The sequence below is a fragment of the Phodopus roborovskii genome, unplaced genomic scaffold (genome assembly GCF_943737965.1).
Source record: "Phodopus roborovskii unplaced genomic scaffold, PHOROB, whole genome shotgun sequence".
In the NCBI taxonomy this organism is placed as follows: domain Eukaryota; kingdom Metazoa; phylum Chordata; class Mammalia; order Rodentia; family Cricetidae; genus Phodopus; species Phodopus roborovskii.
In genome coordinates, this window is record NW_026126639.1 from 1,277,704 (window position 1) to 1,349,792 (window position 72,089).

General features: G+C 39.9%; 1 protein-coding gene across 1 annotated transcript; it reads right to left on the minus strand.

Annotated features, from left to right (window-relative positions):
- Positions 1–6,495: 6,495 nt before the first annotated feature.
- LOC127213114 (solute carrier organic anion transporter family member 1A5) lies at positions 6,496–45,353 on the minus strand. Its single transcript, XM_051173362.1, has 11 exons — positions 45,301–45,353; positions 37,727–37,859; positions 32,823–32,923; positions 29,105–29,251; positions 25,648–25,746; positions 22,644–22,865; positions 20,630–20,794; positions 16,581–16,776; positions 14,668–14,833; positions 13,751–13,923; positions 6,496–6,598 (listed from the first exon to the last, which is right to left on the minus strand). Exons 1-11 carry the CDS (start codon positions 45,317–45,319, stop codon positions 6,496–6,498), a joined length of 1,524 nt encoding a protein of 507 aa, XP_051029319.1. The 5' UTR covers positions 45,320–45,353.
- Positions 45,354–72,089: the final 26,736 nt, after the last annotated feature.

The window sequence follows — 72,089 nt, forward strand, 5'->3', positions numbered from 1 at the left end:
GGGAGGGGAAGAATAGTATAGTGCTTGCGAGCAGAATACAGAAAATCACAAAGGATGGACGTTGACATGGGGGAAATATCAGGAAATATGAGAACAAGAAAGGTTACTATGGTGATGGGGCTAGTGTTTATATGCTCGGCTGATCTCATTAAATAGGGCTAGTTACTGAATCATTAAACCTTTGTGGCATAACTAAATTTTGTCACAGGTTTTGGCCCACAACAAGGCAAAAGGCCCCAACCCTGGATCAAATGGTTCCAGATGAACAGCCCTTTCTGGGTCACTCCTGGCCAAGGGACAGTCTGGAGACTTTCTGTGGGTTTTTTCCTTTGAAGACAAACCTCTCATACATGAGATCATACTTTGTAATCAATCACCTTGTGCCCATGCATGTATGCTGGTTTGGTGTTTGTGTCATGGGGCTCTTCCATTGGCCCATCAGGACCCTGAGATGAGGGTCTTACACACTCTTTAAAACCTTATAAATTTTTTTTCATCTGTTGATTTATTCATTTGTTTCCAGGTGGGGAATGCACACCATGGTACAGGAGTAGATGACATAGGACAACTTGCAAGACATGGCTCTCTCCCTCCACTTTGTTGGTCCCAGGGCTAGTGGCAAACCCTGCTTTACACTGAGCCATCTAGCTGGTCCCTCTTGAAGGTTTTACTCTAAGGTTAGTTTGAAAATCAATAGACGTATACTCTACAGACACAAGAGTCAAATGAATGCTGGCCCAAAGAGGTCACCCGAATATGGGAAAATGATCTGTGGAGAAAAAAACAAAAATAAAAACAAAAAACCACAAACTGTGCCTGCCCAGGTCGGAAAAGTCAAACAATGTCTAATTCTTATCTTCTTACCACAAATGTCCTTGAGGGCAACTGTTAGTAACAATTTTGAAATTCTCTAGACCCATGTCAATGAATCCAAATGCCACCTACTCTTACTCAACCCTGAAACGCCAAGGCACAGGACCACCCTGTTTGTGGTTTTTCCCTTTATTAACCCCTTGTAACTGAGGCCAGGCACACTTTTCCTGCAGCTGCTGTGCCAGTATGCAGGACAGGGTCCCTGCCTGGACTTGTAGCTTAACACTAAACCTTGTGCATTTGCATCGGTGAGTCGGCACCTTGGTCGTCTTTTTGGGGGTCTCTCGGACTGGGCATAAGAAACCCAGACTCTCATGTGCACTAGGCAAGCCTTGTACCACTGACATACAAGCCTTTCTCTACGAAGGCCTTTGAAAAGACTGGCTTTCTCCAATACTTGCTTTTAAGCACGAGATTATTTTTCTTCCTTTCTGTTTATTATTACTATCATTATTATTATCATCATCATTATTATTATTATTTGAGACAGGATTTCTCGGCGCAATAGCCGTAGCAATCCTAGAACTAGCTCTGTAGCCCAGGCTGGCTTCAAACTCACAGATATGTGGCTGTCTCCCTAGTGCTGGGATTAAAGGTGTGCATCACTACTGCCCAGCAAGGAGCTTCATGACCAGCTTTGGATTTCTAGAGGGGAAAGTTCCAAACATCTTGGTACATGATTTTTTAACAGTTCTCTAAGTGGTCAGATGTATGACATGAGTAGCGAAAGAAGGGATTGGAACCTTAATGAGAAGCCTAATTTTAGAAGCATCGTGTCTAAAATAAAAATAAAGATATGTGCAGATATCTTGCAGGCAGAAAGGACAAATACGAACAAACTATTTCGATGTTTACCTAACCCAGATGCAAACTTTTAGCTCTAAATACCTCTAACATCAAAACATAAATTCAGTGAAACTGCATAGAGTTTTGAGAATGGGAAAGTTTTAAAGATTTCTGAAGGTAAGTGAGAAACACACACTTGCTTTGATTGAATTAAAAGAGAAAATTATGTCTGCAAATGAGGACTGCTCAAGAGTTCAGTATGGGGTCACTGTAATCTTCCCTGGGAAAATCTTACATTATACCTCGATGCTTCAAAAGTAGTATCAGTAAATATTTTTTATCACAATTAGAAATAATTTTGAGGTCCTTAAGTATAAGCAAAAAGTACCTATAGTACCTCTCATGATTCAAGAGAAACCAAAGGCACACTCTGTCCATGGGCTTGTGCTGGCCAATAGAAACCTTGTTATAGCTTTGTTTTCTGTTCTCTTTTGTTCTCAAACTCAGGACTTCTGTGCACAATCATGCACTCCCTTTCCTTCTCTGTGAGCTTCATCTCTGCGAGTTCTTGTTCTGGAGAGTCACTTTCCCCAGGGAGTTGGAGCTTCCTTATAAGTAATACAATCAAGAATGCTGGGAGGAAGCTTGATCCTCTTAGAGCTGCTGGCAACCCAAGGTAAATGCGCCTATCAAAAAACAACAAATCTGTATTCAATCTTAATACAACGAAAGTACGTTCTTACAGGTCATTTATTCTTCAAAGAAAAACATAATGCGATTTACTATGCTAGCTTATTAATTATGTTCATTGAAATGTCAGATAGTTTCCAACAAAGAAGTTTAAATGCATTGCTTCTTTTTTGCTCATGGCTAGTTTCCATTGTCATCTTGACTGGATTGGGATCATTATAGAGCTGCATCTCTGGGTGTGTCTATGAGAATGATTTCATAAATGTTTGGCTGAGGATGAAGACCCTTACTACCATGTTTTGGGATTCTAGCCCTCCATGCTTCCTGACAGGGTGGGTTGCATAACCCCTCATTCTCCTCCACCGTGCATCCTCTGCCGTGACCTCACTCTGAATCACTGTTTCCTCTGCCATTATTGCCCATTCTCTTAAAAACTGAGACAAAAGCACCCCTATATGAGGTTAAAGGAACTCCTCTGTTTTGCTTGCTCAAATTTTGATCATACATGCATAAAACATCTTAAAGTCACCTATCCAGTTTTCTCTCGTAAGAATTTGTTTGCTGTGTTATACCAACTGATTTTTGTGACATTGAAATCCTTTCATTTCCAGAGTAAGCCATATTAGTAATTTTTAGGTATTAATAGTTTCAAATTGTTAATTTTCAAGCATATTTTTGCAATTATTGTGGTCAATCTATTTTTTATTGTTTTAACTGTGTACATGTGTTGGCCTGTGTGTGGGCATTTTTTGGGAGTCCTGGACACCTTGCAGTTGGAGTAACAGGGCATTTTGGGCAACACAGTGTGGGTTATGGAAATTGAACTCACATGCTCTTAACCCCTGAGCCATCTTTTTGGCACCAAATTCTTTTTATTTGATGATCTTGTCCACTTTAAGCATGAAGAATATAGAAGCTTTCTAAAATGAATTATGTATTTTTCCCTCTCGTCATTTCTGAGAATAACTTTTATTCTGTTATATGCATCTTTGGAAATTTGATAAAATATTCTGTAAGTTTTCTGGACAGTGTTTTTGGTAAATGGATACTTTGAAATGTACATTTCAAAGTAACTATGAAAGTATGCCTTCGTATTCTCAACATATTTATATGAAAGGCCGGCGTGATGAATAGTGTCATCAACTTCACACAATCTAGAATCTTGTGAGAAGGAAGTTTCAGTGAAGGCCTGTGTGGATTTTGTTGACCCATGAACATGTTCATGTGGCACTATTTGGATGGATAACATTAATTGAGGTGATGAGTTCCATCCCACAGTAGGTGGCAAAATTCCTTAGGCAGGAAATCTGGAACTGCATAAGCAAGGAGAAAATTATTGTGCTTACTTCTACAGTAGGGAAACATATATATATATATATATATATATATATATATATATATATATATATGCTTAAGACTTCAAATATAATAGTCTAGAAATACCATTGAGATTTTTTTCATTAAAGAGATAATATATTAAAAAGTATCTTAGTTTATTTTCCTGTCCCTGTTATAAAAGACCCCGACAAAAACCAATTTTAAAGGAAGAAAGGTAAATCTAGCTCACAACTCCAAGCTAGACTCCACTACTGTGGGATATCAAGGCAACTGTAACTTTCACTCACACAGATACACCGACAGGAGTAATTGACTACTTCTACACTGGACACTCCTGTTCCTGTGGCTATGCTGGACTGGGAATGGTATCCCAGCCAATCATAGCTGGGTAAAGGTCAGTACTTTCCTCTCCTATAATTTTTCACTATATCGCTCGTCCAAAAACAGAGGAGTGGGTTTTACCTGCACTTTTCTTTTTCTGAAGTGGGCCTAGGTGAAGGGACACAGTGCAATCTGTAGCTAACAAAGTTCCTCTATAGGCTTTATTGGACCTGCTGCCCTCAAGGGCCAGCAAGGAAACAACCCAAGTCTGGTTCAAGAGCAGCCAGCCTAGCATGACCCCTGGGTGTGGGGCAGCAGAGAACACACATCTATTTTACTACACGTCAGTGACAGGTGCCGGGGTAGCACTGAGATTGGTGAGGACCATGCAAGAATGGCTTTTAGTCTAGGCAACAGCATGAAACCACACACAACTGGATATACCCGCATCTCAGAGGCCAGGCTCCCTGGTCTGCTGGTCCTTGATGGTAATGGTTTCAGTCATTTCCATGGCTCTCTGTGACATTCTCAGTTGGTTTGAACCATAACCACTCTACTGAACCATGTTCAAGAAGCAGCCAACCACCATGGGTTCTCATGGATGAGACTGTCAGTCGAATTCAGATGGCAGGTCCCTTCTTAAGATAGCCCCTGACTGCAGCACCCCATGTGTTTTATTAAACTGCAAGGGCAGTGCACAGATTTGGACTTCTCATCTAATAAGACTTCATGCATGAGAGGGATGCGAACTGGATGCCAAGATCCATGCTGCCTGAATGCGATGGGACTCTGTCATCTCAACCCCGGTAGAAGGAAGGAGTCCCTCCTCTCTGTGCATAGGCAAGGAGGTTAGAGACAAGAGATTTGGTTCCCACCAAAGCACCATTGTCCCTGGTCTCTAGGGCTTGCTGTCCTGCTTACCTCCAGCATTCTGCCATGCTAGCTCAGCTCAAGATTCAGCTCTCCCCGTATTCCTCCAGGGCATCTACACAAATACCCTGTTCCCCCTTTTAAAAGTATTTTGAAGGTCTGGGTTAGGAAACACACTCACTTTTATATGTATCAAGTACTTTAGAAATAATGGGAAAATATCAAAATACATAAAGAATGCCATATATGTGCACTCTGAAAATGAAATGAAATGTAATTTTATCACTGAAGAAAATGTTTGATATGAATGGGGATATTTTATGCACTACCAAAGCAAGTCTCAAAGATTAACTTTACCTGGGCTGGGCATTGGTGGCACACACCTTTAATCCCAGCTCTCGGGAGGCAGAGGCAGAGGCAGGCATATCTCTGTGAGTTCAAGACCAGTCTGATCTACAGGGAGAGTTCCAGGATAGGCTTCAAAGCAGTACAGAGAAACCCTGTCTCAAAAAACAAAACAAAACAAAAACTTAACTTTACCTGAAGTTATGTATATCATATAGCCTGCATGCCCCTCGCTCCCCACACTTCTGCGTTCCCCAGTATAAACAGGTTCTGTCTATCAAGGCGCCGAAGTAAATAGGTGCTGGAATGCCAGCTGCAATGAGGAGAGAAAGAAAAGGAATCAATTGACAGGGAGAAAGAAAAGAGAAAGAGGTGTGTTATTGTGTTTGGAAGTACTTCAGTTACTCTATAAAAATAATGTAAAATTACGAATCCAAGTATCTACAGTTACTTTTATGAAATATAAGTTAATGAAAAGTTTCTAGATCACAACAAATGTAATTATGAACCCTGTGTATTTTCTGAAATGCGTTGTGCTGGTTTTCTATACATCTAAATAACAAAACCATTTATTCCTCATATTATTCTTGAATCTACTAAAATATCAAAGGTGTAATTAAATTCAGGTAAGCTCTTGAAACACAAGGAAAAACATTTTTATTCTCTTCAGTTACTTCATTCTCAGACTAATTGCAAGTAGCCATTTTCAAACAAAAGAGCTTGTGAACTGAAGTCTCAGGGTAATGTGGGCAAAGCACACCTGTGTTAAAGATGCCACAAGGTCATTGGAATTTTCTGGGTAAAATTGTTGGTATAGGGCAGATCCAGAGACAATTTATCTTTACCTTTCACATCTGCCATTCATTGCCCCATCCCTGTGTCTGAAATTCCATGTAACTATCACGTGAAGCCTTTGAAGAATGTATTGACTTAACAGGCCCCTGTCTCCCCCACCACCACCACCAACCAAGCACTAAGAATGCCCAGAGCATCTAAGCCTACAGCAGAGACTTCCTGCTCTGCTGTAACAAACCTACCTGATGTTCCCACAGATATATTTGAGAAGTGTTTTTTCATGGCATCCTTGGCTCTCTAACTATAAACATTAATAGCTGTCACCATGACCTGAATCTATGTTCCCAAATGATGATGACTCATGTTTGATTTTAAGTTAAGCCCTCTTATTCCCTTTAAGGTGAGGGGTGTGTTTTGGCTTGGCAAGATAGTTGCTATCTTTTCCTTCAGAGAAAAAATAATTGGTTTACTAAGCACTTAATATTGATCTGATAAGTTAGGAAAATTGTTGATACCAAATACTCTTATGCAGAATGCTTGTAATCCAACTCCAAGTGACTTCTCTTCAGACTTGGTACACCTGAGAAATATGTACACACATAAATCAAAGTAGGTCATGCAAACCATGCAAATCCTCCCAGTGACAGTGGTAGTTCACGGTCTTAATGGTTAAGTTTTCTGAATTGAAATGAACACAATACAGCTCTGCATGTATTGAGCCCACACAGAGGAAGGAGAATATGACTTCTCAAAGGTATGTTCTGACCTTAAAATATCTAAAGCAGAGTGGAGCCCATTAATGGGTAGAAGCCATTGGCTGCTAACCTAGAAGCTTAAAACCCCAGTTACCATGGTGACCACCTGCTATACCCATCATAATGAACCCAAACATTTTAAAGCAAAAAACAAATAAATCTTTCTTTTTAAAAATTGTTTGCCAAGCATTTTGTCATGTTAATTAAAAATTCTAACACATTATATAAAAGTTCAAGATATGGCAAAGGTACGGATGAGCAGAGAAAGACCCCTTGTGTAGGCTATGACATTAAGAAAATGCTTTTGTTATATGGAGTTAACAACATCAGACATTTGCCTTTCCTGTACTGCCTACAAAAATAGATGAGGTGACTTATAAAGCAGCCAGGGTAAAAACTGAAAACTATAGATTAGGAATGTGGAAGTACTTTTAGAATGTGGTTTCCCCCCACCGAATACACCCTTTGGTAAGAAAAAGCATAACAAATGCCACCATTCGGATTTCATTTAGGGGGTGATTCATGAAAGGGCTCAAGGAAACACAACAGAGTAGAAGAGTATGATAGTGAGCAAACAGCAGCATCATTCACATTGAAACTATCACATTCAGCAAAATAGAGCCAAGACATATAAAAAAACAATACGAATAGACCTTAACCCCATTACTGAGGATGTCTCAGTGGGTAAAGTTACTTGCCACCAAGCTTGAGAAACTGAGTTTGATATATGAAATCCAGATGGTTGCAGGAGAATCAACTCCTGGGCGATGGCCTCAAATTTCAACATGCATGGCCATGGCATGAAACACACACACTCACACACACACACACACACACACACACACCCTTAATGCTATTAAAAGTCACACATTAAAACATCAATGAGCCACATTTTTTTTACACCTAGTTGAAGAGTCCAGTTCAGAAAGTTGTGTAAATGAAAAAGTGGTTGAGTCCTGGAAGTGAGAACAGGCATGCGGTAAATATGAAAGCAACTATTAAGGACATGTTTGGAGGTCCCAATACAATAGTTCAGCTACTCATGTGCCCTTCACCTACGGTCATCCTCTTCTATGATGAGTAATCATCACTATCAACTGAGCATGCTTCTTTGGAGCAGGGCACCTGAAGTATGGAGGGAGAAAGAGACACCATGTAGCCACATCAGCTGAATCAGCCTGGCATGTGATGGGGTGACACATGTCACAGTCAATTCCCCCTCACTTGCAAGAATAAGTTTTAAGAACTTGCAATGCTCGGTGCCTTCATCTGTCTATGAACCTATTAGCTAAAACAAGATGCGTACCACATCTCCACTTGCGTGAATATAAAACATATGACATTTTACAGCGAGAAATGAATACACGAGAACATATATGGAGCCAAATCTAGTGAGTGTCTGTGATGGATGTAACTTCCTCAATTTATGTTAAAGACTGTAGTATCTATTATTGCATTCTTGTACTTCCTTGTTATATAATATCATAATATCTGCCAACGCATTTCTATGCCTTCAGTTTAGATAGCATCTATTACTACTTTCTTTCTGCTGTTGTTGTTAAAGACAAATTGAGCTCAGTTTGTCAAGGCAGACCACTTACATTTACAAAGTTTCACATTCAGTGAGCTCAGCCCTGGGAAATGAGTGCTGGACAGCTCCTCTCTCCCTGCCTAGACAATACATCTCTTAATGTAGGCTTAAGAAATAAGGATGGAGGACTGAGCAGTCTAAGGGACCTCAGACAGTGGAACCAGGATGTATCCCTGGTGCACAAATGACCTTGCGAACACATCCCCCATGGAGGGATAACTGCCTTAACCTAGAGACAGGAGAGAAGTCCTAGTCCCTACTTCAAATGACCCGACAGATCTACATGACCCCACCTGGATGACATTGCCCTACATGTGGAATTGGGGTGGGGGATGGGAAGGGAGGGTGGTCAGGGTGCATGTGAAGGGGCAGAGAGGGTAAAAGGGAGGGAGGGAGGGAAGGAGAGGGAACTGGGATCGACATGTCAAATAATAAATTAAATTAAAAAAGAAAGAAAAGTAAAGAAATAAGGGTAGGAAGCAGGACCACCCCGAATGAATTCCCACCTGGCTGATCACTGAACCCCACCACGGGGCCTCTGCTGGAGGTGACTCTGGGACCAGTTTGGGTTGAATTCCCTCCACATCCATCACTGCAAACTCTCTGGATTGGCCACAAATCTCACTCCCCCCTCTGTGTCCTGACCACAGCTAGAGTGCTCCTGGTGCTCTCATATACCCCCCCTGCAAAGAGCCTGCCCTCCCCCCAACCTGTGCCATACTTCTCCCACTGTCTTACCACTCTGGTTGAGCACTGGAACAGAGGACACATTCAACAATCCTGACACTTTCAGGGAACTTCCCGGAGCTGCTCTGAGCACACTAGACCTGCCTATCCACGCAGGACCACCTTGAATCTCTATTTGCCTGATCTCTGACCCCTACTGCCAGTCCTCTGCAGAGCTCTGCCCCTGGCCTGAGATCCACCTATCACCACAGGACCATCCTGAGTCCCTGACCGCTGGATCTTTCACCCCCATCGCCAGGCCCCTGCCTGAGGAGAGACCTCCTAGAGAGGTTGGACCACACAGAGCTACAGATATCGAACTTCAGACCCACCTAAGCCGACTGGGGAGTAGCATAGAGAGAGAGACCTCACCTGCACCCACTGGGAAAAGATATGGAAATACAGAAATACAAGAAAATACCTAACAATAGAAAGACAAGTATGACACCACCAGAATCTAGGTACTCTACACCAACTAGACATGAAAACCCCAAAGCAGATGCAGAAGAGAATGACTTTTAAAATATCATCATAAAAATCATAGAGGCCTTCAAAGACAATGTGAGAAAATCCTTTAAATAAATGGGAAAAATTTTTTTGAAGAAATGAACAAATCTCTTAAAGAAAGTAAGGAATTAAAAAAAAAACAATTAAACAGGTGGAGGAAACAGTTCAAGACTTGAAAACTGAAATAGAAACAATAAAGAAAACACAAACTGAAGGATTGCTGGAAATAGAAAAACTGGGGAAATGATCAGGAACTGGAACTACAGACACAAGCATAACCAACAGAATACAAGAGATGGAAGAAGAGAGAATCTCAGGTGCTGAAGATAAACTAGAGGAAATAGATTCATCGACCAAAGAAAATCTTAAATCCAACAAATCCTTAACACAAAACATCCAGAAAATGTGGGACACTGTGAAAAGGCCAAACTTAAGAATAATAGGCATAGAGGAAGGTGAAGAAACACAGCCCAAAGGTACAAAAAACATATTCAACAAAATCATTGAAGAAAACTTTCCCAATTACCAAACTCTTTTTATGAGGCCACAATCACCTTGGTACCTAAGCCACACTGAGACACAACTAAGAAAGAAAACTACAGACCAATATCGCTCAAGAATATTGTTGCAAAACTACTCAATAAAATACTGGCAAACCAAATCCAAGAATACATCAGAGAAATCATCCAACATGACTAAGTAGGCTTCATTCCTGGGTTGCAGGGATGGTTTAACATATGAAAAATCTTTCACCATGATCCACCGTATAAACAAACTGAAAAAGAAAAACCACATGATCATCTCCCTAGATGCTGAAAAAGCCTTCAACAAAACTCAACACCCTTCCATGATAAAGGTCTTGAAGAGGTCGGGGATAATAGGAACATACCTAAACATAATAAAAGCAATATACAGTAAGCCAACAGGCAACATCAAACTGAATGGAGAGAAGCTTAAGGTGATTCCTCTAAAATCAGGAACAAGACAAGGCTGTTCTCTCTCTCTCCATATCTCTTCAACACTGTACTTGAAGTTCTAGCCAAATCAATAAGAAAACAAAGGGAGATTAGAGAGATACAAATTGGAAAGGAAGAAGTCAAACTTTCTCTATTTGCACATGATATGATAGTTTACATAAGTGACCCAAAAAACTCTACTAGGGAACTCCTACAGCTGATAAACACCTTCAGCAAACTAGCAGGATACAAGATAAACTCAAAATAATCTACTATGTACAGACGACAAAGGGGCTGAGAAAGAAATCAGAGAAACATCACCCTTTACAATAGCCACAAACAACATAAATTATCTTGGGGTAACACTTACCAAACAAGCAAAAGACCTATATAATAAGAACTGTGTGTCTTTAAAGAAAAAAATTAAAAAAGATACCAGAAAATGGAAAAATCTCCCATGCTCTTGGATAGGTAGGGTAAACATAGTAAAAATGGTAATCTTGCCAAAAACCAGTCTACAGCTTCAATGCAATCCTCATTAAAATCCCAGCACAATTCTTCACTGACCTTGAAAAGATAATAATCAACTGTATATGGAAAAACAAAAGATCCAGGATAGCCAAAACAACCCTGTACAATAAAAGAACTTCAGGAGGCATCACCATCCCCGACTTTAAGCTCTACTACAGAGCTGTAGTCCTGAAAACAGCCTGGTATTGGCACAAAAATAGACAAGGAGACCAATGGAATCAAATCGAAAATCCTGACATTAACCCACATACCTACGAACACCTGATTTTTGACAAAACAGCTAAAAGTATACAATTGGAGGAGAAAAGCATCTTCAACAAATGGTGCTGGAATAACTGGATACTTGTGTGTAGAAGACTGCAGATAGACCCATGTCTATCGCCATGCACAAAACTCAAGTCCAAATGGATCAAAGACCTCAACATAAATCCAGCCACACTGAACCTCTTAGAAGAGAAAGAGGGAGGTAACCTTGAACAAATCTGTACAGGAGACTGCTTCCTGAACATAACTCCAGTAGCACAGACACTGAGATCAACAATTAATAAATGGGACTTCCTCAAATTTAGAAGCTTCTGTAAGACAAAGGACACAGTGGACAAGACCAAACGGCAGCCCACAGACTGGGAAAAGATCTTCGCCAATCTATACAATGGAATACTACTCTGCAGAAAAAAAGCAATGGATCTTGAAATTCTCAGGCAAATTGATGGAACTTGAAGAAACCATCCTGAATGAGGTAACCCAGTCACAAAAAGAGGAACATGGTATGTACTTGCTCATATATGGATTTTAGACCTAGAGCAAAATGATCACCAGCCTATAATTCTCACTGCCAGAGGAACTAGGATACAAGGTGGATTCTACAAGATTCATATAAGGTCCCTCACAGAAGGGGGAAGGGACAAGATCTCCAGAGCACGTGGGCAGTGAGTGGAGAGGGAACTAGGAGAAAGAGAAGGGGAGGATAGGGAAGCATGTGGGACTAGGAAGATTGAGTCTGGGGAGGAATAGAAGACAGGAGAGAGAGAGAGAGAGAGAGAGAGAGAGAGAGAGAGAGAGAGAGAGAGAGAGAGAGCATAAAAAACATAGCCAATTGTTACGAGTAAGTTTTTCCTTGCCGCCTGGTCCCATTGTCGCACCAGCCCCAAATAATACAGAGATTCTGCATTTTGGTATAAAGCTGTTGGCCTGTTACTAGATTTTTATTGGCTAGCTCTATCTTAATTATTAACCCATTTTTATTAAGCTAAGTATTTCCACGTGGTCTCTTCTTACTGGAGAGTGGGCCCAGACCTCTGTTGTCTCCAGTCTCTACATGCTGACTCCTCCTTACTACTTCCTGGAAACCTCCTTGTCCCTAATCCCACCTATCTTGCTTTCCTATTGGCCAACAGTGCTTTATTTAATAACCAGTATGAGAAACATATTTACAGAATGACATTTCCCATCAGCCGTTATAGGTTTGAAGAGAAAACTGAACCTAAAGAAATGTCTAGAGACCTATAAGACTGACTCCAACTAACAATTTGTGCAACAGTGGAAAGGCTACCATAAATGCCCTTCCCTGATAATGAGATCAACAACTAACTTATCCACCATCATGGAGCCCTCATCTAGTAGCTGATGCAGACAGAAGCAGACACCCACAGCTAAACCCTGAGTCGAACTAGAATGCAGATGCAGAGAGAGAGGACAAGACCAGGTTGCAGAAACACATAGAGACAGCTGACCTGAACAAGGAGGAGCTAATGAGCCCCCAGACTGATAGCTGGGAATCCAGCATGGGACTGACTCAGGCCCCCTGAATATGGGTCTCAGATAGAAGGCCTGAGCAGACTAAGGGACCTCTGACAGTGGAACCAGGATGTATCTCTGATGCACAAAAGGACTTTGGGCGCATGTACCCCATAGAGGGATACTCCTTTAACCTAGAGACAGGAGAGAAGGCCTAGTCCCTAATCCAAATGATCTGATAGATTTAGATGACTCCTCCTGGAAGGCATTATCCTATGTGTAGAGTGTGGGGGGGGTGGGATGGGAGTGGAGGGTGGTCGGGGGCATGGGAGGGAGGGAGAGAGGGAGGGAAAGAAGCAGGGAGGGAGGGGGAACTGGGATCGACCAAAAAAATCTAAATGGCATTGGTGGGGAAAGATGCTTTCTACAAAGGCTAAGTGACCAAAGTGTAATCCCTAAAACTCAGGAACATATGTAAAAAAAAAAAAAAAAATTTTAAAATCCCAATTCAGTGACATGCATCTGTAATCCGAGCATTGCTTGGGAATTTGAGATTCAGGGATGCTGGGGTACACAGCCAGCGCAGCAACAGAAATAATAATAGAGACCCTGCCTCAAAACCAAGATGAATGGAGAGAGCTGATTCCCCAAGACTGTTTCTGATCTCCCTGTGCTCTCACTGGCACCCAGGAGCCCACTAGACACACACACACACACACACACACACACACACACACCCTACACATACACACACACACCACACCATACACACACACCCTACACACACACACACCCTACACATACACACACACCACACACCATACATACACACACACACACACACCATACACACACACACCATATACTCATATATGCAAACATTATTAAGGAAGGAAGGAAGGAAGCTAAATGAATGAATTGACTATTACCTCAGAAGAACCATATACCCAGGTATGGCTGATAAAGAGTAGATGAAACAGCCAAATATTGACATGATTAAATAGTACTGCAGATTGACAGTACAGTCGGGGCCTTTCTTACACAGCCCAAGGACTGCAGACGAGTTCCCTGAAGACCGAATGCAACTGCAATTTTGAAACACCTGTCAAAAGACAATGTCTTGTTTAAAGAAGAAAAACGTTAAGCATAAACCTTCTATATTCTCTACATAGCCAAACAGATCAAAATGGAGAGTGTTGGGTCAATTATATGACTTAGAGGAGGAGGAGGAGGAGCGCTCATCCAGCATGAACGAGCTGGAGCACAAACACCATTGAGCCATTGCGTGATACTAAATAACCAAAATGGAGGTTCCCTTCCCCCTTTATTTCCATCTCTCTTTTTTATGGTATCTCTGAATTATATCATAAAATACTAAAGGCAGAGATTTTAAACATTGTTATTTTTTTAAATACATGAAGTACATTTGCAAAAATAAGATTTTCCTGAATGCACATTTAATATTTTGTATTTATTTGCTTCCTTGTTCATTTTTTTCTCGTGTTTGTGTGTGTGTGTTTGAGAGGGGGGAGAGAGAGCATTTATGTGTTTGTATGCCTGTGCATCTGAGTGTCTATAGATTGACATGTGTATGTCATGGCATACATGTTAATAGCAGGAGATGAGTTATGGGAGTTAATTCTCTTCTTCTCTCATGTAGGTCACTAGGATGTAGTTCTGGTGGTAACATTTGATGAGAAATATCTTTACACACTGAGCCAACTTTGTAGCCTACACATAATTTTACAATAATAAATAAACACTGCTTTTTAGCAGATATAGGCTTGGAAATACATGTCAATTCAGCACACAAAATATCAATCTAAAACCCTGCAAGGATGTTTACCATGTTGATTCCTGTTCCGACAGACTTCTCACAGCCGGCAAGGCAGGCTGACATGTATGCTAGGCCATTGTCTCCACACACTGGGTCCCATGTTTTGGTTAAGCAGTCACACTTTGTGTTGCAGTCATCAAGGACCTTATTCTCCACATATAATGACTGCTGAATTCTGGAATGATTTTAAATAATGTTAGGGATGCTAAAAAGCTACCCAAGATCTTTTTTTTTTCTATTTATCTCAGCCTGTGTGCTCACATACATGCAGGCATACATGCATACATAAATATATACATACATACAGAGAGAGAGAGAGAGAGAGAGAGAGAGAGTTTGCCTTCCCCAAAACATAAACAGGACTCATCGAAATACTATGCAAGTCTCAATGTGTAGTCTCTGTACTGTGTTTTCAGCACAAAAGTTATCTGCTCTGGTTGGTCACATGACTGCTTTTTCAATTAGGACAAAAAATATTGAGTGCCTACCTTACAAGAAAATACTGTGCTGTTAGAGCTAAAACTGAAGTCACTGATCTGCATGATGGGAAATTATGAAAGAGAGCTGGCTTGAACAAACTGCAATTTACATTTATAAGATACATGACACATTTAGCCCCCACAGTGCTCTGCACTTACAATAGGATTGAAAGAGGATCATGTGGGAGTCTAAGGCCTGAATTCGCATCCTGTCACTCAAACATGTGTGGGCTTAGCATGGCTAGACGTGGAATCAGCGTGCATAATTCTGCTTTGCTGTTGTTTAAGCTTTTTTTTTTTTTGAAAACTCACTAATTCATCTTGAGTTTTAGTTTCTCATCTACTAAGTGAACAGAATTGCTTTCTTAAAAAGAGATTCAAATTAGTTGATGTATATATTTATTTATTTATTTATGATCTTATAGTGGAATTATTCAAATCTTGTAATTCTTAGACTTTAAAAGGGCTTTCTGCCCTGTCTCTGTCTCTTTGTGCGTGTGTGTGTGCATGCGTGTGTGTGTGTGTGTGTGTGTGTGTGTGTGTGTGAGTACACATACAATAGCATGCATGTAGAGGTCAGAAGATAACCTTCCACCTTGTTGGACACAGCGTCCCCTGCTTTTCATTGTGCAAATGCTAAACTAGCAGGCCGTGAGCTTTCAGGCTTTCTTGACTGTGCCTCTCAGCTCAAGTAGGAGTGTCAGCATTACACTCCATTGCACACCATGTCAAGCTGTACATGGGTTCTGGGGATCTCAACTAAGTGCTTCTGCCTGCTCAGAGAACACTTTACCGCTGACTCATCTCCCTAGGATTTCAAAAGGAACCTCCATGTCTGTGTTTTATTAGATTTTAACTGATTAGATGATTATGTAGCTGTGCCCTAAAATAAGTTTTACATGTCCCATGCTAATACAGAATTTGATGAGGCAATCCTTAATATAGAATACAAGAGATATAACTATACTGGTGACATATAAATGTATACATTTGTTGACTTACTGTGTATTTGACCCAATAATGCTAAATTTGTGCCCAGTATAGAAACATATGAAGGTTTGCTGGACTGTATATAAATTTTAAAGCTGTCTGTTATTATATAGTCAACTTTTAAATCTATCCATAGTATAAGATACATGGATAATTTAGGCTACAAAGCTCTAGTTAATTTCCTTTATTGTACTTTAAAGCAGACCAGGATATCACCACGGTGATCACATGTATGTACAGAGAATCATAAACTTACTCACTGGTAGTCCACATATCTCTTTAATAAGCTCACAACTGTGTGAGCTGGTATAGAATTGATGGATGGGAGGAAAATTCAAGACAACAGTGAATGACTGCCATTAAATCATGATAAAGTGATCTGGTCATGGGAAACCCTTGAAGAAAATGGTCTAGCAATTGTGAAAACATGATCTTCCTTAGGAAACAGCATACCCTTCATAAGATGTAGTTAGGCCAGCAACTGGGAAATTGTCACAGGTCCACATGTAGTTGAAGAAAGATAGAAGATACTCAATCAGGCATAGGCAGAATGCTATGTATGCAGCTTTCTTGACAGTAATCGTGAACTTCTTCATAATGAAGCCACCAAGCAAATATCCCATGCATATAGGAGGTAAGGAATAAAGACCTATAAGTGCAAATAAAACCGTCTTTATAAAAGACAGCAGAAAATTAATATTTTATCAATTTGTCTAATACACCTTACTTAAATTATTTAGCTTCTATACACAGTGATTCTAGCCCCCACACACTCAAGTATTTCAAATGCCCCATAATGTCACTTTCAAAAGACAATTGGCATTTATTTACTCATTTGTAGCAAGTTATAAACACCTTGTGACCATCACATGAACACACACACACACAAGATATTTCATGTACTTCTTTCTGTGGAGGTACATAGATTAATAGGAATGTGTTAATAATTAAGAGCGAGCTAGCCTATAAGAAGTTTGTGCCATTGGCCAAACAGTTTATAATTAGTATAAGCCTTCTGGTTTTTGTTTGTTTGTTTGTTTTGTTTTGTTTTGTTTATTTGGAACTAAACAGCTGAGGGACCAGGCAGGAGAGAAACCTCAGTCTGCATGTGGCATCTAAACATTTGGCAAGAACGTCCACGTAAACCGAACAAAAGCTTAAAAACGGACACTAAAACAAAATAATATGATCAAGCAGAGCTTCTCCGTAGCAACATTTTCTCAGGTGGGCTCTGTTTGCTAGAGGCAAGCAGAAGCTCAGCTCCTTTAAGAGAGGCTCCCTGACTCAGCCTTAGCAGCAAAAAACCACAGGGCTCTTTTAAATGGTGTTTATAAGCAGCTGGCAGCATGCTTCCTGGCGGTAACATGAACCTGGAAACTCAGCCATTAAGCTAGACTCTCAGAAAGCCAAGGACTAGGATGGGGCCAGCTGTCACTTTAATCTTAGACATACTGTTTATCAGATTAAAGCCTCATGTCATCAGAAAAAGACAGAGATATACAGTAAAAACTGATTCAGATGAAGCAAAACCTCTAAACAGTTTACGATGTGTTTAAAAATATACATAGGCTTGGGAGAGAGAAGAATAAAGTCCTTAAAAAAAAAAAAAAGCAGCTGAGTGTGGTGGCCCAGGCTTTAATCCCAGCACTTGGGAGGCAGAGGCAAGCAGATCTCTGTGATTTCAAGCCTAGTTACTGAGTGAGTTCAAGGGCAGCCAAAGTTACACAGGAAAAACCCTGTCTCAAAATAATAATAAAAAAAGATTAAATTAATAAAAAGAGTAATAAAGAAAAAGCCACATAAAGATGGAAAATACACAGAAAGTGTGGATACTGTATGTTATTGTGTTGTCTTTAAGTTACTTGATTCCTGAGGAAGGAACAACAGCTGCTAAAAGACATTTGACTATAAATGCTTGTGGATTAACCCAGCCTACAGATTTTGAAAACGCCTTGACTTCAAAACTTAAGTCTAAGGACATGTTACTTTGGAAAAGAGGTCCTGATTTGTTTCCACAGAACGAAAAGCTGAGGATTTCTTCTAGACTAACATGGTTTGATCAAGCAAGACCACCTGAAGCAGTGGCCCAGGTGATCCAACATCCAAAACAGCTGAGACGATGCAGCCTCAAAGACCCCAGGATTTGTCCATGGTTATGGGTTTTTTCAGGAGCCCCTTGGGATTAACAACACCTCCAAACAGCAGGAAGCAGTTTGGAGAGAACTACACCCAAATTCCTAAATATGGTTTGTAAAAACTTGTTTTCATTTAAACAAGGTTGGTTATAAATGGTTAATGGTCACAGTAAATCTTTTTTCTAAAGAAAAAGAAAAGAGAATATTATATAGAAATGAATACTTTGCATTGGTATAGATTTTAGTTCATTGATACAAATTTAAGGTCCGTTTTGTTATATGTATATATCTACTCTTGTTTAAGTAATGTGTTTGTATAGCTCACTTAAAACTGCGATCTGTAATTAAATACAGATTATAGTCACCTACATATTCAAAACTTATGTTTGTTAGGCTTTCTAGATATACACAGCTATGCATTTCAAATGGATAGGTATTCTTCAAAACCTTTCAAAGGCCTACAGAATATGGCATTTTAAATGGTTTATTGGGGTTTTCCATGACGAGACACAACTGCTCCTGGCAACACCAATTGTGTCAGAGAGCAAGATGGGCATCAGAGAAACTCATTATGTAGTTTGTGTTTTACATGACAGAAATAGCCACTCAGACAAGAAACTGCTCTTGCTTGGACTGCTTGACAGCATGCTGTCCAAACTGGACAAGCAGGTTACAAAGAAAAGTGACTGCTGAACTTGCCAAGGGACAGGATGGTCCTTCAAGGTACCTGCTTCATCAAAGACTCTGCCAGACACTGTGAGCTTATGGGCTGAAGATGAGGTGACTGTCAGGCAGTGAGATGTCTCTGTCATTTCTAGAGTTTATATCATATCCTCCTGTGGTCTTTGATGGACTTGAAGACAGATAGTTATGGTTATGACTTTCCTTAATTATGATAAAAGATAAGTTACATAGAAAATTTTAGACTCACAAAGGTAGGATAGATGATAAAATATTTTCCTTAAATTTTGCCAATTGCAAAATAGACTAAATATTGTAACTATAATTCTTTATTGATAACCATTTTGTTACATGTAATTATACTATGTAAAAATTAAACCCTTCCTTTTTATTTAGACAGAAAAGAGGACATGATGGGGGATGTTTTTCTGTATGCCTTGAATACATGCTTCTTTTATTGGTTGATTAATAAATCTGATTGGCCAGCAGTCATATAGGAAGTATAAACAGGACAACCAGACTAGGTAGGAGAATGCTAGAAAAAAGAAAAGGCAGGGAGCAATTGAGAGAAGGAGACAGCATGTAGCTACTTGGAAGATAGGACTCTGGGCATTCTCTGGTAAGCTAAGACCATGTAGAGACAAATAGATTAATAGAAATGGGTTAAAATTTAAGATAGAGCTAGCCAATAATAAGCCTGAGCCAGTGGTCAAACAGTTCATAATTAATACAAGCCTCTGTGTGTTTATTTGGAACTAAACAACTGAGGGACCAGGGGGGACAGAAACCTCCATCTACATCTTTCCACTCTTGTTTATTGGGAATTTGACTCAGCTACAAGTAATTTTGAAGCTCACTGCTGAGTCCATGGTTATCAAGTGTAGAACATTCTGTGCATTGGTTATGTTGCCTGGAATTCTTTCTTCCCGACTCTGCTTCCTAAGCCCCCCTGGGGAAAAAAGAAAAGATTAAAAAAGGGGGGGGAGAAAAATCCAGAATACATTGCATTCATACAATGCCAACCCCAGACTTAGTAGAATTTATGCATCATTTGCTGCTCCATCCTTTGCACTTAATTTTATACAACTGAGGGTAGGGACTGGTATTTGGACTTCCAGAGAACTTTAGAGAATGTAGATGCTGGCAGCCTATGATGATTCATTTTCAAGAATAAATAAACCAAGAAAATCTAAAGTTAGGTAGGATCCCTGGGTTTAGAGTACTAACAAGAAAATCAGAGTGTGGCTGTACAGAATCCTCAGATCACCAGGGAACCAAGAAACTTAATTATGAGTAAGGTGTAAGGCAAGAATTGAAGCCTGGAAATAAAATCTGAGAGTAAGATACAGAATCCCACTGAGTTTACTATCTATTCCTGTTTGATTTAACATATTGCCTACCTAAAAACTGAATGACCTGAACATCCTCAAGATTGTCATAACAATGACAATTTCATTCTGGTTGGAGTGACAACAGAGAGGATATTTCTGCCCTCTTCCTTTCTCTATCCATTCTTAATTTCTTTGGAGACTAGAAAGATGAGATTACAAATATCCTAAGATATTTCAATTTCCTTGTAGTTTCCTAGTCACACGATCATACCATTTAGAATACTTTTGGGGATACTGTTTATCATGTCCTTGTGGGAGGGGGAAATACTACTAAAGAAATAAGAAAACTACATACCTGTGAGAAAGATTATCTCTGCGGTTGATTTTCCATATTGCTGTTCCAGGTATTTAGGCATGAAGGTAAATAAAATGATAAATGCATTGATCTGGAGCACACTTACAAGGATGAAAAGCATGTAAATTGGGTTGCGGGAGAGGCTCTTCATGTACGGCAAGAAATCTGAAACAGGAGCTTAGTGTAAAGACCACCAACATATCCTGGCTTTACATTTTGTGTCCAGTCTTCTCTTAAAATTTCACAGAGTCTGTGGTGCAACACAAATGCATTTGGTAATTGTCGACTCCTTGTGGCTGACGTTCTGTATCTATTTCTAAGTTTCTTCTGGAATTTAGTGACACAACTGCCTAAACAAGAATCAGAACCCAATTGTACACTCAAGCTAAACTATTAGGAGATGGAATCCTGTCTGCAGCCACATACTTTCATTTCTTTTCCTTCTAGTGATACCCTTCATTCACTAGAGAGTGACTAGTCTGTTCTCTAGATCCTGCGAGGGACTCACTTTGATAACGTTTGTGTTTATATACTGATGTTATCATTCCTTTGTGCAAGAAAGGATAAGCTAAAACTTAGGAAGAGTCAGGAATCATGCTGCAGATCACCCATATTCAGCCTCCCTGCAACACTTCTCAACACAGCAGTCATTAGAAGTACCTAGTAATATTTTCAAATGTCTCAACATGAGGATCTCACTGTAAGGAATGGTGACTCATTTATACCAAACACCTTCCAACTGACTTAACTTAAAAGCTGAGACTCAAGTTTGTAGCTATCTCTAGCAAATGGATTGAATCTCAGCACAGATAATTTGACTGAATTTCACACTTAATAGTCTCTTTTCTTTTTCTGTCTTCATGTTTCCTTTCTTGGTTTTTTTTCTAATTTATACTATCCTTAATAAAATGCCTATGCTTTTTAGAGAGTAATGTATAATGAAGAAACAGTTTAGAAGTATAGGCAAAGCAATTTAGTAAAAATAAGTGAAATTTAGTGGCAAAATCCACCTTTATGGATGAGAGGATTACAGTGAGAATATCCAGAATGTTTTCAACTCACCCGTGTTTTCTGATATCCCTGTTATCCTAAATGAGTCTCCACAATTCACATTGATTTTCTATATGTCTTGTACTATGCTCAGCTCTTTCCTAGTTTTGAAAACCAGGTTGGCCTTACAGAGCACACAGTCAAACATAACAATCTCTATTAGGAAAATCATTAATATGACCATGATTCCAAGAATGTGCAAGACTTGGAACTCACTCCCAGTATGAGTGGCTCCCCAGCTATGAGGTAGATTCATTGCACAATGGTGTTAGAGGTTTTGAGTGACGGAGGAAATAGAGATAGCATCTAGAAAGTGCTCTTCACTGTGGTCTGCACCAGAACAACATAGAAACCCAAGAATACAATGCATTTCCACCCTCATTTGACAGGTGAAGAAATAGAACCTTCCTATCCTCCACTTTAGGGATTCCAGAGCCCAAGCCATGCCCCCTCTGTTCTAACACAAATCTTTTCAGAACACCACACACATAGCTGTGAAATTAGTGCCACGGTTTAAGAATTGACAGTCTTGAACACTCTGATTCTCACAGATGCATCACCACTCTATACCAGAGGTTAATAACATTCCTGCTTATTCTACAACAGTCTGATTCTTAGGAAACAGTTCTCCTGTGGTTATTCATTGTATTCATTGCTTTCTTTCTTTTACTTATAACAAAATTTTATATAAAATAGGCTTTTCAAACCATGAGAAAAATATATTTGCTTATTGAGTATTCATACTGACTTGAAATTTTCATAAAGTAGTCATTTATCTAAACTAAGATAAGCTGGGTTGCAAATTAAGTCAGTTGTTTCCAAATGGTAAATTTGGAAGAAGATTAAGACATCTGAGTAGAGACAACTAGTGACAAACTCTCTGAACTCAGCACAGCATGACAAATGCTACACTAACTGCAGACCCATCTAAACCAAACACAGGGATTAAAGTTTTCCTGTTTGCCTTTAGTGAGTCCACGCTTCTCCTCCGTGGCTCTTCCTTGGTGTTTCTCTTCTTTGTCACGTTTAGTCACATCCACGTTACCCTCCAGTCCTTCCCTTGGCAGTGTTTTGGGGATAAAGAAAAAGGGGGTGCTGGTGAGGATATTCACTCCTGCGCAGATCAAAAAGCCGACCCACCAAGCACCGACCCAGCGCGTATCCGTGGGAGTAATGGTCAGGTCATCTGTGAAGAAATACAGACAATTTATTAGTTTCCACCATTTCCTGTGTAACTGTAGAAAGTTATTAAGAAGCATATACAAAATTTGTATATTCTATGTGATCTATTCATGTTTCTTTTTGTTCTTGTTTGGGCCTTGTACTCTGAACTCTGCTTCCTAAATGCTGGGATTATAGGTATCTGCCACCCCACAGGTTGAATTCGCATCTTTAGAAAAATTGTCTGAGGTTGACATATATTAAGTAAAGTTAAAATTAAGAAGGCAGTCCTAGACTACTATGTATCATAACAGTTACAACGTCATTTTGAAAAGAGAGAAAAGTATGTGAGACACGTTTAAGGAGCCAGCTTTAACCTGAGGTATTCCCATCTCACAGCATCACAGTGGGGGATGAAGGGGACAGGAGAGACAGGTCAGGGCTGAGAGTGACTGCTGCTCTGGCAGCCATGCTGACTTCTGTTCCTAGCACACACAAGGAAGCTCACTCCTGCCTGCCACTCTGATTTTAGAACATCTGAAACCCCCTTCTGACCTCAGCAGGCACCCACACGGTCAGTGCATACACACTACATACATATGTAATGAAACATCACATGGTTCCCCATTGTTTTTTGTTTTGCGTACTCATTAAGAAAATTAATTTGTTCTAACAGTATGTGGAGATAGAGTGTCGATGTCCAAGTCATAGGAGCTACCGACAGCAATGGATCTTAAGGGACATAACACACAGGATGACAAAGCTACTATGGTGCATCCCGGAGAGGCGAAGCCCCAGGGGAATTGTTCCCAGAATGCCCCTTGCTTTTTTTCTGTGCATCCTTCTGCTAGCTGCTGGCGTGTTCCTGCTGGATTTGACCTGGTGTGATTACTATGTGAAGGGGCCCGACTTTATCGAGTACAGCGTGATTACTTCCCGGGAAAGCTCCACTCCTCATGGGGCAACTTACTTGATTTTTACAAGAGCAATTATGCTTGCTTGAATCAGTGATTTAATGGGGCTTTCTGAGCTTAAAAGATAGGAATGTTTCGGACAGTTAGTAAAGATGATTAGGGATTATTCTGCCAATTGTTCCATTAAGAGATACTAAAATGGTGACTTATAGTCACCTTCCCTAAATATGAGATTTGCAGAGGATGGAAAATAATTAACATGGAACTTTCCTGCATTATTGACCCATGAATAAGCTGATGATTAAAGAAGACAATTATGTCCCTACACCCAATGTTATGCCTGCGTTCCTTCATCAAGTTGGTTACAGAGTCAGTCACAGGCCCCAGTATGTACATTGAGAAAACAAAGTTGTGAAAGGAAATTAAAGGATCTTAGTTATATAAAGAAAAATAGATGGTTAGCTGACCACTCATTTAAAGTTTCTCCAGAGTAGAAGAATAGAAATCTTCTACACTGAAACTGAAAGCAGTCACCTAACAGTACAAGAAGGAACTGGCTGAAACACACTTAGCTTGCTTAAAACATTGTTATTTAGTAATAAAAGTGTTGTTGCTTCAGAGGGAAGATATTATGGTGGGAAAATTTATGGTGAGGTGTTTCTTATGATTTATTACAGTTTGCCTGAGGATTCAGAAAGCAATGTCAGCCACAGGCCATAGAAGCCTTTAATCCGAGCAGCCAGAAGGTAGGAGGTGGTGGTACACACCTTTAATCATAGAACTCAGGATAAAGAGGTAGATGGGGCTCTGTGAGTTCAAGGCCACCCAGGGATACATGAGATTGAACCAGTCTAAAAGAGTAATAGATCACACACTTTAATCCCAGCACTAGAAGTGTGTGAAAGATAGACACAGGGCCTTCAGTATTCAGTATGAGGTAGGTATTCAGTCTCCAGCCACACTGAGGAGAGTTAGTGGGTCAGCCCTTTCAGCCGGGGGGGGGGGGGTAGAGGTAAGGGTTATTGGCCAGCTGCTTTGCTTTTCTGATGTTCATTTTGAAGTGTGGACCCCAGTATCCATCTCAGGGTCTTTAAACTTTTGCGTTACAAAAAATTCATGCAAAGAAAAATGGTTAACTGCTTCTGGGCTTCTAAGGAAAACATGTAACATGTGATCTTAATGTGATTTCTTCTTATGTAAAGAGTTCAATTTTGTTTTGGAAAACAAGTAACATTTGGTTGTGAGGCAAACTTTCCTTGCATAGAAACCTTTATATTGAGATGTATAAAAGGGAAAAAGAAAAATAAGAGATAGAAGGAAACAGATCAGGGGATAGAGGGGGAACATGGAGGATGAATAAAAGCATGGCATTGACAGACATAGCAAGAGAGCAACTGAAATAGGAAATAGAAGGAAAGCGAACCTCAAAATGAAGACTTAAGTTTGGTCCCATGTGTATCTGTCTGTACATCACTGCCCAGCATTTCACCTGCTTTACATCTCCTTCCCAGTTGCTCTAGTCTGCTGGACACTGGGCCCCTTGTGGCAATATATTTTCTAGTAGTAAATTCATATTTCTGAATTTCATGTGAAACTTTCTGTATGGGTGTTTATCACACAAAAGAAAAATCTCTTTTATTATTCACAGTGATGCCCTCATGGACAAAACCCCATGTGAGCAAATATTTTGAGACCAAAAGTGAGGCTGAAATGTGCTGGGAGAATGTTGGACTTTTAGTAAGAAGGTTATATACTTATGTTTGCTCATCTTAGGTCATTAATCTGCAAGTGATGATAAAATGCTTAACAGAATTGGAGGAGTCAGTGGTATAGCCATCTGGAGCACTGTCCTGCATTCTAGAGAATGGACTGTATAAATAAATCATATTTTACCTGTTTTCACAGATCCAGTGTCTACATAAATGGTTGCACAGAAGGATGCCAAAAAAAGTCCAAGCAAAGGGCCAAGAATCTTTCCTGTTTCTAAAATCCCTGCAAGTAAACAAAGATAGGAAGTTACACAATAACACAAAGAATTTGCTAGCACACAAAAAAAAAAAGCCTTGAGATTGAATTGTTTTTGATCTTAGATTTCTCTTCCTTTGCAGAGCTGGGTATGCAGTGTGCTAGGCAAGTGCTCTACAACTGACCTATACCCCAATATATCACATATTCTTATTGTTCAACATATAAAAATTTAAGCTTGGTATGTATGTTATGTTACATGTACATATATATGTTACATGTACATATGTGTTGCATGCATGTACTTTGGTTTCTATAAATACTGAGAAAGACCCTTCCACTGTTTCAATATAGAGTGACTCCCAGAAGCTCATGTGTTGTAGATTTGTTTCCCATGTGACACTGCCAGGATCTGAGGGAGCCATTCCAATGCAGGGCATGGTGTTGAGTCCCCAGGTCATCACGAGTAGAACCAAGGTCCCTTCCTCATTCTGCTTTGCTTCCCAGTCACAAGATGAATGATTTTACCTCATCCTTACTTTCTCCATAATGAACTGCCTCTTGACAGACCTCCAAAAATGACAGTCCAGTGACATAGACCAAAACATCCAAAGCAGTGAGCCAAATACATTTTTTTCTCATTGTCAGCCATTTATTAAAGTGATAGAAATCTGATTGACACAAAAACTTTATCACCCAAAGCCATATTCCAAATTCTCTTTTATGCTGAGTTAAAGGCAAAGGCTGTACTATCACAGTACCATCAAAGCCATGATAGGAGCAAGAGCTCCTTTCGATACTTCCAGAGCCAATTTTTCCAAGGGACTCTGTGATGTTTAGCTTTAATTGTCAATCAGACACAGCCTAAAGCCAACTGGAAGGAGAGTTGTATGAAGTATTGTCTTTACTGGGATTCCCTGTGGCCATGTCAGCAGGAGATTGTCTTAATTAAGTTAATTGATGTGAGAAGACCCATCCCAGGTGGGCATCAACATTCCCCAGGCAGGGAGTCATCAGCTGAGCACAATCGTGCAAGCAAAGACACAGCATGCATGCTGTCACTCTCTCTGCTCTGGTGGGTGTAACCAGCTGCTTCAAGCTCCTGAAAACTGGGGATTCTCGGTTGTGATGCAATTGGAAGGGAAAGGAAACCCAATCAAACCATCACAGAAACAGATATGAAACTAGCAGCCTCAAAAGCAGTGCCTACTTGATGAACGTCTTTTAATGTGTCTTCACTAAAGCTCTTCTCTTGAAACGTCCTTCCTTCCAAAGAAACAGTGTGTCCTCATAACAGCACTTCTCTTGGATGCTAGCCCGGTCTCCTTTCTTATCTTCCTTATTATTTTCATTTCCTTGGTCCCTTCCTCCCTCACCTGGCTTCTGTGAAAGCACCAGCAGCATCTCCTAACTTACCTAAATTCAGAATTTCTGCTGAGCCATCCCTACTCAAATAAATAATAAAAATGAAGAACCTCAACTCCCTGCCTTCATTTCAGTTTACACCCTGTCTTTTCATCTTTCTCTGTGGTTCTGTGGGTTGGTCCTCCTCTGTGGGCCTGAGTTCTCAGTACCAAACCCTTCTGTCTTCCTTATTTTCTCAAACACTCCCTGCTGTTCAATTCCTTCTGTACAATAATCCCTGCAAGATGTCCAGCCTCCACTGCCCTCTACTGTCTCCATGACTACTCACTTTTCAATCTGTTCAGATGCCTCCTGATTCTAAGAAACTTTCTCTTGGCACCAGTGACCTCTTTCATGGATCACTTTTTCTAGCGTTCATCTACATCTGTCTGCTTCCTTCTAGCACCTTCTTCTAACTACGTGTTTGTTGTTCACTTTGTTCCAAAGGAAACACTTAACTTTTCTTCCTCAAACTCTACCCACTGAGTAGAAAGGTCCCCCAATGTGTGCACACATAGTTTCCCAGTACATATATGTCTTCCCAAGACAACTTCATTTCTTCTTGGTTTAACTTGTTGTCCAGCAATGATAAATCTCAATATTTTTACATTTGGCTGATATATCTTATGGTATAGAGCCATACATGCAATAACATTCCTAATTTCTTATTTGTTTTATAGCTAATTATACATACACATGTATATTTATATAATTATATAGCTATTTATTTATAAAACTAAGCTGTTTGTATACTAAACATAAGTACTTGCAATATTTTCCTTAGATGTTTGTGTATTTAATGGTAATGACTAGTCCAACACTGGAAAAAAACTATTCCCGTATCAATTCTAATTGAATTAATCTCAATTTGTCTTAACTCTATCCCTGTCTTCTCTTTCCCCTTTTATTCTTGATTGTTTGTTTGTTTTAAGTAATATATATGTGTATATATATATATATGTATATATATCTCTATATACAAAATTATGGAGTTATAATCAACTACTGATAGATTGATTTAAGAATTAAAGCAAATTATCCCGAATAAACTATTATAAATTAAGAGAAAAACACAAGAAAGTCTATACTAAATTGGCTCTTGCCTTCGAGATGTGTGAATTTTTTTTAAGATATTTCCAACTAACACAAACAAAAAATCAACTTGAATATTTGTTAAAACCATTCAGGCTGAGGGGTTATAAGGAAGGAAACTGAGTCATTAACTTCATAGAGAAGCAGGGTGCAGAGCCCCAAGTAGTAGAAAAGAGCAGATGGTAAATCAGAAACCAAGCGGTGAACGTGGTAGAGGAGACGGGATTAAAACTGTGCTTGGTGGGGCTTATCCAGTCAGAATGTTTACAAAAATACAGCAAAAGAGAACACAGTGCCAGGCAGAAGGCTCAGCGGGAAAGGCCCAAGGACCAGAGTTCAGTCTCCAGGTTAACTCTCAAAAGCTGTCTTCTGACCACCACACTGGCAAGAAAATGCACACACACACACACACACACAGAGAGAGAGAGAGAGAGAGAGAGAGAGAGAGAGAGAGAGAGAGAGCAATGTTTTTAAATGTTAGACATAAAATGCCTAATAATGAAGTTGTAATAACTTATAGATGGAAGAATAATAGCCTTAAAGCAGCAAAAATAGAACAAAAAAAAAAAAAACCCAAAAAAACAAAAAAATACGATTGAATCTGAGGAACAATTTTCAGGAAATATAGGTGAATCTCTGATGGTTTAGGGATAAAATGGCAGCATCAGAAGACTGTAGGGTCCACCAATCAGAGGGATCTCCGTAAATGAGAAACTGCTTGATGTAGCAGCTTGTCTGGAGCTGCTGTTTAATCCCTCCATTGAACAATCTTATGACCAATGGTGTCATAGTACTCTGCTCATCGTTCAGGAAACCACAATGCGTCTAAATCAATAACTGATTTCTACCCTCCCAGAAATTGCTTTCCAGGTCTGATTTTCAAACTTACCAATGTACAAAGGGGAGTTTTCAGATTTGGCAAAATCTTCTATGTAGGAAATACCCAGGGGCATGATGGGAGTTTCGCCAATTCCACGGATAAGATTTCCTACCATTACATATACCCACATTAAGGATTTAATTTCTTTTGCACAATCTACATTAAAAGAAGAGAAAAGTACATGAACATTTTGATGGTCAAGTGTTAATTAGAAGTATTTTCTCTCTTCCCTCCTTTCTTTTTATTTTCCAGACAGGGTTTCTCTGTAGCTTTGGAGCCTGTCCTGGAACTTGCCCTGTAGACCAAGCTGGGCTCAAACTCACAGAGATCCACCCAACTCTGTGGGATTAAAGGCATGCACCACCACTGCCAGGATTTCTAGGGTCACAAGCCCATGATGACTATCAAGTGATTTACGTATTATGCTGGTGTCAATCACTGAGCTAGCTATACCGCTCATTTTGAAATAATGATTAGCAAGGGAGAACAAGTGCTGTGCCAATGCCTACTTGGGTGGGGGGTGCCTACAAGTAGATACCACTCCCCAATTCAGGGTTTAGTGACAGCACACTGGGTGTGAGAAGTTACACCAAAGAAATAGGCAAACAGTAAAACTAGGACCTGCCCTCTCCTCCAGGGACTCGGTTGTCCACAAGTCTGTGGAGTCAGTTAGTTAATATGTGCACTGTCTCATCCCTCCACACCGCTGAGGAAGGAAAAAGAAGCACGCATGGACGTCTCTGACAGTTCATGCTGTGTTGGTACAACACAGGGAAGACGGATGGGATTTTGAATTCCCCACAGCCTCTATTACTTTGTAGAAACTAAATATTTAGCTGAATAGCAACCATGCTTTTTTTTTCTTTCTATAAATTCCATTTTTTACTGTCAACCAGCAGATCAAGTAGCAGGTACTCAGAGCAATAACACAAACTAGGCCATTATGGACTTGAAAAGCAGAGGGACAAATCTTTGAAGGTGTGCATGCGCCTCCCAAGTTCACCCTAAGCTAAGTGAACTCCCACTTCCTAGGGAAGCTTGGCATTGTGTTCTCAGAGACGTGAAGGGCAAAGTACCCTCTCCTGTGGACTGGTCAGGGACTGGCATTAGATGTCCTAAGCACAACTCGGCCATAAAATCTAACTTTCGTCTATTTCTGGTTAAGTAAAGTCAGCTTCTGTCTCTAGGAATTCAGATTGTTATCTGTGATAAACACACGGATTTCTGTCTACAGATCCCAGGGAGACTCTCAACCCTCTTCTAAGGCAGAAGTGAAAGCATCAGACCCTGGAAGCATCAAGGGCGTTCCTGGGCCTCTGCACACGGAGAGACTTAACTTATCCACACAAGTGCAAGGAACACAGGTGTGCATTTCCAAATCAGTTCAGGAGGTGAGAAAGGCCTAGAATGGAGGACGATGTTTCAGGTTGATTTGCACAGAGGGCTTCAAGACGGCTGCTCTTTGACTCTCAAGCTAGTTTGGTCTCCACAGACTCCCTGAGAGCAGTGGCATTCCAAGTCTTGGGGACTGCTGCAAATTCTGTGGCATGGACAGTTCCGTATGATGTGTCCAGGAGACATGTTGGGTCCTTTGGCATGTGTGATTTAAAAATATTTTTTAAAAAATACATGTGTAAATGTGTGTGCCTTTATGGGCATATTTGCATATGTGCAGTTGCCCAAGAGGGCCATAATTGGGCACCAAAACCCCTAGAACTGGAATGGCAGGTGCTTGAAAGCAACCTGATGTCAGTGCAGGGAACCAATCAGGCCCTTTGTAAGAATAATGTGGTACTCAGGATGGAAATATCCCTCAAGAAGCTCCAGTATTAAATACTTAGTCTCTAATTGGTGGTGCTCTTTGGGGAGGTGGAGGAAGAATGTCCCTGGAGATGGACTTCAAGAGGTTAAAACCTCACTCTACTCCAGTCTGCTCTTTCTGCCTCATGCTTATAGCTGAAATGGGAACTCCTAATTTCCTGCGCCTCTTGCCATTCTACCTGCCATGATTAATTCTCATTCCTCTAGAGCAGCCATTCTTATCCTGTAGGTTGCATCTCTTTTGGGGGTCATATGACCCTTTAGAGGGGGCTCACCTAAGGCCATCTGAAAACACAGATGTAAATTATGATTCATAACAGTAGCAAAATTACAACTATGAAGGAATAATACAAATTTTATGATTGATGGTCCCCACAATATGAGGAACTGTATTAAAGGGTTTCAGTATTGAGAAGGTTCTAGAATCATACTTCTCTAGAAAAATAAGCACAGATATATTCTTCTGTGTATAAGTTCCCTAGGCCGTGTTATTTCATCAAAGTAAAAGAAAAGTGACTAATGCAAGCAGTAAGTACTTTGACATATCTGGCTGTGTCTGTGAGTTCATTTACAGAGACAAGTCAACAGGGCTCCAACATCATCATTGGGTTGACTTGTTGGTCAAATCATAAGATCTGTTGATAGAGTCATTAGACTGGCAGTATTGAAAAGTACTGAAAGGTAAGAAGCAGGCCTAATTGTAGTAAATGGGACATGGAGTAGACATGCCCACAGAGGATTCATCTTACCACTTCCTGTATCTTGTTTTCTATTGTTCTTGCCCCAAAAGAAGTGAAGTGGAGCATCAGCAAACACCCATGTCACCATGACATTCTATAAACTGTCGAAGTGATCACAGGCTGGACCCTTTAAACAATGAGTGAAAGCATGCCTTTTCTCCCTCGAGTTGTTTGGGGTTTTGATCACAGTGATGCAAAAGTTACTAATACAGAATACGAAGGAGAGGAGCCAGGACCACAGTGTGTAAGTCCCTAGGAAGTAAGGGAAGCACCCCTGTTTGGATGAAATGTAAAGTAATGTCTCTGTTAAGGAGGGAAAGGGATACTTAAACACAAGATCATGGGTAACTAAGGAATTCAGAACTGTGACATAGGCACCTGCCATTCCATGGGGCATCAGGTACACAGTACAGATACAGGAAAGTGTCTTTCTGCCTGTAATTCTTATTTGCATAATCACTGTGATGGATAGTTTCTATGTCAACTTGACACAAATTTAAACATGTCTGAGTCAAAGGGATCTCAGTTGAGGAACATGCTCAATCAGAATGGCCTGTGGGAATGTCTATGAGACATCTTGTTGGCTAATTGATGTGAGACTGCACACACCACTGTGGGCAGTACCATCCTGGGGCAGCTGGGTCTCAGCTTTATAAGAAAGGTCCTTGAGCAAGCTGGAGGACTAACTAGAAGGCTGCACTCCTTAGTGGTCTCTCCATCCAGGTTCCTTGGCTTGCCTCATAGTGGGCTACAATTTGTAATCTAGATAAACTTTCTCTTACCTCAGTTAGGTTTAGTCCATGTTTCATTACAGCAAGAGAACACTAAACTAGGCCAGTCATATAGACCTCACCATGTGTCTAAACCCATCCTTCTAAATCATTTTCTCTTCTGGGACTAACTTTACAATGGTGCAGGAGCAGATATCTTTGGCTTCTTTTTTTTTTTTTTAACAGCCACTTTAAGAAACAAAGGAGTCTTAATAAATATATTCAAACTCAGGAGGCAGAGTACTCTACGTAGTTAGACAACTCCCTTCCCTGAAGAGAGAAATAAAGCTTGTCATTCGTCCTAAATGCATACTAAACCCACTGTCACATTCAACGCCCTTCATAAAAGAGTTTTCTGAGTCTATGAGCAGAAAGTAAGAAGATGCATTAGTCAACCTGCTGGGTCTGGCGTTGGCACTGAGGTTCTGTTTCCCGAACACAAGAAGCTGTTTGAGGACAAGTTGCTTGCAGGTGAGATTGTTTTTTCATACTCGTATCTGTGTGGACAGGGGAAAGGGTCACACGTCATAACAAGAGATGACAGAATCCATCACCTAACAGTGTCACGGGACCTAAAGTGCTAACAAACTCTGGTCATTTAACTTGACAAAATCACCAAGGACCAGCTTGTCACAGAAAGAAAATGACAGAATGTGACAGTAGTTTCTCTCCATTGTAGATAACTATGCATTTTATTTATTTATTTATTTATTTATTTATTTATTTATCTATCTATCTATTACTCTTAAGTGTTTTTTAGAAGACAGACAGCCAGAGGAAACCAAGGCTGCTGAATTATGTGTGAGTGTGGAGCTACACTTCCAACATCCTACAGTGTACAATAGAGCACAGAAGTCAGAGTCCTTTCCCCCTAGAACCACAGCCTGGATGTCCCTACAGAAGTTGCTAGCGAAGTGTGGAAAAGATCCTGTGTCTTTCTACTCACTACCCAGTGGACACAAATCAGCTTCAAAGAACTATCACCTTTGGCAGAAGGTGGGAAAACACAATAATAGTCAAATATTTCTTGGCATTGATTTGAATAGAATAGAAAGTAAAAAATAATTTTTAAATTTCATCCACAAACTTTCAGTTGCCTGCAAAAACACCAGAGAGGATAAAATATCCTTCATTTAGTTCATTATCCACTTAAAATTCAGTTTTCCTCTCCAGATCCATAGACTCCCCAATTGGCAACAGAATGACAGAAAAGGATTTCAAAATGAAAAACGGGAATGCCCATTTCCTCACAGATAAAGACATCTAAATATGAAGATACAGTTCAATTGGAACAGTGCTGTCTGCCAAGCACTAGTCCAAGGTTTGATCCTCAGTAAAACCAGGAATGGTAGTCCAGGCCTATAATCCTAGCACTCATGAGATGGAGACAAGGGGACCAGACTGAGTTACATGAGACTCTGTTTCAAAAAAGTAATAATAACAATAAAGAGATTTATAAAAAAAAAAAGGGGGGGGGTCTTGTTAAATACCAGATGCCTCCATGGGTACAGATGCTTGTGTACAAACCTGACAACCTGGATTGCATGCCAGGCCCCACAGGGTAGGCAGAGAGAAGCTGCTCCTGACAATTGTTTCCTGACCTCACATGAAAGCACACACAACCCACCACAACATATACAAATCATACATTAGTGATTAAAAGTGTGGTCACTCAAACCCAATCAATCTTCAGGTTGGGATGTGGATAGGAAAGAGACCAAGGAATAAAAAGGCAAGGGAAATATACTCATCATGCTCCGGGGAGCAACGAGATACAATCCAGGTTTCCGTTGCAAACTTCCTGAAGAGACTTCCAATTGAAGACGTAGTTGGGCATAAAAAGCAAAGTTTAAAGTGAGGGTAAAATGCATAGAAGGAATATCTACAAGCTCAGACTCATCCTCGATCTCTCCAAGTGCAAATGCTCACAGGTAGAAGAGAATCAAAACTGGGACAATGAGGACAGATAGACAAGAAGGAGAATCATTTTATTTAGAACTTCACACACTAAAATTTGATGTTTCTCTTTCTTTCTGCTTGGTAGTCAAGTTCTTACCTCTTTAACAAGTGCAGAGAATTCCTGCCTAGGATCACAAGTTACACACATTTCTGAGATGGCTCAAAAGCAGCGATCCAGCTAAATCACCACCCAGGCCAGATCAATCAATATCCAGCCAGATCAATCACTGCTCAGTCCAGATAATAACCATCCAGTCCAGATCAATCACCACCCAGTCCAGATGAATCACCTATTGCTTCACCTACTGACAAGATAAAAGACTCCCATTGACTATGGCTGTATTTGTTTCCAAAATTTCCAGTTAGCTTTCTGTTATTATTCTCTCTTAAACATGAACAAATAACCAAGGGCTATCTGTGGTGGACACTCCTATTACAGTATGTCTGTGGTAGAGTATTATTTTAAGGTGTGTGACTTTTGTTTATGCTACATTTGTTTAACTCAGTGAAGCTGTGATTCTTTGCCTGTCTAAAACACCTGATGGTCCTAATAAAGAGCTGAATGGCCAACAGCAAGGCAGGAGAAGGGACAGGCGGGGCTGGCAGGCAGAGAGAATAAAGGAGAAGCAAGGAAGAGAGGAGCAAGGGGACAAGGAGAGGAGGGTGTCAGGGACCAACCACCCAGCAACCCCGCCACCCCGCCACCCAGCAACCCCGCCACCCAACCACCCAGCAACCCCGCCACCCTGCCACCCAACCACCCAGCAACCCAGCCACCCAGCAACCCCGCCACCCTGTCACCCAGCAACCCCGCCACCCCGCCACCCCGCCACCCCGCCACCCCGCCACCCAACCACCCAGCAACCCAGCCGCCCAGCAACCCAGCCACCCAGCAACCCCGCCACCCAGCCACCCAGCCACCCTGTCACCCAACCACCCAGCAACCCCGCCACCCTGCCACCCAACCACCCAGCAACCCAGCCACCCAGCCACCCAGCAACCCCGCCACCCTGTCACCCAGCAACCCCGCCACCCCGCCACCCCGCCACCCCGCCACCCCGCCACCCAACCACCCAGCAACCCAGCCGCCCAGCAACCCAGCCACCCAGCAACCCCGCCACCCAGCCACCCAGCCACCCTGTCACCCAACCACCCAGCAACCCCGCAACCCTGCCACCCAACCACCCAGCAACCCTGCCACCCAGCCACCCAGCATCCCCGCCACCCAGCCACCCAGCATCCCTGCCACCCAACCACCCAGCCAGCCACTGAGTAAGAAGTAAAGTCAGATATACAGAAGTAAGAGAAGATAAAAGGCCCAGAGGCAAAATGTAGATGGGTTAGTTTAAGTTAAGACAAGCTAAGGCCAGGCATTCATTACTAAAAATAAGCCTCCGTGTGTGATTTATTTGGTAATTGGGTAGCAGGCCCCTCAAAAAGGATAAAACACCAAAATAACAAAAAGTAATTTCTCACAATATAAGGCAAAGATGAACAAAAGCGCCAGATAGTGGAGACGGATGAAGACATTCACAAGTGAAAGGACACTGAATTATTGAGAAAATAACACGATGTCTCCTCAGAGGTGTCCTTGACAATAAAAATTTGGAAATATCATCATACAAGTGACAAACCCATTCAAGAGCCTGAATGGCAAAGCTAAACTTCCCAGGAAGTACCTAAGAGATTTGAAGACATGAAGTTGGAAAGATGTCACGATATGAATGAAATATAGGATGCCAGTGCTCAAATAGCAGCTGCAGAAAAGAAGGAGAAAGATATCATCAAGTAGGAAGGAGGGCAAAAAAGTGCAAACTCTTTACAAAGTGTCCTGACCTAGTGCACCTGATTGAGGTGGCAAAAGATCTAAGCAAATGCTATCATTGTCAGACTGTGAAGCGATAAGAGAAACCAGCCATAGGAGTCAGAATACTAATTCATTCTAATTCCAAATTATACACAATTTGTGGCAAGGTCTTCAAAGGCTGTGGGGAATTTTTTCTCTGCAGAAAGAAGGGAGGGAGGGCAATGTTAGAAACAGAGGATAGGATGCTCCTCCTGAGAGTCTTAAGAGCAAGAAAATGTCAAACAAAGGTGGTTGTGGTGGCTTCTCCTCGTAGTACCAACACTCGGATGGCTGAAGCAGGAGGGTCATTAAGAGTTTGGGGCCAGTCTGAGATACATAGTGAATTTCAGCCTAGGCTACATAGCAAGACCCTGTCACAAAAAGAAAATCAAATCAGGACTGGAGATAATGAATGGCTCAGAGATTAAGAGCAGTTGTTGCTCTTGAAGAGGATCTGGGTTCATTTTCTAGCACGCACATGGTAGCAGACAACCATCTCTAACTATAATTCCTGGGGAAATGACACCCTCTTCTGACCAGTGCAGGAAACACACAGATAGAGTACATATATGCATGCAGGTAAAACACTCACGCAAATAAAACTGATAAAAGACCTTAAAACTGAAACAAAAGAAAGAAGGAAATAATGCAAAAGAGTAGAAGGAAGGCAAGAGGAAGAGAAGATGATGGAAGTAAACTTCATGACAAAAAGAACTATGGAGAATTACCAAAAAATCACACTGAGCTGGCCTGGAGGTTTATAGTTTAGAGACAGGCGGAGTAGAGAAGAAAACACCGATGACTGAGCCATGCTGAGGGATGATCATACAGTCAGACGATGAGGTGCTTATGAAGTAATGAGAGACACAAAGGAATTCAATCAAATGGGAGAAAATTGCCTAACTACTCAATGTAGATAATATTGAGTTCTATGTTAGAAAACATTATTTCATATCATTTAACACTAAAGTATTAAAAACTAGTAAGACACAAAGTCAAATAGAAGAAAGACCTGAAAACTCTTGTCAAAAAGCAGAAAGGGGGTAAGAGATGATTCCACATAACTTCACTTTTACAGTTTTCTTTTCAATACACTTTGGTAAACATAAAAATGAAAATCAGCCTTGACAGTGTTCTATTGTTTTGGGATCTACTATTCTGTCACACTGTAGAACCCTTGTAACTAGAGTGTCTAAAGTGTTGAAGGACTCAGCAAAACTCTGGCAGATTCAGAGAATCTCTTCATGCATCTCAACTTCATGAAAGCGGTGTCTAAAATCCCCACTTCACAAATGGAATGGATCAGACCTTAAATGGACCCAAAGTCACTAGATTCAGAAATCATACTGGCAGGGTAGAACTCATACCTCCTAATTCCCATGCTAGCATTCTGTATTTTGTGAGAGCATCGCTGCCCCCAGAGAGGAAATTCTGAGTCTCATTTTCTGTAAGTGAAAGTTGAACCTAGAATATCATCAAGGACAAGGATACTCACCGGCCCATCAGGAAATGAGGTAGTGACATTAAGAAGCATCCTAGGCCCATAACCACACATCCTATGCCAATCATGATAGGCCTGTGCAGTTTCGTTCCAAAATAACTCACGAATATAATCAACACAAGGTTTCCTGGGAGGGAGAAATGAGAATGCTTGTTTCAGTATAAAGTATTATCACACCAAAACCAACAGCTTCTACATACATACATATACATACACACATGGGCGCGCGTGCACGCGCACACACACAAATATATATATATATATGAGACATCATGACCCTGAGGGAATGTTCTCCTCCATTCTGGAGAGTATTTAGTGCTCTATTCAGGATCATCCAGCCCTTCAGAATGGATACAAAAGCAGGTGTTAGCTTTCAAGTCATATCTGACATCTCCTCTCTCGCCTTGTCTTTGCAGGTTCAAATGGGTTCATGTCTTTTAACTGACTGTTCAAAAACCCCTTATTTATTCAACATGGCCAAGCTGGATGTCTGCTTCTACTGTCACATCTTTCCTTAGACCAGGTGATACTGTTTGTTAAGCAGAGAGAATGTAAGAGTCCTAACCCTCCAACCATGTCTTAGGTCTAGATTGTGGGAGTCAAAATTTCAAACCAAGCATTCATGTCTGTGGCTTAGGAGAAAGCTTGTGTTTAAAGAAACTCGGTGGGAAGCCCCAGCCTGACAGGGGAGCCTTAGATAAACACGCTTCAGAGATGAAGGAACAAGCGTGGCTGGTGTCACACCTGCCACCCCCAGTCACATGGGGATAAGACAAGACTGCAAGATCAAGTCTGCCTGGGCTACACAGTAAGTTCAAGACCAGCCTGGGCATCTTACTGAGGACCTCCTAAAAATAAAAGGTAAATAAAGGGGCTGGGGATAAAGGAGAAGAATACTTGCCTGATGTGTGGGACACCCTAGGCTCAATGATCAATATTATTCACCCCCCCAAAGAAGGAATTGAAAAGAAGCAAATATATAAGTAAACTCTCTTCAAACCAAATAACTTTAGTTTGATGATGCATTTTTGCCTTGCTCATATAATGAATAAAGGAAAGATCAGAAAACTCAAACACATCTCTTTGATGGCTTAACACATCTCTAAGGGATCTCAAATACTTAAAAGATATACAGAGACTTTCCCTTTTCTTGAAACTCTATTTCTCTCTAGTAGGCTAATTAGAAAAAAAGAAGTTGCATTATTTCAAATGCTGTGCCCTATCCCTATATCCTAATTACCCTGTCTCTGTCCAAAGTCTCTACCATTGATGTCATCATTCAGAAGGTAATGTCCCAGGACAGCCATTGTTTGAACTCTCTGGGTGTCTTTCTAGTCTCTGACTGTACCCACTCTGAATACACCAGATCTTGTCTACAATCTCTGTTGTTTGAAAGGAAAAACACTCCTTCCTCACAATCGGCTTAGGTGGTCTTTTACATAACCTCGATGTTCCTCAAACAATTGGAGGGAGGGTGTATGTGGTGGGGGAGAGAAAGGTAAGGTGTCATCCGAACTCAGGAAAGATTGATTGTGAAATTAACTGGGGAGATGGCCACCAAATGCTGCACTCACTGGCCAATGTGACTTACTTCCTCTCGCAGGGATTTCAATCAAGACTTCCCTTTAAGTCTCCTTCCACAGCCAGTGGTGGGGTAGTTACTATTTTCTAAATTAAAGAGGACTTTTTAACCTTTAGTTTAAAAACCACAGAGGTTGCAGCAAATAGAATTTTTCATGAACCTGAGAGAGAATAATTTTCAATAATCATTAACTCAACATTAGCCTTTGTTTACGGTAACGTAGGAAACAGTAGTGACACAAGGAGCCATCATTCCATCACCAATAGAAGTACAAGTATTTTGGTCACTTGTGAGTCCAGCTCACAAAACTACCTCCTCCCAGGTTTCAGATTAGAAGCCACGGCTTAGCTAAAGGACTGTAGAAAGTTTCTAGTCTGAGAGGTAGTGGATTAACTCACACATGTGTTCTTGCAGTCATGCTCTTTATTCTGCTGGTTCTAATTCTACTTCCTTCACTTCCAGTTCTTTACTACAGGAAAGGTATTGGGGAGACATCAAGCTGTTTTAGCATAAGCATAACTACAGACAGGAGCAATAGCTTCCAGAATTGTTGGTCCCACAGGCCATGCTTGGGTGGGATTCTCCTCCACCAGAGAATCATTCATTCCTCTGGTGGGTTGACATGTGAACACAGGTCATCACCTGCTGAACACTTCCACAGCCTAAGATGTAAATAGTGGTTTACAACATTGTGATTGTTGTAAATACTGCAATAGTCCATGTAGCAAATAATTACTTGACAATCAGACCTAGATAATATTTGCCTTGTTATTCCGTCCAAATTATACTTTGAAGTATAATTACCAGAACATTTAACATCCTGTCAGGACAGAATAATCAAAGTATAATTTGGATTCCTATTAGCCTACATAGTTTCATTTTGTACAACTAAAGGATTATCCAGAAATCAGATGGCATTGGGTTTTCAATATGAGTCCTCAGCTTGGAGAGTTCCAACCCCATGCTGGCTATCTGCCAATTTTTCATCTCTGCACATCTCTCCAGGTTCATGTTCTAACAACTTCCACTTTCCCATGGCACTGGGCCGACTTCATCCCAAACTATTTGATGCTTCACCCTCTGCACAAATCTCGCCTTCACATTTACCTGTTCATTTCTCCACTGGCAAACCTTAATCCCTCAGGAGTTTGTCTTCCCAGCACAATGTGTTCCATAAGACCTTGTATAACCGATGGACTGCACATGCTGCCTCCAACACACTAGAGCATGACTGAATATCACTAAGGTCTATGTAAGGCATTCACCCCGACTTCACTGTGAAAGCCTAAGACACAGTGGGCAAAGTCCTGAGGAGCTCCTGAGCTTGATCCTGAGAGACAGGACAGAACATCCTCCGCAGATTAGCCACATCACAATCCTGGTTTTCTTTGCTGTTTTGATTAAATACATAAAAAACAATTTCACCTTGGAGGAAGTAAAAACTAAGGTCGCATTATTTATGGAGAGCATCATTCCTTCCTTTACCCTTTCTACTCTTGTATCTCAGTTCTTCACCCAAAATCCAGGGCTAAAGTTTATTCACTCTTCTTAGGAATTGCATCTGACAAAACTCAAACCCAGGAAAGCATCCTCATCTTCTCAAGTGACTAGGCATGGAGAGCTGTCAACATCAGAGACACAGTGGAGAAAAAGAAGTATCTGCTCTCCTCCGAACATTCGTTCCTCCAGGGTACCAAAGCAACCTTCTAAAATGCCGAGGAAAGGGCTTTATTGTCTCTTTGAGGCGTCAAGTGATGGAATTAGATATCAATACTCTAAATTTTCTGCCACCTGCCAGAAACAAAGAGACCATACCAGGGTATGTGGCCTAATTAGGTGCTATAATGGGGTATTTAAATAGTGGTTTCATCGCACACAAACCAGACTATTCAACCACATCAGGAAGCATGTAACTCAGTCAGATCAAATATTCAAATTCAGGAAATAAGGAGAGAGTATCAATATATAATAATACATAAATGTGAAAATACTCACCAATCTCAAAGCTCCCATTGATAAATCCTACTATAGATGTGGGGATATTGAATTGTCTCTCTATTTGTGTGAGCATGGAATTCATATAAGCTCCTGATAGTGATTTGGATACATATGCCCCCGTTAAGGCCACCAGAAACATCTGAGAAGAAAAATGTTCAAGAAAAAGTGAAAAATTTATTTTCCAATTACATATCTGCCATCTGATAAAAAGGAAAACAGCCTCTACTATGAGTTGGAGAGGATTATATCCAATTTGAACAACCCTTGAACATGCAAGAAACTCTGAAGTGTAGTCTTTACTCTGACATCATGTCCTAACTCTGGAAATGTAGAGTTGGAATAGTTGGTGAGTTTTGTAGGTGGGTATGGCTTTTCTCTTTTATCAGTGTATTGTATTCATACAGAATCCATACATGGAATTATTCTACGAAATGCGCAGCTATTGTTAGGTCTTCAACATTATACTGTTATCTGCAGGACAAATGTTGTTCATTTTAAGGAAGGGGAGAAATAAAACATGGAGTTGCAGCATGGTATTGTTTCTACAGCAAGCCTACTGTGTATTCAGGAAGACAGGTCCCTGAATGTCTGTGGCCAGTTCAAAATTTTGTCCTCTTTTTCTGCTTCCTTGAGAACAATAAGCTACATTCTCACTGCCGGGTGCAATGGGAACAGAAAAGTAGTCTCTGTTTTCTTTTGATTTTCTTTTGGGGGCAATATACCCTATAACCCTTTATCTCGGTACTTCAAGTGGTGCTCATGGGATATAACTGCAGGGCAGAACATTTTGGGGTCTCTCACGTGCAGGATATAATGTGGTTGTGTACAGGTAAGACTCTTCACTGCCTGTGACTAATAAACTCACTTTGGGTGATGTAGCAAGTTTCCCTTAACATATCTTCCAGCAGCTGGTTGATGGCAAATGTCATCATCCCAGCTTCTAGAACTTCTGTACTGCCTCATCTGACGTAACAGGCAAGGCATAATGTGTTAGATTAGTATTTACTGCTTGTAAAAGTTGTCACAAGTACCAATTAATCTTGATTAACCTGAATAGAATCATACACACACAAAAGTAAATAAATAAAATGGTAAATGTGAATACCAAGTTCCATATAGTTCAAAAGTACTGTATGAATTTAAAAAAAAACATAATTCCAGCTCCAGAAGTTTGTATTCTAACTCTAAATTGCCACAAGTGCTAATCTTTCAGAGGATATGATTGACAATTGATAATTTTCACATGACTTTTATAATTCAGGTCCTATATTTAAAAGAAAACCCTATCAAATTGAAATATATATATATATATATATACATACATACATACATACATACATACATATATATATATATATATATATATTCAGACTTGGGGAGATCCTTTACTTATGTTTGGAAGAAGAAAGCTAAGCAGATAGTGAGCAAACTGCTCTTCTCTAAACTATTCTTTTCTGGGCAGAAAGTGTGAAAGGAACCAGTGTCTGTGCTCATCCAGGTCTCCTCCTACATAAGACCTGTGTATAGAAAGCCAGTCCTGCTGACTATCGGCCTCAGCACTCTACAGTTTGGAGCAAATGCTCTCAGAGCGGTCCCCTCATCCCTCCTGAGGGAGGTCTCCTTTTTCTTCTTCGTTTGTCCTTTCTCTTTGTGAAAGTGTGTGCATGTTCATGTGGAATGAGTTCATATATGTATATGGAGATGGAGACGGAAGACAACCGCAGGTGTAATTCCTCCCAGATTAGTACATTTTTAATAACAGTAACTCTCATCAGCCTGGAATTTACCCAGGAGGCAAGGCTGGATTGTCCGCGAGCATCAAGTCTCTGCTTCACTCCATCTCCCCATGCTGGGATTGTAGTCGTATGTCACCATGAGTAGTTTCTGTGTAGGCTTGGGGACTGACTGGTCATCCTGGTTTCATGGCAAGTACTTTACTGATTGAGACATCTCCTTGACCCCTCGAGAAATTTTCCTTTCCTTTCTTTAACAAATTGTATTGATAAAATTTACTGTTTGGTGCTTTCATATGCATGTGGCATCATCTGATTATTAATTTTTAATCTCTTCCCCATTAACACCCTCATTCCTAGCTCCTTTTTGCAAGTTTAATGAGTTTTGTTTTAGTTGTTTGTTCCATGTAGCTTAACCAATTAATCTGTGGAGACACTGTGTTAGAAATAGCCATTGATGCCCGCTGAGGTCATTGGTGCATGCATGACAGAAGGGCACTAAGGCCATCTTTGCCCTTGTCCTGGGCCACCTTAAGAGATTATATCTCTTAACTTAAGAAGGAGGAGCTTAAGTCTGCAAGTGTAGACTTTTGACCATCCTAACATTTTAGATAGTTGTGAAGCCAGAGGACTCTAATTATTGTCATATAATTACCTCTAAATTTTGACTCATAAACTTATTGTTTTAACATGTTACCCATAATCTCCACACTAATATATACTGTAGTTTAACTCCAATGTAATTGTGGTGGTTTGAACACAAATGGCTCCCATAAACTCACAGATTTGAATGACTCGTCACCAGGTAGTGGCACTATTGGGCGACGTGGCACTACCGGAGGAAGTTTGCCAATGACAATGGTCTTCTAGGTTTAAGAAGCTCCAGATAGGCCACTCTCTTCCCGCTGCCTGCTAATCTGGATGGAGAACTCTTGAATGCTTCTCTAGAATGACATCTCCCTTGGGCCCTCATGATTCCCACCAAGATGATGATGGACTAAACTTTTGAACCTAAGGCAGTCCCAAATAAATATTTTGTTTTATAAGAGATGCAGTGTTCCTAGTGTCTCTTCAAGCAACAGGAACCTTAACTAAGACAGTTACAGGAGACAAACTTTGAGAAGTAGTGCTTATAATGAAAGATGATAGCTTTAATAATTAATAATCATAGTACTCATCATTATCCTAAGCATTGAATCTGGAGATGGGGCTCAGAAGTTAATATCACTGGCTACTCTGGCTAAGGTTCTGTTCCTAGCACCCACATGGTGGTTCAAAACCATCAGTAACACTAGTTCCAGGACATCCAACACCTTCTGGCATCTAAGGACACAAGACACTCAAATTATCCTTTAGTTCTCACATTATTCTGAGGATCCAGGTCCCCTGGCTCCTAACCCCTGCCAGATGCATTCTGGATGTGTCACTTTGGACAATTTGTGCAAAGTGTTTATACTTCAGCATATTTATTTCACCTGAAAAGAGTAATAGTAGCCCTACATTTTAAGATAAAACAGCTAGCCGAAAGAAATTTTCTTATGAATCAATGATTGTGATATAGCCAAAGCTTGAAGAAAATATTTCTCTGATCAAATCATGAGGTCATCTTTGCATATTCATCAACAGAGAACTTCTGTAGTGGACATGTTCTTAGCTGTGACTCCTGACCATTTGTCAGGAACTCCTGGTGGTTGAGCACTGGATTGACTCCTCAGACTAAATTCCAGCTCAACATAATATTCCCAAATATTGTCTATAAATGTTTGTTTTCATTTAAATGGACTTGGTTATATAAAGTAAATAAATTTAAAAAAAATACTCACCTAAAACATTTTTAACCATGGCCTCCTTTAAGACCCTCTAAATCAGTAATTCTCAACCTCATGTTCTGTTCACCCCAACCATAAAAGTAGTTTTGTTTACTACTTTGTAACTGTAATTTTCCTACTCTTAGGAATTTTAATGTAAGTATCTGTGTTTCCCAATGGTGTTTGGTGACTCCGGTGAAAAGGTGTTCAATCTGCAACGGGATCCTGATCCACAGGTTGAGAACTTCTGCTTTAAATTATTCTGATAAATCTTCCTTTATTAATAATCCTTGCTAGACATCCATAATCATAGTAAGGCTAGCTCCTCTAAGGCAAGAAATTAACAACACATTGGGCAAAGGGACTTCTATGTTGGAAAACTTCATGTAAGCTGTGCTTTAAAAGATTCTATGTATATATGTGAGCACACATCTAAACATTCCATACCTTGATCTTGGAAAAGCATCTCACCCCATGGGCCGCAACCCTTTTCCTGGGTTCTCCCATGTTCTTCTGATAGTTTCCAGATGTTACTGCTTTAAATGCCTCACTGCTGTCCAAAAAGAAAAAAAAAACAAAATCAAACACTTTTTAATTGAATTTTTTACTAAATTGTAATGAATCATTCTAAAAAAAATAAAAATAAAAATAGACCTTCTTAGGTGTCTTAGTCATGATTTCTATTGCTGTGATAGAAATACTAGACACAAACTTAGGAAAGAAAGAACCAAAAGCAACTTAGAGGAGAAAGGGAGGAAGGTTTTATTTTAGCTCACAAATTTATATCAGAGTCCATCACTGATGGAAGTTGGAGCAGGAATACGTGGCTGCAACCTGGATGCAGGAGAAGATACAGAGGCCATGTAGGGATGCTGCTTCCTCCTTTGCTCCTCATGGCTTGCTCATCCCGCTTTCCTATACAACCCAGGATTGCCTGCCCAGGGATGGTACCACGCACATTGACTGAGCTGGGTCCTCCCACATCAATCACCAATCAAGAAAATGCACCACAGGCTAGACCATCAGTCAGTCTCCAGGGACATTTCCTCAGTTGAGGTTCCCACTCCCCAAATGACCCAAGCCTGTGTCACATTGACACAAAACTTTCACACTCCGCTGGGGAGGTGTTTCAGTGGGTCACATGTTTGAGTCCTAAGTTTGAGGACCTCAGTTTGGATTATTAGCAACCAAGTAAAAAGCTGGACTTCTCTGTACCTGCCTGTAACCCAAACTCTGGGAGGACCCAGATGGCAGGATCACCAAGGTGTGCCAACCTGACACTCTAACCAAAACAAACAACTGACAAGTTCAGTGAAGAGACTCCATTATAAAACTTAAGTGAAGTACTCTAGAGGAAGACATTCTGTATTGACTTGCGACCTCCCTAATATGGATACCTGTACATGTGCACCTACACCCACACACATACTTACCTATATACACAAACCCATACATACATATTCACCGTGAATGCACACACGCACACGCACAGCACACCACAAATCTTTTGAATAGAAACAATTTAACCAGTCTTGAATATTATAAAAATTATCTAGAAAGATTTTTATTCAGACTCCCTTGAAAATAATGTCATAGGAGAAGATTGGGTTTGTTTGATTTCTATTGAAAAAGCCAATGCAAATAAGTATACTTAGTCCTTGGCGATATTAAAGCTAGCTTCAGAGTTTGTTAGATTCTGACCTTATGCTAATGACAATATGGTTAAAATAAAGCTTTTGAATTCTTTATCAAAGCAAATGAGACCCAGGTGATGCCTTTTGGGCTCACTTGAAGGCTGCTGCCTTTCAGAACATGAAGACATCCATAATGTTTATTCTAAATCTCTGCCTCGCTCAGCCCACAAAGGCTTTGCATTCCAAGACTTCTCTGGTGTCTCAAGAAGAGAAACACTTTCTGGGCACTATTAATTTACAGAAGCCTGGGGAGACATGGAATTTTAACCAATAAAACATTCTAAGGAAAAACAACAAATAAGTGTGGATTGGAAAAGGCCAGATACTTACATAGATATCTGTGTGTCTTGAAATTAGGATATTTCTCATCAACATTTAAGTGTTTTAATTTTATATTTATTCTAGAAAATCTATTTCAACATACCAGTACTGTTCCTAGGCAGTATCCACATCACTAATTTATGAAAATTCTCTGAACAATATTCATTCCATATGTAATTCTGAATGGTTCATATCGGAATTTCCAGGAGTTTCAAATCCCAGTCACATTGAGCAATTATGTACAACTGTATTTCTCATTATTACATTGCACTTACAATGAGTACTTATTGAATAACTACTATGTGCATGAAGAATTGACTGAACAAAGAATAAGACAATCTTGCTGTTCTATAGAGTAGTGAAGTTGTTTAAGATACCTCAGTCACCAGAGAAAGTTGCTTGTTTCAAATCCTTAGGAACCTATTCTTCTTCTGGGAAAGATACAATTTCTTTTAAATAAATAAATGTATACTGAGATAAAATATGGCCATGCAGGCTGAGATGAAACTATCTTATTGTGGAAATATGAAAGAAAATTCATAGGCTAAGGATAACAATCATAGCAACTGTCTTAGCAGTTTTGGACAGACATAAGTATGAAAATCCCCCCAGACTCAAGGATCTCACATAAAACTTCAAGTACACTCAACTTCTTAAGAGTGCCTGATACTGGTTGTGGGAAGAATGAGGCAATTTCCAGGAAAGAGGAGACTCATGATTTAAATCTGCACCTAATATAGATGAACATTAACATTGACCTCTAAACTTTCTTTGCCCGCAGCAAAATCTCTTTTCAGACCTTTCTTTCTCTTTTTGCATTCCTGATTCCAGGATGGTCTCCTTAACCTTCACTAAGGTAACTTACTCCTCTCCTATATCAAAGCTGTCTTTGCTTTCCTTGGTAGCTTAAAATATAACCATCCTCAGGATTTACTTGTCATTTTTCAGCCAAGAGAAACTGGAGTTAGCATCCAGATTATTGGATGGATCTTTCCATGCACACTAAGTACTCATCCAAGTAGGTTTGTTGTTGTTGTTGTTGTTTGAAAAGGGGTTTCTCTGTGTAGCTTTGAGCCTATCCTGGCACTCTGTAGCCCAGGCTGACTTCAAACTCACAAAGATCCACCTGCCTCTGCCTCCGGAGTACTGGGATTGAAGGCATGCGCCACCACCGCCCAGCCATCCAGCTAGGTTTTATCACTACCTTGAAGATTCCTTTCAGAACACTTTTGCTGTCAGAGAAGTTTTATAAATAAGTGTCTTGACTCTAAATAAAGCATACAAAGCCAAGCACTCAAAATCAGATTCATTGTTAGTAAACTAACCCCCACCTTCCTTTAATGTACCAATGTATCCTTTGAAAAGTATTATAGCTTTTCAGATGCACTTTAAACATGTCCACAGAGGAAAAGAGGGGAAGAAACATCTCTTTTAAGGATTCAACAATATCTGTGTAACCCAATCTTTAAACATGTCACATTCCCCTGTTGAGCACTTTGAACCTAAATGAGAAATGTGCACAGAGCAAGTGGCAGACACATGAACAGTTGTTAGCACAACATTGTTTAAACAATGACTTCTGCTCCCAGGGATAGCAGAGTATCACAACCAAATTCATACCAATTATCAGTGCTCATGAAAACAGCGTGTTGCACTTTTATTAAGCAGACAACAGTCATGTATCCCCCTCATTAGCATCCACATGAGGAATGGGAACACACCACCCTCATTCTCCAGCAAAAGAGTCCACAACTCTGAAACATTTTGCACTGCTTGTGTTATCATAAAGATGTATGATAGAACGCCTGCTCTCTCAAACATTTCAAGAATACAGTGCAGAGTTGCTGAGTAGGTGGGTGGAGTGAGCATACTACAAAGCAGATCTCTAGCACAGCATCTACCTTGCAGTACTGGCGCTCTATACACACTGAGCAGCAACCCTGGATGGGGACCCTTTGGTAATGGTCCTTAACGGCATCACAACCACAGGAGAACACAGTCACTCATGCTCAGTGCCCACACAGCCTGTGATTATCAGAAAATGTTTGCTGTTCATTCCACATCATCTGTGCTACTGAATTAATGAATCAAAGGCTTGCATTACCATGGCCAAGTGAATAGTACATACATGAAGAAGCCTTAGGAGACGGTCCTCTCCCTGGTGAGGGGGAAAAAGTCACAGCAGCAAACGTTTTAGGACTTAGTCCCTGTTCTGGAATCCTCAAATTGTCCCTAACTGCTAGAGGCAGCCTACTGGGTGCTGTCCAGCTGAACTGCTTTCAAGCAATACCAAGCCAAGAAAGGGCGTGGAGAATCAACAATGACTGGCTTGATTCCTAGAAAATCATTTTACCTTGGTCAATTTTTCCCATCAGAAATAAAATAAAACAATACTGGATTCCAATTATTAAGTCTGACATGTATAGGTATACTTTTATATCCTACATACTTGGTATGTGGCTTTCTGGGGAAGCTTAACCAAATATCAAGAACATTACCAATTTGTGTGGTTTACTATGCAAAACAAGACTGGAACAGGGACAAACCCTTCACAAGCAATCTAGTCAGTTTATGACTATGGATGTGTTCTAACTCTAGACTGAAAAGTCAAATTGGAAATTTCAAACATAAGTTCTACCTGGGAATGTCATCAATGTTACTTCCCATACCAAACATATCTAGAGAATGAAGAGATGATTGCAGAAGATCCAGTTCCCATACGTGAGACACTTGCTTTGACCTAGGTCTCACCAGGTAGTGTTAAGCTCTCTAATGCACAGTCCTGTTAAGCCCTGTACCTTCTAGTTAAAGCAGGAAAAGCAGGAATCAGGCCTAGCCAGTGTGAGAATGCTCACTCTTTGTTTTTTTGTTTTGTTTTGTTTTGTTGTTGTTGTGTGTGTGTGTCTTCTTCTTCTTCTTCTTCTTCTTCTTCTTCTTCTTCTTCTTCTTCTTCTTCTTCTTCTTCTTCTTCTTCTTCTTCTTCTTCGTTGTTTTTCCACATCACATTATTTTTAATTGATTCTCCGGAAGGTTCCCATCATGTACCCTGATCACAATGCCTTACCGATCCTCCCATGTCCACACCCTGTCTTGTGACCCCCCAAAAGAAGTAGAAAATAACAAGAAAACAGTTCACTTTGTGATATCTATATACTCACTGAAGCATGGTCAATTCTTAGTGGCATACCCCTTAAACAGAACTGGCTGCTTCCGCTCCCACACCTTTGACAGAATCCATCAATTATGCAGAGACACTCTTCAGCATCCCTATCATACTTTCTAGAAGTTCTCCTTGGTACTTCCTGTCTAAGTAGTCCCTGTAGGAGCATGGGGGAGTAGAGTTTGTCACAGAAGCCCTCCATGTCTCTCTCTCTCAACTGTGCATCTGCCATCATCAATATCATACAAAAGTAGCCTCCTTTATCTTCAATCAGTAGGATGTTTCTGACTACAACAGAAGCCATGAACATAGCCCTCTGTGGCATTAAGACCACAGACCTAGACAAAGCTCTCAAAAGCTGCCCAGACCACAGACATCAACATGATCTCAGGTGGCAGAACAGAACACTCACACTGACATGGCCCCGACCTAGTGTCGACATGGCCTATGAACATTGACAGGGATTCAGGCTGCAGCATATGCCATGGACATCCCCAGGACCTATGGTGGCAACACAGGCCATGGACATCCCCAGGACCTATGGTGGCAACACGGGCCATGGACATAAACACAGACTCCAGGCCCAGTAGGAACACAGAACCATATAACACCATGGCCTCGGGTGACAATACAGGTCACTTGGATCAGTATTAGCAGCAGAATGGCCCACAGACACCTACATGGAATCAAGCAATGGCACAGACCATGTACTTCTCCCTAGCCCTTGGTGGTAGCATGAGCCACAGGCTCATCATCATCCCAGACACCTTCAGGACACAGCTGGGTCTGGTGTCATGAACCCTGGCTCTTCCATCATATAACTGATACCAAGTAGCTTCAGTATTTGATCTGTTTCTGCATGACTTCTTCATCGATAACAGGGGTTTCCAGGTTGGCCTTGCTATCACCTTAGCAGCTGGCATGCTGTTCCCCCTTGATGACACCCCCTCCTTTTCTGTAAGACCCCACTGATCTCCACCGTACTATGAAAGGCACGTAATTCTAGACTGAAGTGTTCCCAATGGTTGCTGGGGTTCCTAAAGAAAACTTGCCTTACTCCACTCACTGTCAACACTAGTTTTTCTCTGGGAGCAATACAGTGGGAATTATAATTCCTTCAAATTTTCTCAAATATTTCCTTCCATTTATCTGCATAGGTATAGTTTGAAGAACAAAAGTAGGTATCTCTACTTAATCACATGGAAGGAAATAAAGAGTTTAACTTTTCCCATTGTACCCCACAAAACCCAGGACTTTCCCCTAATCCACTTTTGTGTGCATTTTCTTATTCACACAGTAAAAAGAAGGAGACAGCTGGATAGTGTCAGGTGTGAGACATCATTCCGACTTTAATCTGAAAGAAAGACAGGAATCTTCATGTCTGTCATGCAAGACTGTTATGAAGACCGAACTGAAAAATTCCCATCAGCACCCTCACATGGGGCCAGAGTGAAGCAGTCCCCCTGTCCGTGGCTTTGAACATTATTCCTTCACTCCACAAATATTTATATTAAAGCTTTACAAAATTCCCAGCACAGTAGCAGGTGTTAGGGAGCTGGAGATAAATAGCTTGTGCTTGCTCTTAAAAAGTCTCAGAAGCTATTGGGAGAGACGGATCATTAAGTGGTGATGGGTAGCTATTGCCATGATGCAGTCAATGTCAGAGGGAAGAGAAGATTAGTGAAAACATTCTCATGCCTGTGTCACTTGAGTGCAGTAGAATAGTTTAGCCCCTTGTGCATTAAAATAAGCACAGAGGTTTGAAGATCTATTTGCAAACTATCTACATGATTTTGGATGGGTCACTCTCTACCTACAAATGAAAACACGATTTATTCTTCTCAAAGTACAGATAAGAAAACAGAGTTCTTGACAGATTCCAGAAGAATTTAAGGTGGAGAAAGGGTTAGAAAGCCGAACTGGGAAGCAGGTTAAAGGCTGTCGTGTCAGAAAGGCAGAGAGCTGAGATGCTCAGGTTGGAGTCCTCAAGGTCATAAAGTGACCTCTGAAGCCAGAAAAGTCCTGGTATTCCCCCTTTTTAATACCCCAACGTCACACAAATACTTCATAATAACACAACCTAAAAATGTCTGTTGAACAGGGAAACTTAGTCTTCAGACGTCAGTCTCTAGAGCACAGAATGGACAGAGCATGGGATAAAAAGGTTGTGACACCAGGTGAAGACTTACTAAGACAACAGTAACCATCACTGTCAAATTAAATATACTTAATACATATTATAAATTGGGTGCTCAAGCAACAGTCAGTCAGTGGTAGCTATTTGCTGCTGCAGAATATACTCAAGTTCTCAGTGCTGTCCAGACTGATCAGGAGACAGATCTTGAATTTCTGTAGCTCTCCCTGCCCATACTCAAATCTCTGAACCACACTAACCACAAGGTTTGCCATTAAGTCAGCTGATATCTTTATTGTCTTGTATGCGTAAACTTATTCCTTCCCCATCAGTGCAAAGAGATCCATTACGTCCTCATAGAGCAAGGTGTGTGTGTCCACGAGGAAAAGATGCATTGCTTGGAAGCTTACTGCCAGGAAATCCACTTGCCAACGTAAGACAAGAAACCATATTCTGAAACACCTGAATTGTGATGTTTTGGATGTAATGTGTGATGTGTATTGCTCAACTGAATGAATAATACATAAGAAAAGTTTAAAAGAGTCTTTGTTCCTGAAGAACTTCTGCTACATTGAAAAGACACAACTCTGATCTCATTTAGATAACACATTATCCTGATAAGGCTGTATGTCACAGGAGATTATAGAAAGTAAACAATAAACATCAACCTGACATACACTTGACATATTTTAAGCATTATTCTGGAAACTTGTCACATCAGTGTATTCAATTCTTATGAAACCCTGAGACATGAGTCCTGTGAGCACAACTTTAAAGGTATAGGATTTAAAGCACAGAGGGTCAAGCAACTAAGGTTACATAGGACATATGTGGTAAAGTCAATGTTTACCTCTGGAGACTCATACTTATGGGCATGTGTCTATGTGTAAGACATAAGCCAGAGTCTTCTGAATAAGTTTAAAATAGAATTTCTTTTAATTCTCCTTTATTAATTGATATGCTTTTTCTGTAAGTATCATTGGAGATTCTTTTCTAGCAAAAAATTGCAGAGGTGCTGGAGAACTACTAGTTAGGAGCAGTTGCTGCTTGGCTAGAGAATTGTACATTGTACACTAGCACCCACATGAGGCAGCCCTCAAGCCCCTGGAACTCTAGCAAGGGATGCCAAAGTACCAAATATTGGCTGTGGCTTTTATACTACAGTTTCCTTCATCTGTGTGTGTGTGTGTGTGTGTGTGTGTGTGTGTGTGTGTGTGTGTGCACACGTGCATGTGGGTGAGCATATGTGCATGTGTGGGCAAGCACATGTTCATGTGTGGGTGCATGTGTGTGTGATGTGTGAGTGTGCATGAATGTGTGTGTCCAGGCTTGTGTACATATGCGCAAGAGTGTTGTGTGTTTGCACACAGTATGCATACATGCAAATGCAGACACCCATGTATGCAGATATACATGTGGAGGTCAGAGGATAACCTCAGCTACTGCTCCTCACCTTCCACGTAATTAAGACAGGGTCTCTTTCCTTTTGCTGCTCCATTGTGAGGTCAGTGGTCCTGTGAGCTTCCCAGGATTCCCCTGTCTCTGCCTCCTACCTCTCTTTGGAAATGCTAAGATAACAGACGCATCCATTTAGACATGGGTTCTGGGTATTTGAACTCAAATCGTTAAGCTTTCATGGCAAGCACTCTGCTCACTAAGCAAATGCCTCAGCTTCCCATCTTAGAGCTTCTTGCAATAGGAGGTCAGGCGCTATATTGAAAAACACCATTGGAACAGCTTTTCCACTAGAAAATAATGTCTCCCTTGTTAGAACACCATTATCAAAGGGTATCCAACCTCCAGAGTTCTGTTGTGGACCAAATAAGGGACAAATGTCTCTGCCTCTCTCCATTTTGCAATGACCAAAGCTTTGAGATTCTTTAATACATTATTAATCTGTGGGGCATTTCAACTCATGTGTCCCTGGTGATGATTTCCTCTGCTGTTAGCATAATAAATAGGTTTTATTTATCTGAGTTCATATAATATATGCATCTCATATCATGAAAGCATGATGTATATGTGAGTACTGTTGATTAATTTCATGATTCTGGAGCCTTTCCTCATGTTTAATTACAAGGCATTCAATCAGCTGAAGCAGCAGTCTCTTCTCAATGCATCATCAACCCATGTTTCATGTCCAAACTCCAAATTCTGTATTCCTTTGGAAGCTACCTCGAACTCACGTGGCCCTACCTTGAGTAACCTCAGAGTCACAAAGTTGAAAGTAAAAAATTAATCAGTGGACTCAGTGCATCTAGCTGTTCCAGAATGGCAAGCTTTAAGAAGTGCTTGTAGTTCAAAAGGAATAGAGAGCATTGGTCCAACTCCAATATTGTTTAACAACCATAGAAGCACCAATAGTCTAGAAGCCCTTTCTCGCAGAGGGCTGCTAGTGTACCCCAATACACTCATTAGAAACTAACGTCCCTGATGTTTTTAGCAGATGTATCTATTCACTATCTACCTCCTTGCTCACCTCTATGACAGTTTGTATAAGATCATCTGCCACAGATAAACTTGTGAACATAGAAATTTTATAAGAGTTCTATTTAAACAGTTTCTTCAGGCCATGGTGTTGTTCGCTAGTTTTGACATTATCAAAACACTGATCATTAAAATCTGAAATTTAAAATGATTCAGCAACAAATACATGATATAGTTTTTATATACTAATTACGCTTATTTTCTTAAAAATTCTGTGTGTGTGTGTGTGTGTATGTGTGTGTGTGTGGTGTGTGTGTGTGTATGTGTGTGTGTATGTGTGTGTATGTGTGTGTGTGTATGTGTGTATGTGTGTGTGTATGTGTGTGTGTATGTGTGTGTGTATGTGTGTGTGTATGTGTGTGTGTATGTGTGTGTGTATGTGTGTGTGTGTGTGTATGTGTGTGTGTGTGTATGTGTGTGTGTGTATGTGTGTGTGTGTATGTGTGTGTATGTGTGTGTGTATGTGTATGTGTGTGTGTATGTGAGTGTGTGTGTGTGTGTATGTGTATGTGTGTGTATGTGTGTGTGTGTGTATGTGTGTGTGTGTGTGTATGTGTGTGTGTAATGTATTCTGTAGCCTACGTGTATAGGTGAGAAAATCTTGCAGGAGTCAGTTCTCTCCTTGTACCACATGGGTTCTGAGATCTGATTCAGGTACACACACTTGGCAGCAAATGACTTTTACCCACGCAGCCATCACAAAACCTTTTTTTTTTTTTACAGGTTTTTACTATTATTCCAAGACAAAATCTAATCTAAGACACTGTATTTAGGTGACTATCTGTAGTTTCTTTGGATAAGAACCAGTGTCTTGGCCTTTTCTTGGGAAGAGGGAGACTCTTGACCCTTTGCAGAGAACATCATGGGACTGAGAGTTGGTTTGTTGGTTATGAGCACCTGCTGCTCTTCCCAGAACTCAAATCAGGTGGTTTAAAACCACCCGTAACTGCATCTCCAGGGGATTCAATACACGCTTCTATCCTCCTTTGGAACACACACACATACAACATACTTAAATTTTTTTAAATAAAAAATTCTAAGAATGCCAGCTGTTCAAAATAACTCTCAATACCATTCTGTTTAAAGTCCTTTCCTGATGAGGTTCTTACTAGACAGAGTGGGAATATCTTGGGAATGATGCAGTGATGCCTTACCAATGCGCCCAGGTGCATGCTGCTCATTTGCCTCAGTATTGGTAAGGCAAGCTTTGGTTACATGGTTCACATGTCTCTTCCAGTTCTCATAGTATCAAGGTATATTCCCCCATTCTAAACACGGGACTTTTGCATGTCGATCTATAGATCATAGAGTCTCTTGTCTGTCCCTCATTCATGAGTTTTGACACACAGTGACAATTTAAAATTCCATTATGTGTGTTAAACGTAGCAGCTGGTTTTCTGTGCTAGGTAGGACAGGGTTTCCCTTATCACTCAATGTTTATTCATTCAAATCAGTATGAACTTACAGATTTTTATTGAACTAAATGAGTAACGTTGTATACTCTGGATGATCGCATTAGTTACCTTTTACATTTTTGAGACAAAATTTCTGACAGAATGTTGTATAATATTACTTTAACTATGTAAAGGTGTGTTTCATTAGTTTAAGTTTCAGAATGTTACTTTATGTAAATGTGTGTTGCAATTGTTTAACAATACAAAATGTGATCCTTTCTGCCTAAGGCACCTGATTGGCCTAATAAAAAGCTTTACAGCCAATAGCTAGGCAGTAGAGGAATAGGCATGGCTGATAGGCAGAGAGGATAAGTAAGAGGCTGAATCTAAGCAAGAAAGGAGAGTATAGGGTAGAAAGAGAGGGAGACACCCTGGGACAGACAGACAGACAGAGAGGAAGTCATCAGACAGAGGAAGACACAGAGGAAGAAGGGAAGAAGGACATATAAATTGACAAAGTGTAGGTGGATAAATGTTAATATAAGTTATAAGAACTAGTGGACAAGCATAAGATCAGGCTAAGAATTCATAACTAATAATAAGTCTCCATGTCATAATTTGGGGGCTGACATTCTGAGAATGCATGCTCATAGAACCTGAATTTCCACATAGGGCTGATAAACAAGAGAGAAAGACCCCACGAATGTGACTCCTTTAAGATGCTCTGCCATACAGCAAACACTTGAGCAGCTGGCTCATTAAGCAGGAACAGTAAGCTAAATGAGAATGTCTGCCACATGTAAACACTAACTTCCTAGATCCGGGTAGTTGAATGCAGCTCTCAGAAGCAGCTCCCTGTGTAAATGTGGTTTTCAAGAGGGTCAGAGCCAGACACCTGAGCAAAGGTTTGGCTCACACAGTCAGAAAAGGCTAGAGATGTGTGATAAAACCTGGCCCAGGTGGAAAGGAAAGAACCTCTAAAAAGTTTACAGTGTGTTTAAAAATGTGCATAAGCTTAAGAAAGAAAAGAATATGGGTATAGATAATCATAGTTAAAAATGAATAGTGTAAAAAATAATGGAAAAGTCTTAAATAAAGAGTAAAGTAATATAAAGGAAAAGAGCCACTTATGTAAATGCATAGAGAGTCTGAATTCAGTACAGGGTGGTGTTGACTTTGAATTTTTTTGAATGCTGATGAGTAAATGACAGCTGCTGAGAGACAGGATTGTAACAGGGACTGCTGAATTTAAACAGCCCAGATACCTTAGGAGGGTTTTAATCTTAAATTGGAATTCAGAAAGTTGTATTTTGTTGGGAGAGAGGATATGCTTGTTTCCACAGCAAATGAGAGACTGTGGATCCCTTCAAGGTTAATAGAGATCAGGTTTGATCAGGAAGACCACCTGAAAATCCTGCCTACAGACATAAAGAAATAAACCAAGAAAAATCTACAGGACAGGTGACCTCTCTGCAAGCTGTCCAGTTTTGAGGCTGGACAACAAATGTTACAACTAGTTTTTCCAGGAGTTGACCATTGTTTCAGTTTCCTCAGGGTCCTCTGGAGATGATGTTTCGCCCAGACAATAGGAAACAGTTTAGAAGACTTAACTCCCTTATTCCGAAGATGTGGGATGGGTAGCTTTGGTCATTTGGTTGGTTATGGATATTTGTCATCATTTAGGGAAGATATAGCAATATAGGAGAAAAAGACAATAATTAACCATAAATATCTTACAGTGATCAAATTTAAAGATATTTTTGTTTACTGTATTTATGTTTCTCCTCTTGTTTGGGCTATTGTACCTATGCAGTTCATTTAAGATGTAATATACAATTAAGAAATGCAGGTTAGTAGTAAGTCATCTATAATAATCAAACTTTTCAACATATTCGGTATATTTTTAAGGTTTAACATATATTTTAGATAGATAGGTAATCTTCAAATGCTTCAGAGATCTACAGAATATGGCATTACAGTGTTTAATAACCTAAGGTTCTTTTTCATGACAATGAGAAATGTCTGCTCCTGGAAGCACAAATCTCCTTCATAAAAGGATGATGAGCATCAAAGAACTTCCATATGAAGTTTGCTTTCATTCTGGCAAAGCTATACATTTGGGCAAGAAACTGTCCTTTTCTGGACTGCTGTCAGTATACCGTCTAGACTGGGCAAACATGACTAAAAGAAAAAAGATAGCATAACTTTGCCAAAACAAGGTGGGAGAATCCTTCAAAATTCCTGCTTTATGGAAAAATCGCCAGATGAAAAGTCCACCAAATATGCCAAAGATGGATGCCCCAACATTGCAGAAGAAACTGGTGAGTGTCCAGATAGCCAGATGTCTCCATCATTTCTGTAGTTTTGGAAGTGGCTTGCACTGTTCTTCCTGTTTACTTGGGCAATATCCTTCTACTGTCTGACAGAATTGAAGACTAGTTAGTTAAAGCTACAGTTTTCTTTAATTGTGACAGAAGGTAAATTAGGTACAAAACTTTGATATCATCAAGACAGGATGAATAATGGATTATTTCTCAGAACTTGTGAAATACAATTGGACTAGATATTGTAATTCTTACTTGATAATTGTTCTTATTGTATATTGTCTTACTATATTAAAGTTAAAACATCTTTTTATTTAGACAAAGAGGAGGAACTGTTGTGGAATACTGCTTTAACTATTTAGACGTGTGCTGAATTTGTTTATGCTGCATTTGTTTAACTATGGAAAGATGTGTTGCATCCGTTTATGCTTCATTTGTTTAAGGACGTTAATATCCTTAATTGCCGTTTCACCTTGCCTGCCTAAGGCACCTGATTGGTCTAATAAAAAAACTTGAATGGTCAATAGCTAAGCAGTAGACATATATGCGGGGTTGGTGGGCAGAGAGAAAGAACAGTAGAAAGAATTTAGGCTGAAAGAGAAGAGAGAATGGGGGGAGAGGAGGACACCAAGGGCCATCCAGCCAGGCAGCTACAGAAGAATCAAAGAAAGTAGGACATACAGAATGAAAGGTAAAAAGCCCTGAGGCAAAACACAGTGAAGAGAAATGGGTTAATATAAGTTATAAGAGATCTAATAGGACAAGCATATGATAAGGCCGAGTGTTCATAACTAATAAGTCTGTGTGTCAGGATTTGGGGAGGGCAGTCCAAGAGAGTTGCTACAACGGGAGTTATTAAGGAAGAAATTGTTTTGGCATGCACCTTGAAGATATGATCCATCATGGGAGAGAGGCGAGGGTAATAGGATTCAGAGGTTGTTGGTCTTGTATTTCCACTGTCAGGAAGCTAGTGTTCATCTTACTTTTCTCCTTTTTTACTCAGTCTGGGAACTTCTAGCCCATAAGATAGTACCACCCACATTCTTCCCAGCTCCATTAAGCTTTCTGGATATTGCTTCATAGGTACATGTTTCCATGGATATTCTAAATCCAATCAAGCTAACAATGAAAATTAACTATTGCTATATCAAAGTCATGTTCAATTTTTTTTTCTAGTAGATGTTATTTCAATGTTATCCTGAATGCAGAGAAGCCCTTATGGCTTCTTTATATATCCCCTTTGAAAGTCCCCACTACTGGCCGCTTGTTTATTCTCTGTCATCATTAGTGGCTACGTCTTCATTTTCTGTCCCCATCATTGCCCACTTCTTCACTTCATAGCACTAGATGATCTAGGCTTATTTATTTATTTATCTATTTATTTTACTTTTCCCAGCTGAGTTCTCAAGTCAAGCTTTCCTCTAGGCAATTGATTCTCATCACCACAAACTGATATTTAGGAACCGAGATATAGACATGTGTGTAGAGATGCTCATACACAGATAGGAAATGTGTGTGTGTGTACTTACATAAATAATGATAATAAAAATTAGGACACACTGATACTTCCAGTTCCTAGTCCAGCAGTAGTCCCTCTTTCTGTATTTGTAGCCTTCACTTTCATCCCTGCAAATAGATTCCCATTATACTCAATCTCTTTCTTTATTTGCTCTGACCTACAATACACAGGTAAAATAATTCAGAATTGTTTGTCAATATTGTCTTGAATAGCCAACCTACTAACACGAATTCAACATTTATTTGTTCATATATTCAACATTCATTATCATATAATGAAACATAAGTTGTTATGTGTAGGGTCCAATCAAATACACCTGTGCATCTCCACAGTGATCTCAATGTATAGACTGACAGTTTTCTCAAGGACAATCTGCTTTTGAATGTTAACATCTTCCTCCATGACTCACAATGATCTGCACTAAAATAATCTTTCCTGAATTACGAAAATTATTTCCTACTTATTATCACATTTGGTTGCATTTTTGAAACTTGGCTTCTTCAATATCTGGCTTTCCTCTAATATGACTGACTGAAATTTAAAACAGTGCTGGATTATCGTTGCTTGTCTCTACCAATAAGTTTGTGAACTCTCTGAGTTCATTGAAGTAAAACTGAACTTTGACTGAGTTTTGTCCCGTTGTTTTTAATTATTAGCCAAGGACAGCACTTATCTGTATTTGTGATTGCCTGGGGTTTAATTCTGTTTATTTATTCTGAGCACTTTGCCCTCTGGTTTGCTTCTGTGTTCACTAGACTATGACAAAGGAAAAATAGCTTTTAACTTTTTGCTTGATGTCTTTATTTCCTTGTTGTTTTGTCATGCATTGCTAATAGCTTATGACCAGAAATCTAGCTAGACTGAGTTCAATAGGGCACTGCCCTTCCATTTAGTAAGAACATGGAGTTCTTATATCCTCCCCGAGCTATTCAATATCCTTTCTGGGAACAGACATGGATGGTTTACTGTTTATCTCTCTCACCTGTTAGTAAGATATGCTCTACTTCTACATCTCTTTATTGGTGTGTATGCATAGTCCTTTTATGAGAAGAGCTAGTAGACTATAACAGAGAAAGGAAAGACAGGCACTAAAGGGATGACTCGGTGGTTAAGAGCTTATGTTTAATTCCCAACATGGCAGCTCATAAGCACCCTTAACTACAGTTCCAGAGGATCCAACACCCTCTTTTGATCTCTGAGGTCACTATACACATATGGCATACAGACATACAAGCAGGCCAAACACCCACACATATAAAATAATTTTAAAATAGCAGTAGAGGGAAACAAGAAATTTTGTGGTAAAGGGTTGTAATAGAACATGTACATTGTTCTTTCACTGAAGCCACAAGCCATAAAGGTCAGACAATGGTGATACACACTTTTAATTCCAACAGTCATATAGCTAGCCATAGACCCTGTCAGTGGTGGCACACACCTTTAATCTCAGGACTCAGGAGACAGGAAGGTGGATCTCTGGTAGTTCAAGGCTACTCTGAGCTCCATGAAATTGATCCCGTCCTTCAGAAAAATAGCTCACACAAAGGTGATCTCAGCACTTGGGATCACATGCCTTTAATCCAAGCACTAGGGAGGTATTAAAGGAAGAACCAGACAGCCTCATGAGAGATTTATTCTCTACCCATGCTGAGGAAAGGACAGCCTTGTAAGAACACTAGTGGCCGGCTGCTTTGCTTCTCTGATATTCAGCTTGGACTCCAATATCAATCTCTGGGTCTTTATTTCTTATGTTACAATTGGCAACCAACAGGAAGGTACGAATTCATGAAAGAGTCATCTGCCTGTGGGTTTGAACCCAATCGCCCAGGTTGGAGCTGTGGTTGGGGCTCCCACTTGAGTCCCTGCCTGGCCAGCTAGGAATTCCTTTGTTTTCTCCCCAAGTCTCTGAGTAGGTCTGGGATTTTTCTGTTTCATCCTCTTTACACCAAACTCTGTAGGCCTATAGGGTCCAAAGGCCAAAGGCTGCAGGAGTTACCAGCTTTCACATGTTTCTCTCTGCAAACAGCTGGTTCTTTGGCTTTTTTCTTTTCTCCCAGTGGGTTGTGGGCTTTCCCTGGACACTCTGAACACCCTTCTTGTTGGGGGTCTATAAAAACACCTTTGCTTCCTCTTGACTTAAGGTCAGAGAGTTCAAAACTATCCTTACTCTTCCAAGGTTAAAGTCATAAGACCTAAAGGTCTAAGGCATGACTACTGTAGTATGCTTGGTCTAAGGCCAGAATGTCATATCTAAATAACAAGAGACTTGGTCTGAGATGTGCTTACTCTTAACACTCAAGGCCAAATAAGGAGAGAGTGAAGCTAAGGTGTGGTTACTAAATGTTTGGAGAATTAAAGAAGAAAGTATGGCTGTTCCTTGTGTCTTGGTAATGGAGTCTTTTGCAGTTTTTCCCCCTTTTGATTTGGGTATATTAGAATGTTGAAGAATAAATTTGGGGCACTTCGTATTCACAGGATTGCCCTCCTGACTCTATTCTGTGTCTCTATCTTTTCCTTAGTATCTTCACCTGCCATTTCTCAGTTCACACCTGCCCCCTCAGGCATGAACAGGGAAAGTTAGCTGGATCTAACTGATGCTCCCCAAAGACGGGTTCCTACACTTTGTTTGGCTGCTGCAAAAGTAGACCTTGAAACCTGCTTGGGCTTTTACTGTTCTACTCAGCATCAGTCAGCTTCACACTTTACCTTTACCTGAATCATCATCATTGGCAGATTTTGTGGGACAATTGGGAACTCTTAAAAGAAGGAATTAGATAAGAGAGTTTTTTCTCCCACATCAAAAATGAGAAACACAATTACAATGGAGAGAGTTAGGTCTCTATATGATTACACAATGATTTAAAAATAGAGCAATTAATTGAAGGGATAATCAACTTAACTGAGATTGACATACTGTAAATTATCACTTTGGTAATTCTTAGTTTATCTCTAACAACATTGGTTGATATGAGTGCCAAAACATAAGCCTTAATAAACTTATTAAAGCATATCACAGTGATATTCAGACCCAGATAAAGGAATTTAATGGTGAACCAAACTCATCATTGTTTTTTTTTAAGATTTAAAGGAAATCTAAGGTCATGGGAGAACCATCCTTATTACATCCAGTGACCTTACAGGAAGTGCCAAATGACAGAGGTTTTATAAGAATTTCTTGGAAGCCTGTGACAATGGTAGATTAATGGAAAGTCAAGGAAGTGGTAGTCTCATATGTCATGTATTCACCATTTGTGAAGCATACGGTAAACACATAGTCAGTTTGTAATAGAGTTATCCCTATAGACCGAATGTATTTATAAAGCTGTTTTAGAGCCTGGACCAAAATTACAATGGGCTTCCTGGTTCCAAGAAGAGGCTACAAATATTGAACAATGGGCAAGAGGTATGGATATCTCTCAAGATCAAATTCTTGGAGAAGGAGATTATGCCACTTTAGAAAGGCAATATCTATCTATATGATGACTTCCTCTTGGGTTTATGCCATGCAGCAGTTTTGAATGCTTGGGACAGAATTGGAGAAGTAGGAAAGAAAATTGAATCATTTACAAAAGTTATAAAGGGTCCAAAGGAGGCCATCATGTATTTCTTACAGAGAGTGTCATCAGCAATAAATAGAATGACATCAAACACAGAAGCTAGAAAAATGATAACTGAAACAATGGCTTTTAAAAATGCTAATTCTCAATACAAAGGGTAATTATGCCTTTAAAATCAAGGTCAGTGGCTTTGGAGGATTGGATATGAGATATAGTTAATATTGAATCTCATGACCACAATGATGATGCATGGATAGGAGAGGTGATTTTAAAAGGTTTGAAGAAAAACTGACATGTCAAATGATTAATTATGCAAATCAGGTGACTGTAAAAGGAACTGTAAAGAGGGGGCTCTGAGACACAATCCAGTCAGAATGCCCCTCCCTTCTGGATTATGCAGAAGGAGTGTGTCAAAGGCAAGCATTGGACAAAGAATGTAGGTAAACAAAAACATTCAAGGTAAGACTTTGCCTTAAGAAAATGCCTTGAGGAGCCTTTCAAAAGCCCCTATGCCAAATTCCATTCAGTCATTTCCTTCCACCATGGAGGAACCCCTTCCTAGAACAATTAAAGAACTGAATTCCAATTGAAAAAAAAAAACAAAAACAAAACAAAACAAACAAAAAACATACTGCTATGGATTGTAGAAGAGCTTTAGAAGATAAAACAAAACAAAAATTTCAGGAGAAACCATAGATCAGATTTGATAAAGATTAGGGTTGGGGAAGGGTTTGTATTTGTCTTTTCAGGAAAATAAAAACAAGTATCTTGAGGAATTTAAGGCCTTTGGTCAAATAAACATCCAAAGGAGAAGGGAGAATTACCTGGAAAAAAAACTACCAAGAAAAGAAATAACCTGACCTAATAAGATCTCCGAAGTCTCCAAAAGAAGATGGAATGCAAGTCAGGTGGAAGTCATTCACATCTGTAATCATACTTGAGAGGCAGAGGCAGGTGGATCTCAATGAGTTTGAGGTCAGTCTCATCTACAAAGTGAGCTTCAAAACAGCCAGGATGATTAACAGAGAAAGCCTATCTCAAAAAACAAAACAAAAGAAGAAGAAGAAGAAGAAGAAGAAGATCACTAACATCACACAATAGTGGTAATACCATTAAGCTAAACAATAACAACTAAAGATTAGTTTTGGATTACAAACTGCTCATAACAATTTCAAGGTGGCCAACTGAGAAGACCCAGCCTTACATACACTGCTCAGAACAATTTTGTAGAGACCAGCTGGAATAATCCAGCATCATAGATACTGTTTAGAAAAGTTTTGAAGTGGCTTCCTGAGATGATTCAGCTTCACAGACTCTTCTAGTCAGGACTTGAGACAAGCCATGAACTTTGCCTTATGCAGAAACTATATAAAGATGATAAAGCTTGACCATTAACCCAAATTTTTCTTTTCATGATCCCACAAAGATGCCATTGCCCCCCTCCCCCAGACAGCAGGTAGTAACTTTAAGAACACAACACCCACATTCCCAAGAATTGGGGAGGGTGGTTTTTGATAACTCACTAGGTTATGGATATTTGTCAGTTTTTATGGAACTAGTTACAAAGTGTAATTGGCTATGATCAAGATGAAAGCTGAACAAAGGGGATTAGACTTAACCTTTTTTGTTTCTTTTTTTTAAAAAAAAAAAAAAAGGAATACAAATATGGTAGGATAAAAAGGGTAGATTATTGAATCTACTCTAAAAGAAAAAAGGAGGATACAGATATGAGAAGATAAAAGGTAGATTACTAAATCTACTCTTAAAAAAGCAACTATTGGTTTTAAATATGTTACATTGGATTGAATTTCTGTATATTGTATATAAATACTTTATATTGATTCAAATTTGAGATTAAATTGTTAAAACATGCTATACATATATTTGTAATCTTGTTCAAGGTATTGTACCTATACAGCATATTAAATAATGTAATTCAAATTTCTAGTCCTTGAAATATTATTACCCACTATGTAGGATAATAAGGAAATGTAGATAATAATCATTCAATTATTATAATCAAGCTTGTAGTCATATTAACTATTTTTCAAGGTCAGACAGAGGTATATTTTAGATTGATAAGTCATCTTCAAACACTTCAGGGGTCTACAGAATATGGCATTTAAAATGTTCCAAAAACAGATTTTTTTTAAGACAATGATTCATGTCTGCTCCTGGCAGCACCAATCTATGTTGGAAAGGGTGATGGGCATCAAAGAAATGCTACAGTGGGTTTACTTTATTTGTGACAAAAGTAGCCACTAGACAAGAAAGTGTCATTGCCTCGACCACTGTCAGTATGCTATAAAAATTGGTCTAACAAGACACAAAAGAGAGTGACTGCCAAAACTTGTCAAGACAAGGTAGGACAGTCCTTCGGGGTATCCTGTTTTACAAAAATGTCTGTCAGATACACTAGGCCTATGGTCAGAATATGGGTGCCCCAATGTTGCAGAGGAACCTTGGCTGGCTGTCCAGGCAGCCAGTTGTTCTTGTTATTTCTCACAAATTTTTTTGGAAGTTGGTTGCTCACACTTCCTGTTTACTAAGTTAATATTAATTTCTTCTTAGGTCTGTGAGTGAGTTGAAGCTAGTTAGTATAGTTATAGTTTTCCTTGCTTGTTTATCAGATTCAGAAAGGAAACTCAGTAAAGAAATATAAAGTATATAAGGTTGAGAGACAAAAGAAATGGTTAATTTGATAATGCATATTAGAATAAAACATAAATTAGGTGTGACACTTTAGACTCACCAAGATAGAATAAATAATGGAATATTTTCTCTGACTTTGTCAAATGCTACAGACTAGACATTGTTGGTATTTATTGTCTGTCTATATTGTATATAACTATTGTATGTAGTTTTTCTTACGATATTTGTAACTTTCTCCTTTTTGTAGTAGACAAAAAGGGGAATTTTGGTGATATATTATCTATGATTTATTAAAGCTTGCCTGAGGGTTCAGAAGGCAAAGACAACCACAAGCCATAGAGGTCAGGCAGTGGTGATACACACTTTTAATCCCCACAGCCATACTAGCTAGCCATAGATATAGGCAGTGGTGGCACACAGTTTTAATTCCAGGACTCAGAAGAAAGGCACATGGATCTCTGTTAGTTCAAGGCCACACTAAGCTCCATGAAATTGATCCAGTCCTAAAAAGAAACAGTTCACACAAAGGTGATCTCAGCACTTAGGATTATATACCTTTAAATACAGCACTAGGGAGGTATAAAAGGAAGAAAGAACCAAATAGTCTCGTGAGAGATTTATTCTCCAGCCATGCTCAGTACAGGATAGCCTTTTCAGTTTGAGGTAGATATAAGAGCTAGAGGATGGTTGTGTTGCTTCTCTGATCTTCAGATTAAACACCAATATCGGTCTCTGGGTTTTTATTTTTCCTGTAACATCAGGTAGCAGTGTAGAGAGATCTTTTTAAAAACTAAAAGAAGTGATTCTATTCCAAAGAACATAGCAAACACGGTCCAAAACTATGCCATCCATCAGTCTGTCATTGTACAAATCCAATCACATACTTCTAGTTGTGAGTATTCTGAGAACTCCAGTGACTATGCCCTCATTGGACCACAGATGGCACAGAGACATACTATCCTAGGGGCTAAAGTAATTTCTCATCAGTTGAGAACACTTGCTGCTCTTACACAGGTCTTGGGTTTGGTTCTCAGCACCCACATGATCGCTTATAATGATCTATAATTCCAGTTCCAGAATATGTAAGACCTCTTTAGGCCTCCACAGGTACTTCATAGGCATAGTCCACAGATACACATTCCAGCAGAACTCACATTTACATAAATAAAAATACGTAAATATTTTAAAAAGAAAAATAAAAGAAAGAAAGAAAGAAAGAAAGAAAGAAAGAAAGAAAGAAAGAGTACATCTGTTACCATAGTTCTCAGTCCTGTCCTGCCACTGAGTCCCCCAGAGAGTCCTGGAGGAAGACTAAGCCATCCAGAGTCTGCCACCATTGGAATGTTGGACCTGCAACCACCAGGAGAGGTGTCAGGCCTTCTCCTGAGGGAATGCTGGATATAGAAAATCTGGTATACAATTAGGAACTACAGATGTAAGCATAATCAACAAAATACAAGACACTGAAGAAAGAATCTCAAGTGTTGAAGATACAATAGTGGAAATAGATAAATTGACATAAGAAAAATTTAAGTACAACAAATCCTTAACACAAAATATTCAAGAAATATGGGATACCTTGAAAAGATGAAACCTAAGAATAATAGGTACAGAAGAAGGCAAAGAAGCCCAGCTCAAAGGTGCAGAAAACATATTCAATAAAATCATACAAGAAAACTTTCCCAACCTAAAGAAGGACATGCCTATGAAAGTACAAGAAACTTACAGAACACCAAATAAACTGAACCGAAAACATAGTCCCCTTGGCACATAATAATCAAAATGTCAAACGCACAAAATAAAGAAAGAATATTAAGAGCAGCAAAGAATAAAGGCCAAGTACCATATAAAGACAGACTTATCAGAATTACACCTGACTTCTAAATGAAAACTCTGAAAGCAAGAAGTACCTGAATAGATGTTCTACATACACTAATAAACCACGAATGCAAGTCCAGACTACTATACCCAGCAAGCTCTCAATCACTATAGATAGAGACAACAAGATATTCCATGACAAAACCAGCTCTATAGAAAGTAATGGAAGGAAAACTCCAACTCAAAGAAGTTAACTACACACAAAAACATAGGCAATAAATAATCCCCCTAAAATGGGGGAGAAAGAATCCATACACAATATCACCACCAAAAACAAATCCAAAAGAAACAAGAATCAACAATTAATGGCCATTAATATTGCTCAATTCCAATGGTCTTAACTCACCTATAAAAAAAACACAGGCTAAGAAAATGGAAAGGAAGACAGAATCCATCTATCCGCTGAATACAAGAAACACACTAACTTCAAAGACAGATGTTACCTCAGACTAAAGGTTTGGGGGAAAAAAAAATCCAATCAAATGGACCTAAGAAGTAAGTGGGTATAGCAATTCTAATATCTAACAAACAAAAATCAATCAAAAGATATGAAGAAGGTCATTTTATATTCATCAGAGGAGATATCCATCAAGATGAAGTCTCATTTCTGGACATCTATGCCTCAAATACTAAGGTACCCACATTCATAAAAAGAAACATTACCAAATTCAAATCACACATAAAACCCCCACACTTATAATGGGAGATGTTAATACCCTACTCTCACCACTGGACAGGACTACCAGACAGAAACTTAACAAAGAAATAAAGGAACTAACAAAAGTTATGACCCAATTGGATTTAACAGACATCTATAGAACATTCCATCCAAACACAAAAGAATACACCTTCTTTTAAGCACTACATGGAACCTTCTCTAAAATCAATCATATACTCAGCAACAAAGCAAACCTCAATAAATACAAAAACAAAAAAACTCGGATAACCCCCTGTATCTTATTGGATTATTATATTTAAAGTTAGAATTTAACAACACAAATTGCAGAAAGCCTACTAACTCAAGGAAATTGAATAATGCTCAATTGCATCACTACTTGATCAAGGAAGAAATAAAGAAAGAAATTAAAGACATCCTAGAATTCAATGAAAATGAAGGCACAAAATACCCAAACCTATGAGACACTTTGAAAGAGGTGCTAAGAAGAAAGTTCATAGCACATGAAGAAACTGGGGAATAGTCACACTAGAGAATTAACAGCACAACTGAAAGCTCTAGGAAAAAAAAAAAAAACTCAGACTCACCCAGGATGAGTAGATGCCAGGAAATAATCAAATTGAGGGTGAAATCAATAAAGTAGAAACAAAGAAAAGAATGCAAAAAATTAATTTAAAAAGAGTTGGTTCTTTGAGAAAATCAAAAAGATAGACAAACCTTTATCCAAACTAACCAAAAGGCAAAGAGGTTATGTGCTAATTAACTAAATAGGCAATTCTCAATAGAAGAATCAAAAAAAGGCTGAAAGACACTAAAGTTCTCAACATCCTTAGCCATCAGGGAAATGCAAATCAAAGTAACTCTGAGATACCATTTTACTCCTTTCAGAATGGCAAAAATCAAAAACACCAAAGACAGTTTATGCTGGAGAGGATGTGGAGAAAGGGGAACACTCCTCCTGCTGGTGGGAATGCAAACTTGTACAGCCATTTTGGACATCAGTGTGGCAGTTCCTCAGGAAAATGGGAATCAGTTTACCTCAAGATCCAGCAATTCCAACCCTAGGTATATACCCAAAGGATCCACATTCACACCACAAGGACATGTGTTCATCTATGTTCATAGCAGCATTATTTGTAATAGCCAGAACCTGGAAGCAACCTAGATGCCCCTCAACTGAAGAATGGATGGAGAAAATGTTATACATTTACACAATGGAATACTGCTCAGCGGGAGAAAAAATGGAATCTTGTACTTCCATTTGAAGGCAAATGGATGAAGCTATAAACCATTCTGAGTGTGGTAACCCAGACACAAAAAGACAAACATGGTATGTACTCACTCACAAGTGGATAATAGGCATAGAGCAAAGTATAAGCAGCCTAAAATCCATAACCCCAGAGGAGCTAGGAATCAAGGAGGCCCTTAAGAGAGACATACATGGTCCCTTGGTGAAGGGGAAATGAGCTCCTGAGTAAATTGGGAGCATTGGGGGAGTGGGGAGGGAGGTAGAAGAAAGAGAGGAGAGGAGTTGGGAGGAAAACAGGAGGGATCAGTAACATTGAGTTGGGGGAAGAATAGAATAGGAAAGCAAGAAAAGAGACACCATAATAGAGGGAGCCATTATAGGGTTAAAGAGAAATCTGGCACTAGGGAAATGTCCAGAGATCCACAAGGATGATCCCAACTAAGAATCTAAGCAATAGCAGAGAGGCTACCTTAAATGCCCTTCTCCGATAATGAGATTGCTGACTACCTTAAATGCTGTCCTAGAGCTTTCATCCAGTAGCTGATGGAAGCAGAAGCAGAGATTCACAGCTAAGCACTGAGCCCAGCTCCTGGAATCCAGTTGTAGAGAGGGAGGAGTGATGAGCAAAGGGGTCAAGACCAGGCTGGGGAAACCCACAGAAACAGCTGATCTGAGAATCAAGTGTAGATTTAAATCTGAGAAACAGCAGAGAATAGTGAATTGCTGGCAGCTCTTAGGTAACACAAGGAACTCAGGAGAATTTTAACAATCACCAAGTGTAGCATCTTGGTCTCTCTTTTGCAGCCAATGAATAGTGCAGAAGATTTCTCAGGCTACTATTTTTAAAAGGTTTCTTTTAGCTCGAAGTTTGGTTCAAGACTGATGGCTCTAAACTAGGACAAGGGCTTTTTGCTGGTGGAGTTCTGGCAGCACAGGGAATCACACAGTCAGAAATATTTAGGGGATAAGAGACCTAACTAAGTAACTTTTATAAAACAGTCACTCAGGACAGTTTCCATAAACTAGATGGATTAATTAATCTAGTCAGAAGGGTGGAACCAAATTTGTTGACCTTTCTCTGATCTGACGTGATATCATCTCTTACTATCTCACGCTGGAGATCTTTTTTTTTCCATATAAGATGTGAAGGGTAAAAACCATGTTCAAACCCTAGCAGTCAGTATATTTGTAAGTGGGATGTGAACTTCAGAAAGTTATAGAAGTAGGTGGTAGAATATGCATGAATACCAAAGGTGATATTCAATCTATGCCATCCAAATGAATGAAAGATAGATTTTTTCAAGGCTGGAAATATCATTTTTAGTAGTGTTAAAGTACTTTGTCCAGTTTCCCAATCTCAGACATATTTAACCATAAGTTACATCATGAATTCTTACTGGTTTAAATAATAAAAGCCTGGAGTCAGATACAGAGGTTAATGTGGAAAGATCAGAGAAGCAAAGCATCAGCCTCTAGTTCTTACCTCTACCGAATCCTCAGACCAAAGTGGGGATCCTGTCCGTATAACCTCAGACTGAATGCTGTCTCTAGGAAACCTCAGACTGAATGCAATGAGGCCCTGCCTCCTCCTACCTTTTATTCCTCTCTCTGTCCAGCCATATCACTCATGCCTCCACATCCCTAGTGCTGGAATTAAAGGAATGTCACTCCAAAGTACTGGGATTAAAGTGTGAGCCACCACCACCTGGCCCTGTTTTTATTTTTATTTTATTTTTTTCCTGAATCAATCTGATGTTGCTTTAGGGTGGCCTTGAACTCTGCCTCTACCTCCTGAGTTCTGGGATTAAAGGTGCACACCATCACTACCAGGCCTCTATGATTAACTAGTGTCTAGCTCCACACTCTGATCTTCAGGCAAGCTTTATTAAAGCACAAACAATAAACGACTGACTAAAGGACTTCCCGTCACCAAGAGAAAGGAGAAATTACAACTATATGTGTTTCTGTTTCCCTCCCGTCCTTGCTTGAAGTGCTTCACAGCCATTTCTTGTGCTCATATATTCAGAAAGTGAAATTCTGGAACATTTGAAGAACTAGTGGGTAGAGTCAAAGTTAAGCTGACGCCTAGAATTCACAAAAGTCATCACAGAGCCCTGTTCCTCTACGTGTATTACCGGAAGTTAACAAACACCCTGAATCAGGTTGATCCACAGACGCCATCATTCCCATG

Coding starts and splice junctions, on each gene's coding strand:
- LOC127213114 (XM_051173362.1), bottom strand. Junction 22,866..25,647: donor CACTGGATCTGTGAAAACAG/GTAAAATATGAT, acceptor ATTTCTTCACAG/ATGACCTGACCATTACTCCC. Junction 20,795..22,643: donor GAAGCGTGGACTCACTAAAG/GCAAACAGGAAA, acceptor CTCCTGTTTCAG/ATTTCTTGCCGTACATGAAG.